Source organism: Asterias rubens, chromosome 1 (assembly GCF_902459465.1).
Source record: "Asterias rubens chromosome 1, eAstRub1.3, whole genome shotgun sequence".
In the NCBI taxonomy this organism is placed as follows: Eukaryota; Metazoa; Echinodermata; class Asteroidea; order Forcipulatida; family Asteriidae; genus Asterias; species Asterias rubens.
In genome coordinates, this window is record NC_047062.1 from 13,585,652 (window position 1) to 13,657,740 (window position 72,089).

A 72,089-nucleotide genomic window follows, 5' to 3' on the forward strand; every position below is an offset into this window, starting at 1 on the left:
AGGGTTTGGGTTAAGGTTAGGGTTAGGGTAATGGTTAGGGTAAGGGATAGCGTTAGGGTTATGGTTAGGGTTGGATTGGGGTTAGGGTTAGTTTTAGGATAAGGGTTAGGGTAAGGGTTGGTATTAAGGCTTGGGTTCGAGTTAGGGTAAGGGTTGGGTTTGGTTGGGGTCATGGATAGTTTAAGGGTAAGGGTTAGGGTTTAGGGTTTGGATTAGAGTTACGGTTAGAGCTACGGTAACGGTTAGGGTTAGGGTTGGGGTAGGTTATGGTTAGGATTAGATTTAGGGTTAGAGTTAGGGTTAGGGTTAGGGTCAAGGTTAGAGTTACAGGGAGTGGCTAGGGTTAAGGTTAGAGCTAGGGTTAGGGTTAGATCTAGGGTTAGGCTTAGAGTTTATGGTTTGGGTTAGTGTTTGGGTTAGGGATGGGAGTTAGGGAAAGGGTTAGGGTTAAGATTTGGGTTGGTGTTGAAGGTTAGAGTTTAGGTTAGGATGATGGTTGGAGGGTTGGGGCTGGGGTTAGGGCTAGGGTTTGGGTTATTGTTAGGGCTAGGGTTAGGGTTAAATGGTTAGGGTTAGAGCTAGGGATAGGCATAGAGTTTATATTTTGGGTTAGTGCTTGAGTTAGGGATGGGGGTTAGGGATTGGGTTAGGGTTAAGATTTGGGTTGGTGTTGAGGGTTAGAGTTTAGGTTAGGATAAGAGTTGGAGGGTTAGGGCTAGGGTTAGGGCTAGGGTTAGGATAGGGGGTTTGGGTTAGATTTGGGTTTGTGTTGAGGGTTGGGGTTTGGGTTAAGATAAGGGTTGGGATTAGGGTTAGGGTTAGTGTTGGAGTTAGGGTTTGGGTTAGGATTAGGGCTTGGGTTATGGTTACGATTTGGTTAGGGTTATGGTTTTAGGGTTAGGGATAGGGCACGATTTAGTGTTAGGGTAATGGTTGGGGTTATAGTCTCGGGTTACATCTGGGTTAGCCAAGAGTGTCGGGGTTAGGGTTTGGGTTAAGGGTTGTGGGTAGTTAGGGGTTTTGGTAACTAGTTACTAGCCCCAGCCCTTGCCCAAGTCCAGCTAACCCCAACCTATACCTAACCCTCACGCAGACCCTGGCCATATCTCTAAACCTAAACCTGAACCTAGCCCTATCCCTTCCCCTAATCCTAACCCTAATCCCCATCCTAACCCTAACCTTAACCCTAACCCTAACCCTAATCCTAATCCTAACCCTAAACCTGATTCCAACCCAAACCCTAACCTTAACCCTGACCCTATCCAAAACTTCAAACCCGATACAAACCCTTACCCTTACCCTAAACCAAAAACCCAAACATTAACCCAGACCCAATCTTAACTCTAACCCTGTCCCTAAGTCTGACCTGACCCTAACCCTGACCCTAACCCTAACCCTAGCCCAAAACCTAACCCTAACCCTTACCCTAACACTTACCCTAACCCTTACCCCCAACACTAACACTAACCCTAACCCTAACCCTAACCCTAGCCCTTACCCTAACCCCAAACCTAACCCTAACACTTAAACTAACCCTAACCCTAACTCTAACTCTAACTCTAACTCTAACTCTAACCCTAACCATAACACTAACCCTAACCCTAACCCTAACCCTAACCCTAACCCTAACCCGACCCTGACCCTGACCCTAACCCTAACCCTAACCCTAACCCTAACCCTAACCCTAATCCTAACCCTAACCCTAACTCTAACCCTAACTCTAAAAATAACCCTTACCCTAACCCTAACCCTAACCCTAACCCTATAACTATCTCTAACCCTGATCATAACCCTAGCCCCTAACGTTAACCCTAATCCTAACCCTAACCCTGACCCTGACCCTGACCCTAACCCTAACCCTAAGCCTAACCCTAATCCTAACCCTAAGACGAACCCTAACCCTAACCCTAACCCTAACCCTAACCCTAATCCTAACCCTAACCTTAACCCTAACCCTAACTCTAAAAATAACCCTTACCCTAACCCTAACCCTAACCCTAACCCTAAAACTATCTCTAACACTAATCTTTATCCTAAACCTAATCCTAACCCTAACCCTGAAGCTAACCCTAACCTTAACCATAAACCTAACCCTGAACCTGATTCCAACGAAACCCTAACCATAACCCAGACCCTATCCAAAACTTCAACCCCGATACGAACCCTAACCCTTACCCTTAACCTAAACACCAAACCTTAACCCAAACCCAATCTTCACTCTAACCCTGTCCCTAAGCCTGACCCTGACCCCAACCCTAACCCTAACCCTAACGCTAAACCTAACCCTAACCCTAACCCTAACGCTAACCCTAACCCTAACCCTAACCCTAACCCTAACCCTAACCCTAACCCTAATCCTAACCTTAACCCTAACCCTAACCCTAACCCTAACCCTAACCCTAACCCTAATCCTAACCCTAACCCCAAACCTAACCCTAACACCAACACTAACCGTAACCCAAACCCTAACCCTAACCCTACCACTAACCCTAACCCTTTCCCTAAGCCTAACCCTAACCATGACGCTAATCATAACCCTAGCCCAAACCCTTACCCTTATTTTAACTCTAACCCTATCCCTAAACCCAATGCTAAACTCTTACCCTATCCAAACTCTAAAACTAACCCTAAGACGAACCCTAACCCTAACCCTAACCCTTACCCTCACCCTTACCCTAACCCTAACCCTAACCCTAACCCTAACTCTAACCCGGTACCTAACCCTAACATTTACCCTTACCCTAACCCTAACTCTAACTCTAACCCTAAACCCAACCCAAAGCTTTTACCCTATCGAAACTCTAAAACAAACCCTAAAACTAACCCTAACCCTAATCCTTATCCTACCCCTCACCCTAACCCTAATCCTTACCCTACCCTTACCCTAACCCTAACCCTAAGCCTTACCCTAGCCCTAGCCCTAACCCTAACCCTAACCCTAACCCTAACCCTAACCCTAACCCTAACCCTAACCCTAACCCTAACCCTAACCCTAACCCTAACCCTCACCCCAACCCTAATCCTAAACCCAACCTTTAACTCTTACCCTAGCCAAACTCTGAAACTAACCCTTACCCTAACCTTCAAGCTAACAATAATCCTTACCCTAACCATAACCCTAGCCCAAACCCTTACCCTTATTTCAACTCTAACCCTAACCCAAACCCAATGCTAAACTCTTACCCTATCCAAACTCTAAAACTAACCCTAAGACGAACCCTAACCCTAACCCTAACCCTAACCCTAACCCTAACCCTAACCCTTACCCTTACCCTTACCCTAACCCTAACCCTAACCCTAACCCTAATTCTAACCCTAACCCTAACCCTAACCCTAACCCTAACCCTAACCCTAACCCGGTACCTAACCCTAACATTTACCCTTACCCTAACCCTAACTCTAACTCTAACCCTAAACCCAACCCAAAGCTTTTACCCTATCCAAACTCTAAAACTAACCCTAAAACTAACCCTAACCCTAATCCTTACCCTACCCCTCACCCTAACCCTAATCCTTACCCTACCCTTACCCTAACCCTAACCCTAAGCCTTACCCTAGCCCTAGCCCTAGCCCTAACCCCAACCCTAACCCTAACCCCAACCCTAACCCTAACCCTAACCCTAACCCTAACCCTAACCCTAACCCCAAGCCTAATCCTAAACCCAACCTTTAACTCTTACCCTAGCCAAACTCTGAAACTAACCCTTACCCTAACCTTAAAGCTAACCATAATCCTTCCCCTAACCATAACCCTAACCCAAACCCTAACCCTAACCCCAACCGTAACCCTAACCCAAACTCTAAACCTAACACTAACCTAATCCTAACCGAAACACTAATAAAAATTATTAGCTGTAACCCTAGCCCCAAAACCCAACCTTCAAATGCACCAACATAAAATCCTCCCAAAACTCATCCAAACCTCCATCTATTTTTAATATAGCCTCAAACCCTTAACTCCTACCCTAACCGTAACTTCAACCCAAATCCCAGCCCTACCCTATCCCGAACACTATCCCTATCCCTAACCCCAACTCTAACATTGCCTCAACCCTTACCCCAACTCTAAAAAAAAACCTGTAACTCTAGCCCTTAACCCAACCTACACCCCAACCCTCACTTCAACCCCAACGAAAAACCCAAACCCTTACCCTAACCTTTACCCCAACCCTAACCCTAACCCCAATTCTGAGTTAACCCTAACCCACCAGCCCTAACCCTAATCCTAACCCAAATTCTGAAAAACCCATTAACCCACATTCAGAAAAAAACCTCTAAGCAGTTGGCCCCAACCCCAACATAACCCTCACCCAACCCGAACCCTTACCTAACAAATGCCCCAACATAAAATCCCAACCATATACCTTACCCAACTCTAATATAAACACTAACCCCCGCCCTCAACTTATACTCTTACCCTGAAATAACCATTACCCATTAACCCTATCGCCAAATCCAAACCCAAACCCTAATTCCAGCCCTTACCCCTCCTCTAACCCTAACCCAAACTCTGCTATTAAATCCTAACCAAAACATTCACTGACAAAACAATTCAATTAAATTCAAATACACATTTATTTCCACGTTTCTTTGAAAAATATCAATAGTTTATGGTACACAATAATGTCAAAACATCTTGTTGCAGCTCCTACATAAGTGTAACAGTCAAAGACAATTTTAGACATTCCCAAACGAAAACAACAATTAAACTTGCGCTAAAAACACTTAAGAATTTACACCGAGTTTTTCATTCCATTGTTTTCAATAGCTAAAAATTTAATTAAAAAACCTAATTTTGATTGATGTGAATTCTGGCAAGCAAAATCACTTTAATAATGCGCTTTGATACACTTCTAACATTTTTGTAATCAGATTTGATTGTGTTTTTTTTTTATGTACAAAAAATATATTATTTTATATATATAGTTCTTAATTTCTCTGACACCATCAAAAACCAAGGTTAACATAAAAATTAAAAACATTATTTCACCATCAAAAACCAAGGTTAGCTACTTAAATTTATTTTTTAGATTTTCAAGAACCCAACCATACTTAATGCCTTGCATGACACTTTGAACAAATCCACTGACATGAAAAATGAGCAAATTTTGCAATAAGGAATTGGAGTTTGATGGATTCAGGAAAAGCCTATAATAGAGTAAATAATTAACTAAGGCATCTGTATTTAGTGGATGCGGCTTGATCTTCACATGAACTTAATATTAAAGCATCGTGTCTGGCTCTGTATAGCACCAGCCGCAGCTGCAGCCTAAGCCATATCCGCAAATTCAGACATGGCCTAAAATGTTTCTCTCCTCCAGGAGTGTCTTCATGTAAGTCGCCCTCATGGTCCAGCTTGTTTCAGTTGAGCACATAATGGGGACGTATGTGGCTAGACTTGCTCCTCATTTAGCGTTGTCACAGAATGGTGCATCATCATCACTACGTCACAGTTCTTTCAGCTGGTGGCACACAGTTCCAAAAGCGTTGATTGGCCTCGAGATTGGGTTAATGATTTCTCTATGGTCAAAATAAAACAATTTCAAAGATTAGTGTTTGTACTTACAATCTTTGCACTTGCATCCTCCAACCTCACCAAAATGTGTTCTGTTTTGTTTTTGTGTAAACAAGTTTGTTTTTTTCTAAAGACTAAAACCATGTCTGGCAGCTTTCAGAGTTCTAAAATTTTACGAAGTTTTCTAACAGTTTTCTGTATGGTGTGTTTACAGCAAACTCAAATGATGGGATTGAATTCAATCTTTCAAATTGATGATTAAAGTTGCTATAATAATCTGAAACATCAACTCCTTTGCCAAGATTGTGGGATGAATTACCCCTTCAAAGAAAAGTTTTGAATTTTGTTTTTAATCCTACCAAGCAGTCTCATTAATTATCACTCTTTGCACTTGCATCCTCCAACCTCACCAAAATATGTTTTTTTTTCCTGAAAAACTTGATCTTCTATTTTGGGGAAGTTAGTTGTAATGGTGTAATAAAGAATATATTTATAAGGCGCCAAAATCCACCAAAAATTAGGTACACTGCAAACTATAAAGGTTGGGATTTAATGGTGCATTTTCAGCTCGACGATTTGAAACATTTAAAAGTGCTTATTCTAACAAATTACTTATTTGTAAATTTGTTGGGATCAACATTCTCTTTAAGAAAAAAAATGAAATTATTTTTGTCAAACTTACTAAGTGGTCTAAGTGGTCCAGTTGTAGTCACAACTCCGTATTCCTGTCCTCCAATGATGCTTATCCATACAGGTCCAGTTGTAGTCACCATCCCAGCAAGAGAAAGCTGAACCGAGGGAAAATTATAAAAGCACAAACAACTTTATCTATTATGTATTTACATATCCTTTTGATACATTGCAAGAAGAGCTGTCTTCCAAAGTTGAAGGAAGTATTTCAATTTGTTTGGAGTTTACAAGCTCTCGTGTGCAAGAAAATTCTCCTCAAGCTCGAATTCACTGAAGCGTTTCTATCATTGTTTTATAAAAAAAAAAATTAAAAACAGATTTCCACCAGTTGGCTGTATGTGTGATTATTACTGGTGTGGTAGGAGTGAATGTATTCTTACAGTTCCTCAATTTTAAACCTTTAAAGTTGCTAGTTTTGAAGTATTAGTTCCTCTGCCAAATTTTTTGAACGAATTCTTTTCTTCAAAGAAAAGATTTAGAAGAAATGTGTTCAAGCTTACCAGTCTGTTGATTCTTAGCAGGTCCAGTTGTAGTCACCACTCAACAAGAGACAGCTGGACTGAGTGAAAATTTAATAGGCACAGACAAATTAAACTTTATGCAGTTACATATCTTTTTGTTAGGTGGATTAAGAATTGTTTTAATTTTACAACAATTTCTTGTTGCAGTAAGTTAACTGATGTTAAAGTTGTTTTTATCTGTTTGGTGGCTAGTCATTCATGATTGCTTTTGTAAAAAATTCCAATTGGTATTATTGACTGCTGGTTCCAATTTTATTATGAGATTTGTTTGGTAGATTCAGAATAAGATTTGTTGATGCTAGTGTTGTTCTTCTTTCCAAAAATATCGGTTGAGTTGGTATAGATTTGTTCATTATCCTCCAGAGCTGTTCCATGTAGGTATAGTTTCTCACAAGTAACATGTTACGTATATGACCAGGAGTGGATTTCACAAAGAGTTTAGACTACCAAGAACGAGTTACTTAGCTTAGGACTATAGCCTTAAGCTATAGGATAAGTCCCAACTCTGTGTGAAATCGACCCAAGATACACTACCAATTGTCCAAGACCCATCATGTCTCTGCTGGTATAGGCATCTCCTCAGCTCAGTGATTATTTCAGCTCACAAACAACTTCATCATCTTCAAGATGAAAACACGACCTGCTGTTTGGAAGAACAAATATATGTAGAATGGTTATAATAATGGGGTCACACCAATTAGCAAAAAATTGTCTCACAATTACCTGATGTTACCACAATACTTTACCAAAACCAGATTGTATATACACGGTGTCCAAGAATTGCCACAGTGTGTGAATATGGAGCTAGCCAAATGATGTAAATTGCCTATTAAGGATAATTAAAGTTTGTTCAATCGAATTGAATTGAATTGAACAGTTAAAATGTGAATGCTATCATGTGAAAGAAAATTATTTGATAGCTCTGATCAGTTTTAGGTTTTCTTTTTGTCCTTCAAAAATACTGCTGATAAACTTTACCCTGTTGGTCGTTTGTTTATCAAAAACTTCAGGATGTGAAAGAATGTATTTAAAAAAAAAGAAAATCATTGAAGATGTGTTTTTTTTAAACATCAACTCAATTTGCCAAGTAGGCCCCTATGTGGGATTAACCTTTTCTTTCGTAAAATAAGTTTTAGAATTATAATTTTGTTTATACTCTACCAAGCAGACTAATGTATGATCTTTGACCTCCAACATGTTCATCCAAACAGGTCCAGTTGTAGTCGCCATTCCACAAGCTACACCTGACCTGGGGGAAATTTAAGTAATAGGCAAAGATAAGTTTATCTCAATGAATTTACACATCTTGTTGATACATCAAAGAGGAACATATGCTTTTATTGTTTCAAGTCAGATTTCAACATGTTTTGATTTTGAAAAATATATTGTTGAATCAAGTTATTTTGTTCTCTTAAAAGTTGTTTTACATCGGTGGTTGGCTTTATGCTTGTTGTATAATTTCAAATGATACTAAGATTTTGACTGCTGGTTACAAATGTCCTTGCTACAAGAGATTTGTTTCAGATATTCAAATCCGGAGTTTTGGATGTTGTGTCGTTTTCCCTCTAAAATTAACGATTTATTGAATTAGGTTTGTTCTTCTTATAGTCCTCAAATTGAGTTGAACAACATTGTTTATTTAGTAGGGAATTTCTCATCAGTAATTTCATTTAAATATGTATACGTTACCAAGTGCCTGCTCGCATAGGCATCACCTTCATCTTCAAGAATAAAACAAGATCTACTTTTTGAAAAGACAAAAATATTGGAAGGGTTAGCATTTTTGGGTCACATCAAATAAGAAAAAATCTGGTCACCTTAACACATTTTCCTGAAATAATCCCAACACTTTAACAAAACAATGTTCACCTTCTGTCCCAGAGATGCCGTGTATCACAATGCTGGGCTTGCATCAAAGTCCACTTTTACAACAAAGTAACAGTGAGATAAGATTTGTCTTTCACACTTCCCCTCATGACTATACTTTAAACAATTATTACTTAACCAGTGTTACTTTACCTCTGCTGCAAACTCCTGACCTCAGCTCACGAATTAGAGACATCAAAGAGCATTTCAACATTGTGTTGAAAGACTGTGTTAGAGACGGGGAAAAAACAAAAAAAGGTGGCATGAGAGTGAGCTTTTGAGAAAAGATTAGAGCTGTGAAGGAAAGGTTAGAGCTGTGGGGGAAAGGTTAGAGCTGTGGAGAAAACGTGGGTTATTTTGTTTACCTCTGACCCTGATACTTGTACCTGATACTTCACCTGTTGTACTTGACCTTTGCTGCAAACATCTGTCTTCAGTTGCATCCAGTGGCATCCAGTCACTCATCAGGGACGTCGAGGGAAGCGTCTTCATCATCAAGACTAAAGTTACACCAGCTACACATTATACATTACCCGTCAGGAAACCTTCTGAAAGAAGGGGGGGTTAGTCTTAACTCTAGGCCAACACTATGACTACTCTAGGCATACACTGTTCATGATACATTACCTAGTGCATCAACGGCGTCTTTCTCCTGTGAATGATCTGATCTTGATTCCCTCCTGTTACTCTGTTATCTTCCTTCTTCAGCTTTTCTTTGGATCTTCTTTTTTTTTGCAGCGCTCAAGTGGTTAACGGAAGTTTTTTGCAATGCGCTCTATAAGATTCGATGCAGGTCTACATTAATGGACTACAGCTTTAAAAGGATCCCCCTATATTTTCATCTATTTGAACCTTGATCCAAATGAGCAAGGGTTCAGCTTTTGAGTTATTGTAGCTAATGTTTTATTATTTTTTTAGTTTTAAAATACTCAGTTGAAGATGTTTACATTCAGAATTGATGTAATGCTGATATTGGGAATATGTAAATATCATTTAGTCACTTAGTCTAAATTATCTATTTACTATACTCCCAAATCAAACATTAATCATCAAAATGATTAATCATTAAACATTAATCTATGTTTCTTATCCTTGCTTAGCTTTTTTGTATTTCCCAAAACAGTAACTAATTTGAAATTAGTTTTGAAAAGCCTAATGTTTTTCTTGCTCAGTTAAAGATGTTTATTTAGAGTTGATGTAATGATGATTTGGGAATTTGTAAATATAATTTAGCTCAAGTCTAAATTATCTATTTACTAATCCCAAATCAAACATTAATCGGTGTCATCTGATCAAAGGATTAATCATTAAACATCAATCACAAGTGAATAACCTATGAATGTATTTTTGCTATGTTTTTATATATATTTGTTTTCTTAAAACCATATAACTAATCTTTAAAAGAATAATATAAAAAATTGTTATGTCTAAAGGTTTAGTTGGTTTTGGTACTCTTCTTTTTAAAACATTACACTATTTGGAAAATTAAATCATGACAATTATAAATAAACATGACAACTGACGACTTGTTTCAACCCCGACAGAAATAACCAGTAAGACCAGTCTCCTAATTAAAAAGCATCATTGGCTTCGACCAATATGCAAATCAAGAAATGCCAAGAAACTCTGAAGTCGCCTTGAAAGCTCTACAAGCAAGGACAACATCAACAAGATCGCAGAACATCTTTGGGAAAGGGGGCGGTACGAGGGGAGGGACTCTGCAAGAGAACGGGTTAGATCTTCTCTTACTCTTTGCAGTCTTCATCTTGTCTTGATCTTGATCTTGAGGGTCAACTTGCGTTATCCGACCTCCACTAATTTACTCTAGTAATAGTTTAACTTTTCTTCATTTTCTCTTATTTTTTTTTATTTATTTTTTTTTTTTTTGCATGGTGAGGTTCAATATATGTTTGGTTTGCGGTAAACACTTTGTGTGTATCTACTTGCCGGGTAGATTTTTTTCTGTAGAGAACTGTCTTTCTTTATATTCTACTACCGCGGAGTAGATTTTCGGAATTCGGGAGACTTCTCAGTTCTGAAAAAAAAAAACTATCCTACTTTTTATCTATACCTGCCATGGGCGGAAGGTAAAATCGGCTTTCGGTGGATCGTTATTAACTTCACTACCGCAGAGTGAGTTCTTAATAAGTATGGGGTCTTCACAAACCTCCCTAGACTTCATTCAATGCTAGTTGCTCGAGTGATTTTATAAATACCCCCCCCCCCCAAAAAAAAAAAAAAAAAAAGGGAAATCAAGTTCAGCATTTAACAAACAGGTGAGTCGCACAAAAAAAGCTTAAAAAGTGGAGGTCGGATGTTGCCAAGTTTTCTTTACCTTGGTCCTTTGGTGACTCCATTGTACGTCCAGATCCATAGACAAAAACACACAAACACCCGGCCACATATCCATAGATCTTCAACTCCCATCTGAACACAGACACCCTGAATGGGAAACAAATTATTAAAGTTATTTTAAAAAAAAATGGTATTCATTAACTATTTTTTTGTTCCCTTCCTTAAATGATTTCGTTCCCACAAAAAAATGTTCCAACAAAATATTCACATTAATGAAATACAACCTGGTGTACTTGGGAACGTAGAATTCAAAGAAAAGATGTGTAAATGTTATAGACAAAGAGATAAAGAGCAAGATGTATTCTTCAACTAAGCCATTCTTTTGGGTGTTGTTTTGCTTTGGGAAAAGTTTCCGTATGGCGCCACCACTTCTTCATTCGAAATAAAATAATATAGTATCTAATTTACCTGATTGATATATCCCTTTTTGTAAAAATGAGTGAAAAAGTGGTGGCGCCATACGGAAAGTTATCCAAATATATCAAGGACTTCAAACCAGTTCAACTACTTCAGTGAAAATATTATTTAATTTCAACGAACTAATTATATTTCGTTCCCGAATCCCTTGCAATAAAATGTTGTTTGTTCAAATGAAATAATATTTCGAGGAAAATAATAACCCTCCTTGTCTTCGTTGTTGTTTACCTGTCACTTCAAGGGCTTGAGAACCGTCAGCGAGAAGGTGTAGTTTTTGCAACTCAACAGTTGAATCTTGGCTGATCGAGCTCGCTGCTTGGTCTGCTTCAAGTGTCGTTCCCCGTCTTCCTCCACCGACGTTCCCCACGTGACGTATAAGTAAATCCCATAAACCCATCTATGTTAGTTCAAGTTCGAAGTGGAGTTATTACTACGATTTTGGTCTATAGATGTATCGAAGCCTTGCCTCAACAAGATGGCGTTCGGTAATGAAGTTTCATATAACTGCAATCTTATAGGCTACGGTAATTCAGGGGAGCTCTTTCCAGCCACTCGCAGCCCATCCGAAAGTAACATATTTTGTTGTCGGACTTGAGATTTAATGTGACAAACTCCCAGTTAACATGCCGGCCTAGTGACTTTTGTTTCGAGTATATTTTTTTTTGAGTAGGCCTGTCCAGCTTTTTGTAAAAAATCTTTCTTGCCACCGATGACAAAAAGTCAATTGAGTTCAGACTTCCTTGCCCTTAAAATATTGACCAAGCCTCCGTCTCAGATAAAGAGTGTTATAATAATCCAACAGTTATAACTGAATGCAGAAGATTGGTCATGGTAAGAAGTTTGATAAATTCGTCAGTAAAGTTCGTCCAAAAACGCGAAGTCCTAGTCCTACAGTTGGAGCCGAGAGATACAGCATGCTGTCTTCCAGTCTCGTCCGCGACACGGAGTGCAATGCCGAACCATGAGGTATTGCTACAATGGAGCACATCGAAAACGACCAGCGCAAAAACTTCATTGTCTGCATAACAATGAAGATCTTCACCGGGTGACATTCCACAGTAAACCCCAATCCAGTCAAAATGAACTCGATTAGTAAAAGGTCCAATCACAGACGTGCAATCCTATAACTATCATTCTATACAGGGCTTTTTTCTTGCCTTTTCTTTTTTCCTTGTTTGACGTTTTTTGTTTGTGGGGACTCGCGTGTTGGGGGGGGGGGGGGTTAGTGCCATTCCAGGGCTGTTGACCAATTATTTGTAAGAAATTGCATGAAATGCTAGGCAAACTTCACCAAGTTAATTGTACATGATATGAACAACAAAGGGAAAATCCTTACATCATATTCACAAAAGGGAAAATTCCGTAAGAGGGCTTTTGGGGGTGCATACAAAAGGGAAAATTCAGAGGGATTTTTTCAGGTACTTATTTTTTGCACCCTAACATATAGAATACTGGGAAATGTGATTAAATGCATCACACAGCCAAAAATATGGTTACGGGTAGCTGAATTGTCCCCCGTGCAAAGGGACTTATTGCCCTTAAAATATTGCCCAATGCCAAACCATGAGGTATTGCTACAATGACTACGTCGAAAACGACCAGCGTAAAAACATAATTGTCTGCATTACAATGAAGATCTTTACCGGGTGACATTCCACAGTAAACCCCAATCAAGTAAAAAAAAACTCGATTAGTAAAAAAGGTCCAATCACAGATGTGTAATCCTATGATTATCGGATAGGTATTTTTTCCTTCACCTTTCTTTTACTTTGTGTGTGTGTGTGGACTCGCGTGTGGGGGAGGGGCATATAATGGCATGGTTGTTGACCCATTTCTATAACTATTAATACAGGGCTTTTTTTCTCTTCTTCTTTCTTGTATTTGGCTGCCTTTTCTTTTTTCTTCGTTAGACATTTTTTGTTTGTGGGGACTAGCGTGTTGGGGAGGGGGGGGGGGGGTGATTAGTGCCATTCCAGGGTTATTGACCCATCTGTAAGAAACTTGCATTATGTTAGGCAAATTCACCAAGTTAATTATAAAAAGGAAGAAATTCCCTTGATATTCACAAACGGGAAAGTTCCGTCAGAGGGGTATTTTTGGGTAGGGCCTACTGTATTTTGTGCACCATAATAGAAAACTATGGTACGGGTAGGCCTACTGATTTGTCCCCCGTGCAAAACAAAATGGTGGAAATTCCTGACCTAAATTGACAAATCCCTGGAGGTTAGTTTACATAAATACCTCTGGGACGTGGTAATGAAAAAGAAAACTGTCATGCCTAATAGTTTTAATACAAGTTTTGTTTTCAAATTCCTACATCCATCCCCATGTCAAAAACAGGTCTCAGAGGTTGGTACATAAATATACTAACCTCTGAGACCAGAGCCCAATTTCATAGAGTTGCTTAAGCACAAAATTTTGCTTAAGCAAAAAATTCATTGCTTAGTAAAATCAGATTACCGGCCAAGACTCCACTCAATTGTTATGCTAAGTAAACAACAGCTAAATACTAGTCATAAGCAATGTATATGGCATGAAATTTTGGGCAGTAACATGTGTAAAATAAGCGAGCTATTTTCGTGCTTAAACACATTTTTTGCTTAAGCAGCTCTATGAAATTGGCCCCTAGTAATAGAAAATAATTTAAAAAAACTTTCTGCATAGTACAAGTTCTGTTTTCAGACTCCCAAATCGCAAGAGTGTACATACATATTTAACACACAGGGTGCCCGCCCCGCACGCACCTAACTGTACAGTGTCTGTGCGAACTCTGCATGCTGTGCATACGTGTGCGCACCCGGACCCGAAGTCGTCATACGCTTTGCTTCCGAAAGGCACCGAACCGGTGTAAGGGTTAGGTTTTAGCTCCACCAATTTTGACACATGTCGCCGCTGCTCAACAACCATGGCGGCCTCACAAGCACTAAGTGTTTTGCAAGCGACAGATGAATTTGAAGAAATACTAGGAAAATTGCATGCCAGGAATTTGCCAGAGTTTTTCGAGTTAATTGAGGAGCGGATTGAGCGTGAACGAGGAGCCAATGGATGCGGGGCCAAGCCGAGAGGTGCAGAAGCCAACCTTGGTGAGGGTATGCATACTTCACTTGGCTTGCTTTTAACATTCAATTAATAATGTTAAATAAATCAAGACATAGGTTATTATTATAGAAGAACCTTGCTCTAAAATTAAACTTTAATTGGAATTGCTCAGTTTCTACTGAAAGGAGGATGGAGGGCTATTTTAAGATCATCGCAACTGCCTAAATTTGTTTTTAGTGCAATCAAACTTGAACCACAACCATCTTAATTGGACTTTAATTAATGATTAAAACCATTGCATTGTAACATTGTGATGGAATGATTGGAATTGGATAACTTTCAATATCTCGCCACCACTTTTTCAAACACTTTTACAAAAAGGGATTTCTCATCGAGGTAAATTAGATAATATATTGTTTCATATCGAATGAAAAAGTGGTGGCGCCATACAGAAACTTTTCCTACTAACCCTACTGACCCTCTGACTGAGTCCACCCATCCTCCTGGGGATAATCGTAACCTACTTCTACCTAGAAATAGAACTATGAAGTTCGTTCCGCGATTGTCTCTACTAATCATGGAGACGATAGCAGAACGAACTTCATAGTTCTACTGAGTAATCGTAACCCTCCATCCTCCTGACGATCTGCGACTGTATGGAGGGGTCGATCATCGCTTCTACTTTTAAGGGGCCCTCTTTCTTGGTAAATTTGTTTCAATTCAAGGTCAAGGAAGTAGGCCTAAACCCTCAAAAAGTATACAGCCAAAAATGAAATACTATAGGCCTACTCTAGTCTTAGACTGATAAGGTTTGTTCCATTCGTTGAGACGATAGCGGAATGAACTTCATAGTTTTAGGTAATGGTAACCCTCCATCCTCCCGACGGTTTATGACTGTATATATGGAGGGTTACGATCATCGCAGCTACTTTTGAGGGGCCTACTTGGTTAATAAGGTCAAGGAAGTAGGTCTAAACCCGCAAAAAGTGTAGCCGTATACTCCTTGAACTTTGAGGTTCGCTCATTCATGGAGACAGTAGCGGAACATATTAGCTCTAGGAGTAATAGCCATACAGCCCAACAACTTAGCAAGGTCAATGGACACTGTTCAAGGTGGACTAATCAGTCAATTTAAAAACACAACATTATAACTTTTTTCAATAGGCCCTAGCCCTTCAAGTACGTATGACTATTTCGAGTTCATCGAAAAAGTACTGAAAGGTTCTAGTTGCGTAATTGCAACTTGAATCATCAGTCGTGTAAAGGGCAAATTTGCAATAATCGTAACCCTCCATTCCCTGACAGTCAGGGGATAGTCTCCAACTGTCGAAGGGATTGAATGGTTATGATTAGTGCAACTGTAGAGCATACATTGTTTGAGGTTTTAACTTTTAGGCGTTGTTTATGATATTTTGATTTTGATTATCACCAAAAGATGAGAGCACTGCTGATATAACTCTGCATAGCATTGCATCTGAAGTCCGAAACCATCCATGCCTTCCTCCTGATGCTGTATTGAAGTCTGAGAGGATTCGCCATCCAACAGTAGGTGAGGTGGGTACAACTCCAGTGTTTATGTCGTCTCTCCAGTTGCGACTCGACAAAGCAATCAATAGTCGCGACGCCGACACTAGTCACACTAGGTCGCCCTTGCTTATACTCTCCACTAGAGGTCAGAAGAAGGTTGCTAGTTTACAAAGCTGTGCGTCTTCATTGTTCCATCATCACTTTACCTCAAAAGGGGAAGAAATGAAAATAGTCTATGGCAGTGAAAGAGTTATGACTTAAATGTGGAAATCCAGCAGCAGGTTTTTGCTTTTATCTCTGTTGCACTGAAGGCAACACTTGCACATCATAATGTTTCTGGTCGATATGCGCAATGCGTATGGTTATGACGCCCAACACTCTTAATCCCTTTATGTACCGGTAAGGTTTAGCTTCGTGTTTTGCGGACATGCCTGTCTGTGCACGGGCATAATTATATGTCAACCGACATGACCAACCCAACCAACAGCTCCAAAACCGTTCCAAAATCTAACAACAATAAGTACAAAGTTTACAAAAGATGTCATCAAATGTCAAGTGCTTTAAATTAATATATTTGGTTTGCGGTAACACCAATTGTGTTATCTACTTGCCAGGTAGAGTTTGTTCTTAGAGAACTGTTTGTTCTTAGAGACCAACCCAAGATCTGACTCCGCGGTAGTTAATTACGATCCTATAAGCTAAAGTAGTAGTCCCAGCCTATTTCTATACCATCCGCCCAAGTAATAGTTAATAAGCAGGACAGTTCTTTTCAGAACTGAGAAGTCTCCCGAACACCTGAACACTCTACTCCGCAGTAATTATAAAGCAAGACAGTTCTCTAAGAACTATACCTGGCAAGTACGGTAGATATACACACATGGTGTTACCGCAAACCAAATATACATTGATACCTCACCATGCATTGCATCAAGAAACAGTTCTCGAAGAACTCTACCTGGCAAGTAGATACACACATGGTGTTACTGCAAACCAAATATATATTGATACCTCACCATGCAATGCCTCAAATCCTATGCTTCAAAGTAATTACCCATTAGGCCTACATGTTGATCTTATAATGTTATAACGTCATCAAACAAGAGTCATAAACCATTCAAATCAAATAATAATTTTGCTCATAACCTGGTTTTGCTCTGCAATAACTCTCTACTGTCTCCCCCTTGTAGTTTGCAGCCCTAGATCCAGTGACTGTGGTCTCAGTGGATAAGTTCTTATATGAAGATGATGAGGCAATTGATGAGATGTGTGATGAGGGAATGCTGAGTAGGAACTACTGTCTGGAGTGTGGCTCGCACCGCAGCGCTCCACTCAGTGAGTTGATATTCTGGTTTTTACTTTAAAGGCCCTGGGGTTGATTTCACAAAGAATTAGGACTAGTTCTAGGAGATATTAAAAAGATAGCTCGTCCTAAGTTAGGACAAGTAACTTTTCCTAACTCGAGATAAGACTAGTCCTAACTCTTTGTGAAATGGGCCCAACAAGACCTATGAGCAAGTTCGGGTGGCGGCTAGACTTGACTAGACCAACTAGACTAACCAGAAACCATAGAGCACAGGGGATTGACTTAGGCCGTGTCCGAATTGGCGACTTCGGCTACAGCTAGGGCACGCGCGTCTGCCATTCTTCAACACTGACAGACGCGCTGATCTACCCGTAGCTGTAGCCAAAGTCGCCAATTCAGACATGGCCTAAGTATCGAACCAAGCACTGGAGCATGGTAAATGGTCAATCACGGCTCTGGTCAAGTCTTGTTGCTCACCCAATCTTGCTCTTTAGTAATTGTCAAACACCAGCATTCTCACTTGGTGTATCCCAACATGCATATAATAACAAATCTGCGCAAATTGTGACTCAATTGGTCTTTAAAGTTGCATGAAAAAAAATTAATTTAGTGTGGTAACAGGAAACTGATTTTTATTCCCAAAGCAAACTTATTATTATACACAACTCTAGGCTCTTTTGTTTTATTCTGTTTAATCACGAATATTTTGTGGTCTTTATTTCCTTGTAATTCTTCCAACAACTGTTCCCAAATTTTAGTTGATTTGTCAGACTTGATTCTAGAATTGTTTTTTTACGAACAATTCTGTACAACTGGAGGATTTTGTTGGGACGTTCTTTATGTAGAAACTTTTGTACCTTTTCTTTGCTTCGCATCAGTTGATCATTTCTTTCTATTTTTATTCAACAGACTTTATATCCCACTCTGCCTCATCGCAGCAACTGAAGTTCATTTTCCAAAAAGCGCTCCCTGACTTGAATGGCAAGACGGTAGTTGATATAGGCTCAAGACTGGGCCCTGTCCTCTATGGGGTAGGTGTTTTATTCATTGACCAATTCTTAGGCCTTGTGGGAATTGGCGACTTTGGCTACAGTTACGGCTAGATGAGTACGTCTGCCAGTGTTAAAGAATAGGCAGACTTGCACAATCTAGCCAATCTAGCAATCTGTATTCAAAGTCGCCGTTTCGGGCACAGCTTTATACTTCCTTAAAACCTGTCGATAAATATTGATAGGTCTATTTATTTTTGCTGAATTGACCCCAAAATTGGATTTATATTTTCAAGAGATTACATTTTTAGACAGATTCGAGGAGGGTATAAAATTTAATTTTAGGTTTTGCCCCCCAAAATCCCCAAAATGATAAGTGGTATTAAGTTAAAAACAAACTGAAATGAATTTCTTTTGAGAGAAAATTTTTATTTTAAAAACATTTCTTTCGGCATAAATTGGCCCATTATTTTTGAGGACAGCAATTCTCAGTCCGAGACTATGATGCCATTTCCAAACAGTTTGCTTCAGCTTTGGCTGCATCTGATGAGCAAAATGCATTTTTGGTTTTCTTTTTTCAACCTCCATAATCTATCAATTGCAATCATTTAGTTTATTTAAAGCTTGGTCTAAACAGCGAAATCCATAGCCTGAGTCAATAACAGTTTTGTTTCTTTGCCCCTCTGATTTGGTGGCTAGGGCTACAGCTACAATAGTTGATAAGGGTGTTACAAAGAACGTTCTATACTTCAATGCATGATGACGCAGTAATCAAGCTGTAGCCACCAACTCAGTCATTGCCTTAAAGCCATTGGACCCTTTCGGTAAACAGTGTTGTCCAAGGCCTACACTTTGTGTACCACAACTTCTATATCAAATAACAAACCTGTGAAAATTTAGGCTCAATCGGTCATCGGAGTCGGGAGAAAACAACGGAAAAACACACCCTTGTTTCCGCGCGTTTCGCCGTGTCATGACATGTGTTTAAAATAAATCCGTAATTCTCGTTAACGAGAATTTATATTGTTTTGCTGGTTTCTCAAAAAGTAAAGCATTTCATGGAATAATATTTCAAGAGAATTCTTTCACCATTACCTTCTGTAAACCCTGTAAGTTATTTGTAAATCTGTGAACTTTTTTTTTTTTTTCCTGAACCGAAAGGGTCCAATGGCTTTAAAGCTTTTTAGATAACAACTCTTATTTTAATGGCTTTTATTTTTCGGGTTGACAGTATAACTGTTAGTGCCCCCTCTATTGGCAGACAATAATTATACACAAATCTTCCTGTCAAAAAGTCCCTGATGAAAGTTTGCCTCCTGTAATTTGTGCATTTCCTCTGCCTGTCATCGGGGAGATCCTCGCCGAGTGCATAATCCTGATGTGAATACGATTGAAACATCTACCCAATGGGCTTTCATCCAGGGGCCTCGTCCCTCTGTAACACCCCTCAACAGCTGATAGTGTCAGCTATGTGGTGTAGCGCTGTTAAAGGAACGTTACCGCAGAATTGGTTTTTGCTAACAATACAGTTACTAGCAGTGTAAGCACTTTATGTAATCCACATATACATAAACTGACAAACCTGTAGAAAATTGAGATCGATCGGCCATCTGGGTCATAACAAAATAGTGAGAAACCGATAACACATTTTGCATGACATCGAAGCAGGAAATTAGTTTTATTTATTTCTCATTAAATATAACATTTCAGACAGAAATATTTCAAGGGATGTTTTCTACTATCATCATCATACCGTGTAAGTTTTATGTAAATCTGTGATCTTAGAAGATTTTTTTTCTTACCAGTTCTATAATGTTCCTTTAAGCCGCAGTAAAGTGGGAGCTAGTGGGTGGGGATTAGCCGATTGTGATGATAGGTACCTGGTAATATGACCCCTGTGTGATGATGACAATCGCTGTAGGGTGTTGGCATTCACCAAAGGTTTTAGGGATACAGGAAGGGATGGGGAAGTCGGAGTGGTCAGACGTGAGTTCAGTTTACAGTACCCCACTGAAATGACAATTTCTTCTCTTGAACTAATATGCCCCCTGCGAGTGATACATTCATCCCCACCCCTTAAATTGTACACGTATGCAGTAAAGGCTATCCCTTATCAGTGGACTTTGTGGAGATGTATTGTGTATAGCTAGACTGTGTCAAGTGTTTCTTGGCATTAGTCCAAGATACTTTGCCGCACTTATTACTGAAACACTGCTGCAAATTTAATGGTGTAGAGCTGGCCTGGCAACTCATCTTATAGAGGGCAAGGCCATTTTAATTTTGAAATGAGCACTTTTTTTTTGGAAAAGTATTAAAGTCTGTGAAAAGCTTTTAGTCCAGGGCTAAAACCAGGGTTATACATGAGAGACCATGGCCTCAGTGTAATTCCTTTGTGCATAGGTGGGTGTCCCAGAAAGGGGAGGGGGAACTGCCATCCCGAATTCAAGAAGACAAACAAGACTGATTGAAGAAAGCAAAACAATTTTTTGTACCAAGTATTGTAAAATGGTGTTTTTATCTGTGTAGGCTATCGGGTCCCATGAACCCCTTTTCCTATTGTCCCTCACCCACCCTTAGCCTCTCTAGGCACTCCCATATCAAACCGAGTTGGCAGTGGTCAATTGTTCCCGACCCCTAACTTCAGCTGATCAAATGATTGGTTTTGTCCGTTATTCATTTGTTTTATATTGGGCAATCGGCAGATCGCCATGGCAGCTTCGCTGATCTAGTTTTAAAGGCGAGCTGCAGTCAAACCTTCTTGTCACAGTACAAAGAGGACTGACCAGTGCCAAAACTAATATCTTGATGGGCATGTGTGCTGGTCAAAGTAAGGAGAGGAGGGGAAGTTTTAGAAAGGGGGTGGATGGGCTGGGCACAATTTAAAAAATCTTGGGTGAGTTTGACCCTGAGCTTATTCAATCTCTATTAGGGAACTTGCCACTCAAGAGCAGCTGTGTTCCGCAAGCAGCAGACTGCATTAATTAAAAGGGTTTCTGAGAGTAGTCAGGATGGCAGAACGTAACGAGAGTGATGGAGCCGCACATGCCCCTCAGAATTAGTTTCAGAGTGAGGGAATTGGTACACAACCTGGCAAAGGGGGGAGAGGGGCTGAGTGAACCGGTCAAGTCCCTTTTTGAGATGAGGGCAATTATTTTTTTTGTTTTAACTCAACAAGTTCATTTGAAAGTGACCTACTTCAACACTTTCTGAAACGTTCAATGTGCGACAGATGGTAGGGGTGGCCAGGGGAATTTGAACTAATTGTATCAACAGTAAACTTGCATTATAAAGCCCGGTTCACACTTCCTTCGAATGCGAATGCGATGCAAATTTGACGTCACAACTCTGTTTTCGCTGCGGTATTCGCAAAAGAGTTGAGCACAACTCAACTGCTGCGAAATATTTTGTTGCAAATTTGTGGCGTCAACATTTGTATAGCATTCGTAAGAACTATGAACCGGGCTTTACTCTGATAAGTGAAATGTTCTTTTGTGAGAACTTGCATTACTAAGCCTGACATATCATAAAATGACTCAGTTGTCAAGTGGATATACGTGTTGAATGTACAAAAGTTAAGTTTTTGAAGGTTGATAGAAATTGCATTACATTTTCAATTCGGTTTTGAAAAGATTAATTTCTTTTCAGGAATAAACTACAAGGGAAACTGACTGGGTAAATACAAATTGAGTGAAGTGTAGACAGATTGACCAGAGATCTCCCTATTGTCATTGTCTTTGGTAGTTTTGGGCTGTTTGGGTTTATTTTTTTCAGGGGGTGGGGACGGGGTGGGCGCCCATCAGATGTCAAACAACCGATTGAAGATATTAATAAATAGAGAGACCACCACCATATTACTAGAAAGCTCAGTTGCTAAAGCACCGCAACCCGGATGTTTCAAGTTCAATTTCCGCTCCAATCAATTTCATTTACATGTACAAGTAGGTCACCCCAAAAATAGAGTCATTTTCTTTTCGTCTACACGTATTGATATTGAAAGGATTATGTTGTACACTGTACTTGTACAAGTTTGTGGTGTCTTTTTTTCCCAATTGGGATATAAAAATACAATAAAGAACCTAAACTTCGAGAGACAATTATCATTAATAAATTACACAGTGCACTTATCGAAAAGAGAAGGGGTTCGCCCCGTTGTTCCTGGTTTGATTGGCTGCATATTGCGCTACAGCAACTTGTAAACCATTGCACGGTGCTTTAAAGGAATAGGTCCCATACTCTAAATTGTAGCTCGACATACCTTGCAGGAAAAAATATTGTGCACTTTGATAGGCCCATTAAAGAGGTGTGATAAAGCGTTGTACAAAAACCGAGTATTACACAACAGTCACATGAATTTCTTCACAGGCTTCTGTGACAGTGTCGTGTCATTGACCTTTGCTCCAGCTATTGTCGCCACCTTTGTTTCACCTTTCAGCAAACATTACTTGAAGGCGTTAATGAAGTCGCATACTGCTCAATCAATTATTCATTGGGATCGGGCTTGCTGCATTGAAGAAGAAACACTGAAGGACTCGATGGCAAATATAGAGTAATTGGCTTGATGGTGTTAGGAACAGATGGTGCTTAGTATCCTGGGTCACAAATAGACAGAAGCTCACCCTCCTGTTATCGGGAAACGAGTCATGGATTTTCCATTTCCTGGGAAAAGCCACATTCACAAACATACTTGCTCACATTTCCTGCTAAACATGACCTAATAGGAATGTTCATTTAAAATAGTAAAAAGAAGTGTGACGACCCTGCTGTGTTTACAGGTTATAACTACTGGATTGGGGGCACGGTCACTGATAACCGTATGAGGTCCATAACCACCACACACATGTGGTCATTATTTGCACTAATGACCGAATCCTTTAAAAACAAATCCCCTATAAAGAAATATTTCTAACAAGTTCAAACTTCTCTGTTCAAATAAAAAAAAACCTTTGTATTGTTAAATTGTAGATAGTTTTTCTCATTTTGATTCTAGTCTTGGTAAACAAAAATTCAGGTCCAGTAAAAGTCTCGACTACAAGCCCTGCTCCGTAGATTTTCCTCCGAATTCCAACCCTGAACTGTAGGCCCCAATACCTTTGAAAAGAGCAAATATCTCTATAGTTTGACATTTGCCACGCAACAAACATAAAGATAGGCTCATAGTAACTTCTGCTCTTTTTTCTTTTCTTTATCTTTCCTAGGCATACTTCTACAGTGGTGCATCAAGAATCGTTGGGATTGAAATCAACCCAGAGTTATGTGCAATACAAGAAGATATGGTCAAGAAATTCAGCCTAAGAGATCGTATTCAGGCAAGTCGAGAGAGAAAAGGAGGTTGACCCTGGCAGTGTATTTTTGTGTATACGATTCCAAAATAGACTGTTCAGTTTTATGGCCATCCTCAGTCAAGGGAGTTCCCAGCAAGTGGCTTTTTTCTTAAGTTAAATTCATTACTTTATTGATTTGATTTCCTCCCAACTTTCTCAAGGAGCTCTAGTGGATAGGTATCTTTACGAAGATCAACATTTGCTAGACGTAAAAAAAAAAGTCCTTAATATGACCTTCATCCATGTACATAAAGGCCCTTTTGGAGGCCGTGGTTTTGGCTTAGTCTACGGCTTGGGCTTTGTCTGAAATTGTGAGAATGTACAGTCTTAGTATGAGACTTCAAACAAACCCAAGCCTGAGCAGAATTCTAAGCAGTGACTTGGAATTAGCTCATCAATTTCACAGACTTGCTCAGCAAAGTAATTGCCTAGCAAAACAAGTTGCCAGGAACTAATGATTATAGATATAGCGATTCAGCTGGTAACCTCATCCTGCTAAACCAAATTTTGTCTGTGCTAAGCACATTTAAACAGCTTAAAGAAATGTGATGGTCTCCTTCATTCACTCCAGGACAGTTTACTCCTTAACACTAACTGAGTGTATTAATGAACATGATTATATAGTATCCATGGTACAATTCTGATGTGGTAAAATCTCTGATTTGTTTGATTACTTGAGGGTACAACTGCAAAGACCAAGGTCTGTCATGGCCGAATAGTCTAGTGCACCCGACTCAAGCTTTGGTGTTTCTGATCGGGTCATTGTGTGTTTGTGTCCTGGTCTTGACACTTGCGTCCTTGAGCAAGCCTTTTATTGCTTCGTCCTTGGTAGTCATGTGTGCCCGGGTAATTAATATTTGTTAAAGAACCCAGTTACACTTATTGCAAAGAGAAGGGGTTTGCCTTGGTGTACTGTAAGTGGCTGCCAATTGCGCCGCAGCACCTTGTATTCCCTTATAAGGTACAACCTGATTTTAAGATAAGGCTAGAGCGCCATAAAAGACTTCAATGTCATATTGTTATATTGTTGAAAAAAAAACTGTATTAAAGTTATGTCGATAGAAGCACAACGTTAGATTTACCGTTTCCTCCTGTCACTTTTCATCAAACTCTGTCTTGACTGAAACCCAAATGGCGTACTTTTCACATAATCATAGAACCTACATAGTGCAAACACACTGCAAACCTGCAACTGTTGAGACAAGACACTGATGGCCCTTGCAGTAGACCCTGCAGCATGTCAGTCATAAAGTAGGTCAACCTCTGCTTGCCAACTGAATCATAGAGGCATGTCATTAAGACACTATGTTATACATTTCTTAAAGGGGAAAATAGAGGCAGCTGATTGCAAACTGCTTACCAACCCAAAGGACCTACGGTGTAATGCAAACAAAAATTGTTCATGGCATAACGTTTCTACTCCTAGCACAGTGTTTCTTGAAGGCTTCAAAAACCCGCACTGCCGATCAGATACGCCAGAGCTGTGAGTCTGTTGCTCTAAACCCCCAACCTTGCCATATGACATGCCAATGTATGCACAACATTTGTAGAAGAAGTATTTATCAAAAACCTAATAAGATATCAGTAAACTGCAATCAAATACTTCTGTAGTTATAACAGTAATAGTTGTAACAATATACTGCGAAAAATAGTTTGTGTATTTAAACTTCCAGTTCCAGTGTTAAACCCATAGAATTTTATATAAGAGCTAATGGGCACACTGGCCTATATACGCGACCCGGCATGCGGGCAGGCGGCCTTTTTCTAAGTTGACGTGTGTTTGTGCGGCCATTTTGTAAGTTGACAAAACAGAATCGCGTAGATTCAATAAAAACAACTCCAATGTGTGATTCATGTTCACCGCGCGCACAGAATGGCGCGCGCGTGTCTCCTTGCGGTGCCGTCGTGTTTGTGCAAGAAGCATCATCAGTGCGCCCCACCACTTTTAGAAACCCATGCTTGGGATGTCAGCAGTATAACACACACCCATATTCACATCAAAGCATGCACGCTTGAGCTGAAAGAACGAAAAGCTCTCAATGGAATTTGTGACAGTTTGGACTGATCCTTGTGAGGTGTAACCCCCCCTCATACCTGTTTCTGATAAAGCCTGGGTTTGCTTAATAAAGACTCCAGTCCATTTGAAGACATTTCCCCAAACAGGCACAGCATTTAAAAGGTGCTTATCTTGGAATCTTGGTGTTTGGGAAGTCTAGCAGACATGTTCATTTTTTTGGGGTTATTCTTGTTCATCAGTGTGTAATTTGTTCACCCGATGATAACTCTGTATGATAGAATATATGTTAAATTTGCAGCAGGGATCAAACTGCTCTAGAATTGCAAAGAAACGGTCGTGGGTAATATTGATTTTTTTCCACAGAACTCAGGAAATAACCGAGTATACAGTGCTAATACACATCGATAGAAGGATAATATTTAAATTAATATTCTGTATGATAGGTTGAAATTTTGAAACTTACCCTATTTATATAGTTTTGTCTTGATTCTATCATACAGGTCATCAATGCAGATGTTTGTACACAAGCCACCCTATTGCAAGAAGGTAATCCAAACACACAGATTTATTATTGTCTCGAACACCCCCCAACAACCTATCCCCCCCCCAAAAAAAAAAACAACAACAACAAACGAATTCATATAAAAATAAATAAATAATTAACAAATAATTAACAAATAGTAAGTTTAATAGGTAGATAAATGTAAAAAAAACAAATACATAAATAGATAAATGAAAAGTGTTCCAAAACTAAATAGAGCAAAACAATATTTCGTCAAAAAGACTCATTAAAACTATATTTTAGTTTCATAAGTTCCATTTCTGAGCAGCTCATTTGTAAAATCTTATTCCATGAACATTCCTTAACTCATTTGTTAGAGATTGATAGATTAACCCCCACTTAAGCCAAATTAATCCTTGTTACTAGGAAAGCTCATGATCGCTTTCTGCGATCAGTTTAAGAATTACCACTACCATTTATTGTTTTATCTGTTTGATACCACTACCTTTATATACTTGTCGTTTTAAACTCATTCCTAATTTTTTTTATCACATTTTTCTCCCTCATTTATTCTTCAGCTGATGTTGTCGTCATGCACAATGTATTTGAATTCTTTGCTCCATCAGAGACACAGATAAGGTGAGGATATTATAACATTAACTGACCCCCCCCCCCCTTTTTTTTATGAGAATTTGCCTTACATCACAAGACCGGAGACAGCCACTTTAAGGTGAGGGCTACACTTAACTGATTTGGGCTGCCAAACCAAATCAACTGTCACCAGGGACACGATGCCACCTACTCCGGTGGCTGAGACAGGGTTATTCTTATTCACAATCCGTATGGGCGTACAATAGGCATGGGTATCATCCACTAGGAGCCTGGCTGGTAGAACAGAATGCACTACCTTCCCTAATTTGTGTACGCAGCATTTGCTCAAAGGGCTAGTGTCATGACTAGGAATCGAACCAACACTCTGCTGCTGATTACACCAGCTTGGGTCGAATGACCTAGACTGCTCGCCAACGACATGTTACTGTCTGCCTGGGGTCTGCCATTCTGCACTAAAGATATGGTCTGCGTCCTAGTAGCTCGCCTAAATTGAAAAGAGTGAATTAACGCATGGGACAATTTTTGGGGTCGCAGTCCCTGCCACATATTAGGCTTTGTAATAAATGTATACAGTTTCACTGTTTGTTACCTCGTGTAGAGAAGTAACATCCCCCAGCCCTAAAATCCTCTGAAGAATTCCTAAGATTCCCAGACCACAATAACTACTTAATAGGAAGGGTGGGGGGTACACCCTGCCACACCCTGCCACATATCCATTGCAAATGTAAAACTGACCCCCATCATGGTACAACCAAGATTTGTTTTGTAATGACGTCAGGTGGATTATGTCCATAAGTTTTTGTCTTTCCTTCATGTAGACACTGCATAAAAGATAGTCCAATCTGTTTTTATGTGTTTTTATTTGAAATATACATAGCTGTTTGTGGTGGTTTTGCAGACGAAAGTCATAACAAATATACTTATATAACATGTCATGTCAGGATATTCCGAGTATTTACTTCAGGTTTGCATCTGATGTTCCAACCATAAGTAGGTTGGAGCAGATTCCTGTGATTTAGAACATCCTTTCAGCAGATCTTGGAAAGTTTGGCATTTTACCAGACATCAGTTTCTCTCATTTTGGCAAGCGTGAATAAAAACATCCCGCCTTAATACCCGTTGGGGGCATGAACTGAAGGATACATGCTCCAGCTCGTGCCACCCCCACCCCCTTAAAACAAATCTCAAATTACCAGGCTGTACCATTCACTGTGAAGTCTTCTCACAAAATGTCACCCTCATGTTAGTGTTACTTTTTTTAAAGAATGTCATTAAATCCATCATAATCCATCAGCAGGGCTCAAATGTAAGCACAAAACTTGATAAGCACAGACATTGTGCTAAGTACACAAGCAGGAACTGATTACCAGCCAAAATTCCAAGAGGTTTAGACTGTTGGTACTGGTTCCCCAGGATAACATGAACAGCAGTTGGGCAATATTCTTAAACATTACTAAGCGGAAAAGGAGGTCAAGTCTTATTCTCGGGTCTCGTTTGTTGATTTAGTGTATTATTTACTTTTGTATCATTCATGGCTGAATTTTAGTTTCCCGGCAATATGATAGCTGAAACTCGTTAAACTAATGTATTTTAAAAAACACTATCACAGAGTTTGAATATGCACAAAAATTGCAGAGTCTGTTCTCAGTGTTTTCAAGTCCTACGGAAAAAAACACCAGCTACTTGAGTGGGATTCGAACCCATGATGCCTGCATTTTGTAAGAGATGTCTAGACCACAAGAGGCAAGTTCGAATCCTCTAAATGTACATGTAAAGTGTCGTGGCCGAGCAGTTAAGAGCACCGAATTCAAACTCTGGTGTTTCTGATTAACAGAGTGTGGGTTCGAATCCCCAGCAGTGACACTTGTGTCCTTAAGCAAGACACTTAACCATTGCTTGGTCCTTTGGATGGGACGTAAAGCCGTTGATCCCATGTGTTGTGTAACGCATGTAAAAGAACCCAGTGCACTTATCGGAAAAGAGAAGGGGTTCGCCTCGGTGTTCCTGGCTGTGGCTGCTGTATGCGCCGTAGCACCTTGTAAACCCTTATAAGGTGCTACATAATTGGGTCTCAGAATTCATCATTGCAATAACCTATCTTTCTGAAACTTTGTAAACACTCAGTACCTTGAGTACCTTGTTTGGTAGATACGTGTCTATTATGTAAGACTTCAATATTATTATTATCATATTGTAGCAGTGTGTACAGTAAACAATCTGTGAAAGTGACAAGTGTTTTATATACGATCATAGTAGTCTCATGGTATGAGGAAACAGTATTTGAATATGAAGACACTGGTTTTTTAGGGACAATCGGATGTGACATGTTACCATCACACATTCAGCTACTGCTTCATTACAAATGATTCATCATCGAAACTGTCTTAAATCACTAGCCGAAACGTCCCACCCCCTCGCCTCCGACCCCCCATTGCGCGTTAAAGGGAAAGTATACGTTAGTTGAGAATCATCTCACTTCGAAATAATGTGGCTATGGAAAAAATATATCAGTGTCTGTCTATAAACATTTGAATCTGAGAACGTTCTTAGATTGTGTATTCCAATGACTGATTATTCTTCTTGAGTGGACAATACCACTCTGGACTTTGCAAAACTCAAAATTGCTACCACGTTTTGAAATGAAATTATATCTGCTTATCTTCCCCAAGAGGAAAATGGTTACCTGTGAGGGCAGAGATGGTTCTTGTGATTGATTTGTAGCTTGGTGCTACGCTACATATTTGGCAGCATAGGCTGCATACTCTTAATGGAAGTGAGGTGGCTAAAGAAATTATATATTTTTTATTTATTTAAATGACCAAGTGAACCAGTGATAATCAAATTGGACCGCCATGAGCGTCAATGATTGACAAATTTGAGAGTTAAATAAGTAGTCGCTATTATTATTATGAATGCATAGTCTTTCTCAAGTGCGAAATGACCTTTTAGCCTTTGAGCATTACTGCTATTTTTATTTGATATCCAATAATCCATCAATCGTCAACCAGAACTTTGCAATTTTGTTCTCAGCCACTTGACTCTTTGAATGTCATTGAAATTCAGGAGTGATCCTGAGAAATCAACTCAAAATCAACTCAAAATGACCCGCATTTCTGCTGTGAGCAGCATTGTGACTACTCAAGCAGAAGAGTTCTAGAAACATCACATACTTTCCACAAATGAACCATTTCCCTTATTTTCCTCCAACATTTCTAGACTATTTCCTGCAATTAAGGAGGTGTTTTTTTGTTGCTTTGAAATGACATATACATCTGACGCTTAGCGTTTTCCTGGGGGTGACCTGTCAATTCAGATATAAACTACATATGTCATATTTTGAGTGAAAAATTATACGAGGTAGTATGAGAGATGAGAGACCTAAATTTTTTGGGGATTTAACCCTACTCTGTATGGTATACATGTAAGAGCTTTATCCTGAAACCTATTATAGACAGACAAATCCATAGGCATTCTTCTCTCGGTACATGTATTCAAATCCTCGACCCCCGCCATTCTAGAGTAAAGACCTGGGCCCAATTGCATAGAGCTTCTTAAGCAGGAAAATAACTGCTTAAACAATTTTTGCATTCAAAATGTGTCGATAATTGAATGGCAATTCCAAACAACATGTCAATATTGGAAATACAAACCATTTCACATCAATTTTTTATTTTTTTATTTTTATATGTATATTTTTTTTTTTGACTCGTTGAAATGTAATAAGTCACTTTTATAAGTGAACTTTTGTTTACAAATTTCAAGGCATTTTATAAAATGGTTTCCTGAAGTAAAAAAGTCATGTGTGACATGCTGACCTTGTACAAAGATTAGATATGAACATGTAAGCTCCAGTCGACAAGTGCTTCAGGGTTTTTCATGTAAACTTGTCGAAAGGAAGTTTTTAACTTGAGTAGGCTTAATTGAACCCTTCCCAGTGAGGCTGAGCCCTGGGGATGATCTGCCCCACGGAGTGAATTTCCGCCAATGCAACCTAGCCACATGATCATGAAATAATCACCTGGATTGTCTCTAAAATAGATGGATACCATGTATTAAAGGCAGTGGACACTATTGGTAATTACTCAAAATAATTATTAGCATAAAACCTTACTTGGTTATGAGTAATAGGGAGCTGTTGATAGTGACAAAACATTGTGAGAGACAGCTCCCTCTGAAGTGACATAGTTTTTCGAGAAGGAAGTAACTTTCCTCACATTTGATTACGAGACCTAAGATTTAGAATTTGATTCAAGCATCTGAAAGCACACAACTTCATGTGACAAGGATGTTTTTTTCTTTCATTATTATCTCGCAACTTCGACGGCCAATTGAACTCAAATTTTCACAGGTATGGTATTGGTGTCCACTGCTTTAACAGTACTGCAGAGTGAAATGTACACTCTAGAGGTTAGCTGTAGTGCAATGAGTAGGATTTGAAACTTTGCACGGTGGGAGTATCATCTGAGGTGCATTTTGACGGTCGTAACCAATAACTGTTTCAGTTGAATGGGCCATATTTTTGACCGCGTGAGGGCGCTCTCAATCACTTCCGGGGTTATATTCATTCATACCCAAAACAGCTATTAAAGATTGGAACACATTACCACCACAGACATCTGATCCATCACGGACAATACGACTTTTAAAGGAGCCGTTATAATCCACCTCTAAAGCAAATTGAAAGTACGGCGCAACAAAAGTGACAGAACGCCTATTAATCTGTGCAGGGCGAATCGCGTATACCCCCGGAAGTGATAAAAATACTATTTATAGCGCCCTCGCGCGGTCAAAAATAAGGCGCATTGGCCAGTGGTTAATCACTGGCCAATGACCGCTGAAACAGTTATTGGTTATAACCGCCAAAACGTAACCCAGGTGAGGTGTGGTAGCACCCTGGGTAAATCTCTTTTGAGTAGTGTTGGCTCTGAAAAGAACTGGTGGTTGACAACTCAACGGGATCGTCTTCAGGAGGATGCTGGACTCTGTTTTTGGATGCTGAGATTTACACTTGGTGCTACTGCAAAACTCACCTGATTGAAGTGAGATTGTGTATTTTTCTTGGAATTAGTTGTTAGGTGTTCGTGCTGATGCACGAACACCTATTGTTATTGCTCTGTTTTTGTTTCTTCTCCATCTTCCTTCTTCTTCACCGTCAACTCTTATCTACAGCATAACTCAAGATTCAAGCCAAACTGAACCTTGAAACTCACCAGACAATTGAACCTCAATACGAAGACGGCACAGTTTTCATTACGTCATGATGACGTCATTAGGTGTCAAATTACAGGGTTTTTAAAGTTGAAAAGGGACCATTTTCGTTTTGCTGTATCTCAACGAATATGAAAGCTATGATGTTCAAAGTTTTCGCATCTGATAGACCAAGACTGGGGCAACATTTGAGAAGTTAACGCCAAAATCGTACGACCTTAGCATCCGGGTCGTTACCCTGGGTCGAAGTTCACCTTCGGGTTTTTTTCGTCAAAAAACAACTTTCGAGCTTTTCTACGGAATAACTCAAGATTGAGATTGAATGGAATGTTGAAACTCAACAGTTAGTTGAACCTCAGTATCAAGACAACACATACTTAATTACGTCATTATGACGTCATCGGGAATTGAATTACGTTAGATCAAAGTTTAATATTTGTAAAAATCAGAACTCAAAAACTATGATTCGGATTTTGACAATCTACACATCATCGGATAGATCATTAAAAGTTGGACAAATGTTTCCCAGAACACGTAAAATATTTGTAATACTTCTAGTGCAAAACAAAATTTGAAAATTTCATAAAATCTTATCATATTCATGTTTTTAAAACTACTGATCATTTCAACGTAATTTTTGTTTCAGAGTGTAAAACAGCAATCCCGCTCAATCTTTTGCACAGAAATAACAAAATTTGGACCTTTACATCAGTCGAAAAGGGACGTCAAAGCACCTGTTGACCCACGCGTTTACCCCATTTTGATCAACAACGCACGCTATGTACGCTATGCAGTGCAAGCGCGGGAATTCCCAAAAGTGCTCTCTTTAGTCCAGCGAAAGAGGGCGCTGTAACGTTTTTAGTAACATCGAGCGCTGAGTGAATCGCGGTGAATCGCAATAGTTGAGTAATAATAAACAAAGTCTCGCACCAAAACTACAAGTAGGAATACATATGCATTGATGTTATAAGATACATTATACACCTTCAGATAGTCCATCACATAATTATAAAATGTTTACAAGTCATACATCAGCTGAACTAGTCAGGATCTACACAAATGAAATCAGTTTAAACTTGGCTTCTTGTTCAAACGAGAGGTTGAAAATAATTGGTCAAAGAAAAATAATTTCACAACCACACATTTGATTTTTTATATATTTATACGTCATTGGGTAGGTATGTAACAACTTAAGAAACGATACACAACATTGACTATTAAACCTTGACCTCCAGTTAAACAGGAAGATGCAGTTAATTATTTGAAAAAATATTACCCCAGAACCAGAAATTAGTTGTTTATTATCTGAACGTCGTCAGATAAGGCTTTGAAAAACATTACTAACGCTATAATTTGTGACCTGACAAAATTGTCTTCCGGTTCAAACCGGATGTTTAATATTTGAAAAAAATCATAACATCTGAACCATACATTGGATTTTTTCAATCTATGCATTATCTGAAAGGTCTTAATAGACTTATCACGTGCTATACAATATGCGACCCTGTTTGACCTTGACTTCCAGTTAAAGTTGGAAACTGATATATAATGTTTGAAAAATTAAAAAATCCTAAACCACATGATTTGATTTTTATCATCTATACGTCAAAAGAACTCAAAAGACATCACCAACGCTACCAAGTGTGACCTCATTTGACAGTACCTTCCGGTTCAAAACGGAAGTTGAAACTTTATATTTGAAAAAATCATAACTTCTAAACCAAATATTGGATTTTTACAACCCATCCATCATTTAAAAGGTCTTAATAAACTTATCACGCGCTACATAAAAAGTAACCCCTATTTGACCTTTTATCCGATGCAAACCGGAAGTTGGTGTTTAATTTGTAAACAAATCATAACTCCTTAACCAGTCATTGGATTGATGAGGTAAATGTTGTCACCAATTCATTCACTCACTCACCACGAACACCTTGTTTTTGTAGTAAACAAAAACTGTACATGTACCTCTAGTTTATTACTGGTTTTGAAAAAAACCCGGTTGTATCTGTTCATTCATGGAAACAAGTCTTTGCATTGCAACCAATGTTGTATAATCTACCTGGAAGTTTAAGACAGACCCAAGACTGAGGCTCTGAAATCCTAGACAGAAATACGTAAGACTGAGACACGGAAGTCTAAGACATTGATCAGACCAATACATGTAGATTTAAGACAGACACCAGACTAATACATGGAAGTCAGAGACAGAGCTTTAATGGCCTCATCAAGAAATGGAAGTCGGAGACAAAGATCAAACCAGTCTAACGTAGATTCAACACAGATACAAGACTACCCATCACACATAGATGCCGCTTCTACTCGATGGAAATATGGCCGAGAGCGTGGCCAATCACGAACCAATCGTGGGCCAAATGTGGGAGGATGTCTATGAGCTTGGTTTGGTCGGGGTGGGATCTCCTAGGTCGGGAAGCTGCATTCTCTTCTGATGCTTATTTTGAGCATGTTCAAAATAAGCGAAGCCGGGTCGTAGCCGGAAATGAGCGGGGAAAAGTCGTAGTGGGAACGCCATCACACAAGCAGATGGTAGCATAGTGGTGAGATTGCAACACCCTCGGCAACCATTTCGAAGTAGAAAACTGTTGGGTCGACATTGGTCTAGGTGTAATAGTAGTGACAGCGAGTCAGCAACAATGTCGACGTAGAAGCAGTACAGTTGTACAAAATAAATGTATTAAAATGAAAATGTTGTGTGCAGTCTTTAATTTGCATTATTGCTTGATTTTGACGGCGATTGTGTCTCGACTTGATACATTTTTTAGATTGCGATGATTGGCATGGTCTCCGTAAGGTCTTAGAGATGTGTGAACGGGTATTACACATGGATGTCCAAGACCGTGATCTAATGGTCAAACCAAGACATGAAGTCAGAGACAAAGATTGAGCAAATACATAAAGGTCCAAGACAGAGACCAGACTAAGACATATAATTGGAATGCAAAGATCAGACTAGAACATTGACGTCCCTGATTGAGACAGATTTAGATATGAAAGTCTGAGACAAAGATCTGACAGGAATGCCCGAGACAGAGGGAGGTCTTAAACAAAGACCACAAAAAACATGGATGTCCAAGACAAAGAACTAACCAAGACATCCAAGCCCAAGACAAAGATCTGACCAAAACATGGAAGTCTGAGACAAAGATCTGACAAGAATGTCTGAAACAGAGACCACACCAATACATGGAGGTCCAACAACTAACACAAGGAAGTTCAAGACAAAGATCTGATTAGTGCATGGATGTCCCATGCTGAGAAAGACTACATGACAAAAATCGTATAAAGACATAGAAGTCCAATACACAAATACATGTATCTAACCAAAACATGAAAGCCCAAGGAAATTATGTTAGTTAAAGTTGATCTCATATCAGGCATGGGCATTTGGTGCTACATATAGCTTTGAAGGAAATTGCATTTATTTTTTCAGTGTAGATTAGGAAAATAAAGTTGTTGACTTTCAGCCCACATAGCATTTGCAGCCCTAAGGATGTTAACATTCTATCAAAGTACTTTAGCTTAAGTGAGAAAAATTATCTTATTTATTTTTTACTACATGCTCATTTTCAACTCAAAAAGTAAACATTACTTCTTCATTTTTTTAATCATTGAAAATGTATCAACAAATATGATGTTTTATGATGTATTTCTTTTAAACAACAAAAGAGAGAAATTGATGTAGTAACCCCCGAACCACTATAATCATTGGTTTTAGTGTAGAGTGATTTGTGATCTTAGTAATTTAAACAAAGTTCTATCAAAATAGCATAAATACCCAGTGCGTTTCCCCTGTGGTTTATGATATAAAAAAGCATACTATGTAATCAATATCTGATAAAGTACTCTTAAGTTGTTAGAAAATATTTTGTAATCCAACCGAGTTTCTCAGAACTGTTACTTTGAATTCTGATTGATATCCATTTACAGTATATGGAAGTTCCTGAGGGAAACACTGAAGAAGAAAGGCTGTCATCTGATCACGCTACCTTCACTGGCAAAATCTATGGAAACCCTCAAGGTAATAATAACATGCTTTAAAATTATGGGTGTGAGTATTACAAGATAATGAAGATGGTGTGATACGTCTGATGGAAGTCACACAGTGTCCTACCAAGTTTCATTGTTAAAGGAACACATTGCCTTGGATCGGATGGCCGTTTTATGAAGTCAAAATTTTTACTCCACAAAATGGCCGACAGTGTTTCCTCGCGATGTAAAAGGAAAACTGCATTTTCGAGGCATGTTTGTGTGCATTATTATATTCTACTTTTAAAATATCCTTCCAACCATATGCATTTCACAACAACCAATTTCAAACGACCAACTTGACCAATCCAAGGCAACGTGTTCCTTTAACTTTTCTGAAAAATTCCTCTGTGTGGTACTACTAGAACAAAGAAAATGAATGGGTAGCATTGTTTTTAAAGGTCTTGTTAGTAGGCGTGTGTAACTCATGTTTGTCCACCCGATGAATCGAGGACTACTCTTTGTTTCCCATTGTTTGGACTTCTTTTTGCCAACACAATTGCCCTGACCAGGACTCGAACCCACACTCTGCTGATTAGAAACACCAGAGCTTGAGTCAGGGGCTCTTAAACGTTCAGCCACGACATGTCGCATTGGTATGAACACAAATTGTGGGTTTGTGGTTATCAAAGTCAACATCCTAGTTTCACAGGATGGTAAATCTCTTTAATAAATAATTCCATGAAACTGTTGTAACTTGTTGAGTTCCATTGGGTTTTCTGCCGTAGTCCTGTCCAATGGAATGATATACTGTATGTATATGAGCCTCTTGCAACCAGCCCACACACTGTCTGCCACGTTTGAGATCATATTACACAAAGTGGTCATCTTCCGACTGACAATAACACAGCATTCCTGACCCCAAATTGACACAGCTGTAGATGATGAAGTGTGTCTTCACTGCACGTTTTTTAACGAAACGGCCAAGTTTTGTTCAGCCTCTTATACTGGCCCAGGGGTCGATTTCACAAAGATTTAAGACTAGTCTTCTTGAGTACGAACGAGTTACTCATCCTAACTTTAGGACTAGCCTTAAGTTTTTAATATCTCCTAGGACTAGTCTTAACTTGGGACTAGTTCCAACTCTTTGTGAAATCGGCCCTAAGTCTTCAGTGTTGACCTTTCCCATTGGTTTTCTATGGTTAATTTTAAATAGTCTGTCTTGGTTAACCCCACAATGTAAAAAGGAAAAGAAAACCAAGAGCATAGTGTGCACAACAATAGACCCTACACGGTAGCTCTCAGAAGTCAACACAAACCTGTTGTAAAATAGACAAATCTTACATTTTTTTCTGTCTTGTTTCCTGGTAAAATATTTCTACTAACAAATAAATATTTTAAATAATATTTATTTTATAGGATTTGAGGCATTGCATGGTGAGGTATCAATGTATATTTGGTTTGCGGTAACACCATGTGTGTATCTACTTGCCAGGTAGAGTTGTTCTTAGGGAACTGTCTTGCTTTATTCTACTGCCGTGGAGTAGATAATCGGAGGTTTGGGAGACTTCTCAGTTCTAAAAAGAACTGTCCTGCTTATTAACTATTACCAGGGCGGATGGTATAGAAATTAGACTGGACTACTACTTTAGCTTATAGGATCGTAATTAACTGTACTGCCGCGGAATCAGTTCTGAAATTGGTCTCAACGTTTCGACTAGCTTGCTCTAGTCATCGTCAGGAGACTGAAGAGGTAAGAGAAGAGTGGGCTTATTTATAGGGGTTCAGTGGATCCACTGCAGGTCAAGCAATGCTCTGATTGGTTGTGTGGTTGGCGGGCTCAGGGCTATTGTTAGGGTTGGCCATTGTGTGAGAAACCTCTCGGGTGTAGTGAGGCGTGTCAGTAGGTTGGGGGTTGTTAGAGGAGGAGGGTGGTAGGATAGTATGCCAAATGATAGTATTATCAAACTGTGTCATGAATTTGGGCTTTGAGCTGATTATTTGAACACTATAAAGGTTCAGGCAGAAGACCTTTATCATGGTGCGGCTATCTTGACTATCTCCTATTCAAATCGATGTAATCAGAGCGAGACACATAGGAGAAATAGTCTGGTTCCTTTTTGGAGAATAAATATTAACATACAATACTGTATCCGATAAAGGAACATGACCAAGATAGCGGCAGCATGATATGTGTTCAGGGGGTTTTGAGACATGACTTGGCAGCACACAAAAACCACTGAGTAATTTTGCATTGTTTATGTCACTCATGGCAGATGCACTTTTACCAAGAACAATGGATAAAGTTGACTGATGCCATGCTTCTCTGAAAGTCTCCCCATTGTTTATCTGAAACAAAGTCGGTGTTTAAGCCAGGCCCAGGCTCCCAGAGGAAATGGTGTACAACTTTGGCAGAGGACCAACATCCCGAGGATGTTATTAAAAAGTACCCTGCACAAATACACAATCTTGACATCCGCATTATAAAAGAGTCTTATCATATCATACATTGTAGTAAATCTTGCCGGGATATGAAGTAATTTCTATTTGTGTAACCTCAATTATTAATCAGCTTTTATATAAATGGGAATCCTTCATTTGCATCCTTTAAAGGCAGTGGACACTATTGGTAATTACTCAAAATAATTGTTATCATAAAACCTTACTTGGTGACGAGTAATGGGGACAGGTTGATGGTATAAAACATTGTGAGAAACGGCTCCCTCTGAAGTGCCATAGTTTTCGAGAAAGAAGTAATTTTCCGCGAATTTGATTTTGAGACCTCAGATTTAGAACTTGAGGTCTCGAAATCAACCATCTAAACGTTCACAACTTCGTGTGACAAGGTTTTTTTTTCTTCTTTCATTATTATCTCGCAACTTCGACGACCGATTGAGCTCAAATTTTCACAGGTTTGTTATTTTATGCATATGTTGAGATTTACCAAGTGAGAAGACTAGTCTTTGACAACTACCAATAGTGTCCACTGTCTTTAAAATACATGCAAATCCCAGACACCCATCTTGGAGAAAGTCCTTGCAGTGAAGCTGATAGGCCTGTAATGTAATGCTTTGTTTTTGAAAAGGCAAGGGCACCAAGGAATGTTCTCCTTGGTAAAGGGCACCCTCAGAGGAAATTGTGAATTTCTATTGGAGCATTTCAAGGGCACCAAGGCAACAATCAGGGGGCATGGAGGCAATCACCTTGGTTTCCTGGATCCGTGAAGTATCAGGCTTAGCAAACTGAGAGCCAGATTTGCCCATATTCTTCTTCTTCCTTTTTTAGTGTGACAGCCTTCATGATTGAAGATAAACGCACTGCCAGACACACATCGAGGCAAACCCCCTCTCTTTGCGATAAGTGTGTACTGGGTTCTTTTACGTGCGTTGATAGTTTTGAGCAGCACACAGGACCTGCGGCTTTATGTCCCATCTGGAAGGACAAAGCAAAAGTGTCTTTCTTAAGGACACAGTGTCACTACCGGGGTCCCGAACCACATTCTGCTGATCAGATACAATGGAGCTTGTGTTCAGTGTTCTTAACTGTTCGGCCACTTTGACTGTTTTAAAAGTAGAACTTGATGAGTCACACAATTAATATGCCTCAAAATTGTAAGGTTTTTCCCTTTTACAGTGTACTTGGTGAACTACGGTACGCTATTTTGTAGGATCAAATTTTGGACTCCCACAAAATGGCGGAATGTGTTAGTCCACAAAGTAAAACGAAAACCACACAATTTCAAGGCATATGTGTATGGATAAATATATTCCACTTTTAAAACATCTTTCTAACCAAATTGATTTCATAACGAATTCTTTCAAACGCTTTACAGCCCAAAGCGCCCAATCCAAGGTATCGTGTCCCTTTAAGTGGAGAGTTTTTCAGTGATTGAAATTGCATGAGACGCTAGGCGGCTCTTACTATTATGAATACTTACAAACAATAGTTCCAGGGACCCCATGGCTCACTCAGCTGAATATTATTATGCACCCAGAAATCTTAAGAAAAGTCCTTGTACTTTCCCAGGTAGAATGAAGACAGAAGATGTGTCACAAATTGTGGCTCACCACGAAACGTTTTGCATATGTCATGCTCTCCCCAATGTCAGATTTACTGATTATAACATGTGATTTTCATGTGTTAAAGGAACATTACAGATTTGGTAAGCAAAAAAACTTCAGATTTACATAAAACTTACATTGTCTAATGATGATGATAGTAGAAAACATCTAACTAATTTCCTGTTTGGAGTTTATCGCTCAGTGAGCAATTTATTCATCTTTTTTTTATTATCGATGCCATGCAAAATATGTAATCGGTTTTTCACTATTTTCTTGTGACCCAGATGGCCGATCGATCTCAAACTGCTACAGGTTTTTAAGTTTATGTATATGGTGGATTACATGAAGTGCTTACACTGCCAGCAGCTGTTTTGTGAGCAAAAACCAATTCTGTAATGTCCCTTTAAGTGCCATGAAAGGTCCCTTGGTTTTTCGGTTATTTTGTTTTGGCTGATATCGTCTGTCCTCCCGTGGTAACCTTTTGCGGCTGACCCATCGTATCCTGAGAGAGGATGTACATCCAGATGGCTAAACTTCCCTCCTACTTCCCAACGGTATCCTCCAGATTGTCTATCAATCCTTTCTTTTCTTTGATATAAATCCTTCTGGGCCAACCAACAATCGGCCGCAACCCTCCAGCTTAAGAAGTTTCTCTGATCGAACTAAAGTCTAGGTTTTTTGGGTTTTTTTTCGATCAAATCGTTCCGCTTTTTCACGGGTGGCCGTGGGTTTGTTGTTATTTTAGTTTTGGGTGTAATTTGGTTTGTTTTTTATTTTAATCTGAATCAGTAAAGCTGTCTGTACATTTGTAGGGTGAAGCTGAGCAGTGCATTCGTGTGCTTTTGCTGATGTTGCCTGAAGGGGAATCCCCCCCACCCCCTCCCTGCACACACCCCTCCCTGCACCATACACTTTTGTTTAGAGTATAGGAAAAAACATGCTCATGTAGAAATGGAAAACATGCTGCATGTACAAACGAATGTATCCCCCAATCACATCGGAAACGTGAATGCTGTCATGTCTGTCATGTCAATTACTGTATCTGATTCCTTGAATTTTAACAAACCCCTTGTGTTTACCTCCCTCTGCCTAAATGATGGCCGCCAGACCTAAGTCAGTAGTGGCTGTTTTTACCTCATAAGACTATCAATCTTTTTCTCTACAGATTTGGCAAAAAAACATGCTATAAGAGTTCAGTGTGTATTTTGTGAGATTGTGAGAATTTGGGATGCCAAACTTCAATAGGTGGCAAGATTTCTTTTTTAAAGGGGGGTCATACTGGAAATAGTTCAGGTATGACTCTTATCTGGAAGCTTACTTGTTATATAGATGGTAAGCCTCCTGCAAAGTTATTTCGTCTGAAAGTTAGAACTCGTATGTTGAAAATATCAAATTTCTGAGGTGAGTTTTGGAGTATATACAAATGTCTGTGGTGTCCGTTTGTGAATGCTGCGGCCGGAGATGCAGTTGGTTCTCATGCCTCCTCGCTAAGCATGGATGGACTCGACATTTTGATGAAAATACAGAGACAGTCTGTTTCTATTTCTGAGCAAGTAGACACTGTTTTCAAATGTCACTTTCACTCGTGGTGACTTTCATTGTACCTTTATTTACAATTTGGTCTATAAATCAGCTGAGTGTTGACAAACACCAATCTATGACCCTACCCTTAAAGTATTTTGCAACTCATTGAGAAACTTATTAGCAAACCGAATTATTTGCTGCTATAGATAATTGTGCATTCTGATAATGGTGCGCTGATCATTTGTTAAAGTGCAGCTGTAAATTCAGGCCTTGTGATAGTTTATCTCTTTGTGGTATTGAGGTTTAAACAAAAGCAATGACCTTAGACAAAACAGTGTAGGCCGTTATCAAACAATGTTGATGAACTTGACTGTATATAACCTTCCACTATAGCCATGAGTAATTAGTGGTTGAATTGTCCTGGCTATGAAAACACTACTATTTATTTGTTGGAAAGGAAGTGTGTCGATGAGAGTCTAGTAGTCGTTCCAGGTCAAAATCATTCTTAGAAACACAATGGTTTCCATTGTCTCAGTTGTATAGACTGATCTTGGCAAGGCGTCTTCCAATGAAATGTCAACATTACACATTGTTTTGTCTTAGTCAAAACTAGGTCAACGGTTCAACCCAGCAGGCATCACTCGGGAGATTGGCCAGTTTCTCAAATTTAGGATTTGTCATGTAGTGTGGATGAACATTTTCTGATAACACTTGGTGAACAGCGGCTATTTTCCGAGATTATTGATTGCATGTCGTTATCAACAATCGTGTTGGGCAAACTTTTTATACATAGAAAGGTCAAGCTAATTATTTGATCTGATTGTTTCTATTACTTCCCGCCATTTACTATTACCTGTGGACAAAGAAATCAAGTCTGTAGAGAAAACAACACACTTGGGTACCGGGATAACAGTTTAACTTCATCTAAATGTTGGATGAAGTGGTCTTCATTCAACTATGTTTTCAAGCACCTCAGTCTGATAACACAGAGAGAGTTAAAGCTGTGTAAAAAAGTAATTTTGAGTTCATCTTGATGTAAAGTTATGTCATTTTGAGTTAAAGGAACACGTTGCCTTGGATCGGTCGAGTTGGTCTTTGAAAAGCGTTTGTAACCGTTTGTTATGAAATGCATATGGTTAAAAAGATGGTTAAAAATTAAGAATAGAATGATCCACACACATTTGCCTCAAAATTGCGTGGTTTTCCTTTTCCTCTGCGAATTAACACGGTCGGCCATTTATGGGAGTCAAAAATTGAACGACAATAAATGATCGACCGTGTTTGTCGACGAGGTAAAAGGAAAACCACGCAATTTCGAGTGATACTTGTGTGGATTATTATATCCTACTTTAAAAATATCTTTCTAATCATATGCATTTTTTTTTTAAACGGTTACAAACGCTTTTCAAAGACCAATTCGACCGATCCAAGGCAACGTGTTCCTTTAATAAGCCTAATAAAAAGTTAGGTCATTTGGGGTTGACCCTCATGTTTATCAAGTTTGTTCCGACTGGATTTCAAAGGGAAAAAGTAGAAAACTGGTATATTACAGGAACATCTCAAACACTATATTTAACCTGCCAATGTCAAAGCCACATGTTTGTTTACCCTGGCATCCTGGCGATAAGCATATCTAGTTTTATTGTTTCCCCTTTTTTTTTGTCAGGGTTTAATATGACATTCTCACCTTTCCCTGTTTGTGCATAAGCCATGACATTTTACAAACTTGTAGTGTTATTTCATACATGCTGATATGAGCAGCGAGTGTATTCAAGGACCATGATGTTACAAACTGTGGGGGCAGAAATCTGTCCATTCATCGTTTTTCATAGCTGGACTACATTTTACTTAAAAGTGAAAACATTTACAGACATGGGTGTAGTTTAATATACTCTCCTTGAACATAAATCACCATTATTATTTCAAATTAAACTTGCATGTATGTAGGTTGAAAGCTAGTGTTTTTACTACAAAAACAACAGTATATATCTGACATGCTACAACCGTATGTCCCACCGCATTCCATACGCTCTTCCTCAGAGAACCTCTTAGCCGAACAACGCATCGTCTCCAGAGCTGGTTCACGTGCTATTTCTGCTGCTGCTCCTAATCTATGGAACTCAATACCACAATTCAAGAAAATTACTTAAGACTGACTTATACAGAAGTACTTGACTGTTTTATACTTTTATTACACTTTACATTGGACTCATCTTGGGTTTGGACTTATTTGTTGCATCTTCTGTAGGCGCGCTTTGTAATCTTGGAGAAAAGGCGCCTCATACAAATGCTGATATGTATGTATGTATGTATGTATGTATGTATGTATGTATGTATGTATGTATGTATGTATGTATGTATGTATGTATGTATGTATGTATGTATGTATGTATGTATGTTTGTCCTGTATGTATGTGTGCCACTTAAAATTTACCTCAAAGCGTTCGTCTGCCCTGCAAAAAGGGACCTATACTTGTCTGAGCTATTTTGGTTAAATTATCAGCATTCCTTTTCAGACAGGGGTAAACAGGAAGTGAAACTATACAGCTCCCTGCTTCCTGGGTCCTCTTGTAGATTGATGCCATGTACAATTAACAATTACAGGGTGCATGTGCGGGTTGAACATTGAAAACACATCTTATGATGCAAATGATTCTCATTTGAAAAAGAAATGTCTTTACTTATCGCATTCCCTGACTTGGAATGTCATGGCCAAGTGTTTAAAGAGCACCAAATTCAAACTCTGGTGTTTCTGATCAGCAGAACTTGTGGGCTTTAATCCCCAGCCGTGTCACTTGTGTCCTTATAAGCAAGACACTTAACCACTGCTTTGTCCTTCGGATGGGCCATAAAGCCGTTGGTCCCAGGTGTTGTGTAAGGCATGTAAAAGAACCCAGTGCACTTATCGTAAAAGAGAAGGGGTTCGCCCCGGTGTTCCTGGCTGTGGCCGCTAAATGCGCCGTAGCAACACGATCAGTAAACCCTTATAAGGTGCTACATAATTGGGTCTCAGAATTCATACCTTTCAATAACTGTCAACCCGCTGTAACGCATCTTCCGACACTGACTTCAAGAACAAGAAAGTCTGTGTGTATGTTATATTGTTCTCAACATGTTGTTGCTGTCTCAAAATTGGAGTAAAACTATTCATTTGATTTCCTACAACCAAATCATCACAAAGTCATCTGTGGAAGACCCCCTTGTCTAGGCATCCATTAGTTACCTCTGCCTATGATAATATCATAGTAAAGAGATATTTTCTCTTTTTTTTACCTCAGTGAGGGTGCTGTTTAATTTTCTGATGTCAAACCTCAGAGGTGTCAGAGATGGTTATAGTTTAAAGAGCGTCTAAGTGATATAACTGCCTGTATAGACAAATCTAAAAGGTCCGCACTGTGTATTAAAACATGCACATGTATTAGGTACATGTATTAGGGAGGGCGGACCTCTAGACGAAAAAAAGAAGATTTGAAACACTTGAGATGGGGTGTTTTCACAAAGAAAAAACTTGACTCGGTTTGAATTTATCTACTGACGAGGAGATCCCCTACTTCCACATGCGCTGATTCTTTGCTAACGGTAAGAAGAGCCATGAAATTGGGCCCAAGTATCTTGTCATACAGGAAGCATACATGTATAAGGATTCCTCAATGGATTAAGAGAGATTGATTAGGTCTGACTTAGTAGTGTTTCATGTTTATTGCCTTACAAGCCAGTGACCTATACTGGCCTTTTCAAACGTTGCCCCCCAGCGCCGAAGGTTTTTTCCCCCGGCTCAGGGAAGGGCTGCTCCCATGGGGATGAAAAGGGCATTGGGGACTGTAGGTGTTAACTCCCATAAACAGCAAAACTTGGGCTGGGAAGAGGAGAAACAGCTGCTTGCTGTTGCCCTTAGACCAAGACGGATACCCAGGGGCGTCTACAGGAGGGAGGGAAATAAATTTATTAAGGGGGGAGAGGAGTGGTGATAGGGTGGGTATATGAAGACAAAATGGCTAGCCATAAGCAATCATCAGAATATAATGCATTCCCTATAAGACATCACCGATTCTACAAGTTTTGATCATCCATCAATATTATCAATGTCTATTTTTTCAGAAGGGCCTCAAAACTATTTGACCCTTCCCCTTCCCACCACCCCCCCCCCCTTCCTTCTGGAAGTTGGTTGTTTGGTAAGCAGGCATGTAGCTGCAACACCGGATGTTATCCCCATGTTTTGGTTTTTGTTAACACAGGGCAGCTGGGTTGTTTACTAAAAAGCTTGTTGTCCACTTGCTACCCCCTCCCCTTTTTGTATATCAGGTGTTATCTCTGAAATCAGGTCGATCAAAATAATGTTTAAGCAGTTTGAATGTTTTGAGCATTGGAAGGGTGGTTGGACAAATTTTAAACTAAGAAATGTTGAAATATTTCAGCAAAAACATTAATGAGGCCAGATGTACATATATCAGGCTGTTAGGTTTCCCTAGTTTTGTTAAACTCTTTCTTCTCCTTACCTCCCTCCTCCCCTCACAGCTGTCGATGGACTTAACGTCTTGGGTAAAGCAGTGTCCTCTAGAGCACATCACCAGGTGGATCCGAGAAGACGAGGCAAGGGAAGAAGTACAACAGATTTGTCGTTATGAGATCCTGTGAAAGACTGAACTCAACTCTAAACCTGGGCGACTACTGCGTCTAGTGTCCTAGTTAGGACTATTGATTGCTTAGTCGAGTCGTGACTCCTGTTTTTCAGCTACTCTGTTAATTGTGCCGCCTCAACTACTACAAAAAAATTTTGCAACTACTACAAAAATAGTCATGACTTAAAAACCTGGTAAACAAATTGTGTTGCTCACAACTATTCACGACAACATAATTTACTTAAGAAACACAATCAGACATCAGCGACACAATCCTACAATCCTTTCAGCGTGAATTTTACTGTATTTCGCCTGAGCCAAAAATTATGCCACAATGCATCTTGGAAATAAAAAATTAATCCAATAATTATTAGTCGTGGCTAGTGTTGTAGCCACAACTTTTTGAGGTGTGACTAGTCGAGTAGTAAATTTCACTAGTCGCCCAGGCCTACTCAACTCCACCAGTTGCCATGTATAAGAAAAGTGATAGATTCCCTCGGAAATGAATAAATTAATCCTCTCCAGAAAGTCGTCCTAAAAGGCCTTGATGATAATTAACAGATGCAAACTTGCTCCGTGATGCTACTTTCAAGGTATCTTATTTTGCTGAACTAAATTTTAAAATGCAAAAAAAAAAATAATAACAATAATAATTTAAATATTTATTTTGAGGCATGATATTTTTTTTTTGTACTTAAAAATTGGAAATATAAAATAAATTTGAGTATGCCATAATAATAATAATAATAATAATAATAACGACCGCATTTCTATAGCGCCTAACACCTCCAACAGAAAGTCTCTGAGAGAGTATGAATCAAAGTGCAGTAATTTTATGACCATCTCATGTTGTATTCTTGAGAGGATGAGGCCGACACATCAGTTACTGTGAGTGCTATGCTTAGGGTACACTTTGCTGCTGTTAAATTAAAACCCAGCTAACCAATCACATGTGATGATTTGGTCACATTGGGGATGGGCAATAGAAATTTTGAAGAATTTGTTTATTGCACTATTTTGGGGACACAGTTGATGGTCTAGTTGGGTAGACCTCAAACGGACGCTTGCAGTACTATCTGCCCCTCCCCCCCCCCCCCCCCACCGCTAACTGTTTGCAGCTAAATAGTTTATTAAGATGCATTGTGAGAACAGCTCTCCCCCCCCCCCCTTATACAATTCCTTTATCCATCCGTAAGTTGGATAATAAAATGCGATATTTTAATTTTTACCTTAAAGGCAGTGGACACTATTGGTAATTACTCAAAATATTTATCATCATACAACCTTTCTTGATCACGAGTAATGGGGAGAGATGGATGGTATAAAACATTGTGAGAAACAGCTCCCTCTGAAGTGACATAGTTTTTGAGAAAGAAGTAATTTTCCACGAATTTGATTTTGAGACCTCAAGTTTAGAATTTGAGGTCTCGAAATCAAGCATCAGAAAGCACACAACTTCGTGTGACAAGGTTTTTTTTCTTCTTTCATGATTATCTCGCAAATTCGACGACCGATTGAGCTCAAATTTTCACAGGTTGGTTATTTTATGCATATGACGAGGTACACCAACTGTGAAGTCTAGTCTTTGAAAATTACCAATAGTGTCCACTGTCTTTAAGGCATGGGTTGTAGACTTGCACTGAAGCATAAAATATGGCATAACACTTCTTTGCTTAGCAGAAAAGAGCGGGATACCAGTCACAAATTGTACATGTGACATTGTAGTTTTGCTGGTAACCTTAATGTTGTGCTTAGATACTTGTTGTGGTTAAGCAGATCTATGAAATTGAGCCCTGTTCTTAATCTCGAATGTTTGTTTGTTTTGAATAGTTCAGCTACTCATTTATGAAAGGTCTTTAGAAAAAGTTGTTTATAACCTTCAAGTTTATCTTGTGAAATGCAAAACTATTTTAAATGAATAAAGTAAGATATTTTGCTGCTTCAATTTTGAGTAACTCGATTCATTACCTTGATGTGCTTAAAGTGAGCTGATTTTTGTCTCGTCATGTAAACAGCTTTAAGGAGGTTAAAGGAACATTACAGAATTGGTCAGAAAAAAACTCGTCTAAGGTCTCAGATTTACATTAAACTTGGTCTATTGATGATGATGATGATGATAGTAGAAAAAATCCCTTGAAATATTTCTGTCTGAAATTTCATGTTTGATGAGAAATAAATAAAACTAATTTCCTGTAATCGCTCAGAGAGCATTTTATTATTCTTTTTTTAATGGCTGTCATCGTGTTATCCGTTTCTCACTATTTTCTCGTGACCCAGAGGGCCGATCGATCTCAAACTTCTACAGGTTTGTCAGTTAAAGTGTATGGCGGATTATAGTGCTTACGACGCCAGCACACTATTTATTATTTTTTTTTGCAAAAACCTATTTTGTAATGTTCCTTTAACGGGGCTTGCAATGTTTCTCTCTCTCCCTTTGGGTCTTGACACATATTTTTAGAAACTAATTCTCTACATTACATAAGCTTGCTCTATATGCATGAACTTTGCACGCATGTTTTCCCTCAAGCTTCGTCATAATGTCAGATCACACCATACTGAGGGAATAGTTTGGCGTTCGCTCTTGGGGCACAGGCAAGGACACGGATCGAAAGAAATTATCAAACATCCCCTTGTGAGATATCTAGCGTTAAAAAAAGCCGGCCCTGGCAAAGATTGGAAGAAGATAAACATTTATCATCCGAGGTGAATGCCTTGATAAGTAGAAAAACAAAGAAAAAAAGTATCCTGGATGGACATTCTCTTTCCTATATAGTAAAAGGATAGTTTAACAATTAAACGAAAGTAATAACATGACATTAACGGTAGTGGACACTTGGTAATTACTCAAAATAATTATTAGCATAAATCCTTACTTGGTAACGAGTAATGGGGAGAGGTTGATGGTATAAAACATTGTGAGAAACGGCTCCCTCTGAAGTGCCATCGTTTTCAAGCAAGAAGTAATTTTCCACGAATGAATTTGATTTCGAGACCTCAGATTTAGAACTTGAGGTCTCGAAATCAACTTCGTGTGACAAGGGTGTTTTTTTCTTTTATTGTTATCTCGCAAGTTCGATGACCGATTGAGCTCTAATTTTCCCAGGTTTGTTATTGTATGCATATGTTGAGATACACCAACTGTGAAGGCTAGTCTTTGACAACTACCAACAGTGTCTACTGCCTTTAAAGGTTAAAATAATAATGATTATACCGAGTAAAACTACTAGCACTGGCAGGTGCAATCTCCTAATGAGGCATGTAAGTACTATGTGTTACGAGGTAGAATTTGCTATGCACAACGATGGGGGACACCAAATGAAGATCACCAAGTCACACATTTAGATGATGAAGTTTGCAAACAGGAACCAAATTCATAAAGGATGTAAGCACAAAAAACTGCTAAGCTCATGAAAATCTCGCTCTCGCAAAAACAGGTTAGTAAAATTCCGTAAAGTTTACGATTGTTGCGACTGGTTTTCGCTTAGCAAACGAAATTTATTCTGCAGTATCTTCTGCTTAACAGCTTTATGACACTTGGCCCTGGGGTCGGTTTCACAAAGAGTCGGGACTAGTCCTAGGATATATAAACAGTTTAAGGCTAGTCCTAAGTTAGGACGAGTAACTCGTCCTTATTAGATACAAGACTAGTCTTAACTCTGTGAAATCAGTGACTGGTGGTTTGTGGGTTTTCGAATGCCCTGTTATTGACTTTGATTCGGAAGGTTTTTTTTCTTGTCTACTGGTACTGATTTTAGCTTTTAAATCAGTGCGACAGAAACTAAGAACTTGTTTTTCGAAGATAACCGAAGTTGTACTTTTGTCTAAAATCAGCATAGGCTTAAATGTACTGAAGGCTGAAGTTGTTATAGCGTGCAGTTAGCTTCCTGGGGGAACACTGATGAGCTCATGTCTACCTCAGTATCCTCCAAATACAACGGGTTTACACATGCGATATACGTGGCCGTCATCTCTTGACGCAAATCCTGTACAATCATAAAGCTATACAATGAAAACAATGGAGTTTTGTTTCTGTTATTATATACCAAAGTACAGTCGACCTTTTGGCGAACCCTGTGCTATATACATCAGTTCCCGGCCTTTGTCACCCGAGGTTTTTCCAAAATGTTTGGGACCCATGACAATAGTCACCTTCTAGACATGTTAAGTGTTTACCTCAGTGATAATTATATTGGTAACTACAGTGTAATACATTTCATCTTGGTGCTTAGGCCTAGCCTAAGCCTGTATACAACGTTCGGCCTATATCAAGAGTTAGTTTGACTAATGCAATGCTCATGATTGTGTATAGTATAGGTTGTGAATCGATGTGTTAACAAGCACGTACATCGTGCCACCCGATAGGTGGATGGGTCTAGCCAATAATTTGTAGTAATGAGTAGCTATACCCCGGGCTGCAAACTGATCGTAGCATGGGGAACACAGGAAGACATGGAGACTTAAGACATTTGTTTTGGTTCTAGTTCAGTTTGTAACATGTGAACTTCTTACATTATGTGAACTTCTTACAAACGACACCGTTACAATCAAGCAGATTGTGCCGTGTCACGGGCCGATCAGTCTAGTACACCGAAAGCTGTGGTTGTCCGAAGCATGCAGCGTGTGGGTTCGAATCCCTGTCCTGACGCTTGACTATGATCGGGAGCCTCCTGCTGTCTCACTTTTAACTTTATTGCAAGCAACAGCTCCCATTGGTTTTGTAAAAACCTTCCAACTGGGGACCATTACCAAACCGTGACCCTATTGTCCTCTTTTGTTGTACGGCCCCGAATCAATTTTTTTTTTTTTTTTTTTTTTTTTTTTTTTTTTTGGGGGGGGGGGGGTCCTGCTATAGTTGTACTGTTGTTCCATTTTCTTAAGAATTCCTCAGTTGAGTCCAAGTTGAACAAAGATCAACGTTGTGGGGTCCATTGTTACTTTGAGTAAAGGACTTCACAAGGGCCCTTACGTAAGCACACGTGTAAACAAAAAATACCCTCGAATGCTCTAGTTGTCCATCTTTTATTCGTATTTTGGTACGGGGCCAACTCCCTGGTTTGAATGAGTATTTGCCTACTCCCACCAACAACCATTTTATTTTAGTACATCCCGATGTGGAGACATTCTTGTTGTTCTTTTCTTTGTCCCTGTACATAACACACCCCCCCCCCCCTCCACTATACAAAATTCCTTGTGAAGAAAACCAAATTTATTAGAATTCTCGTATATTGAGACCCGGCTTTGCTAAACTTTGCGTTTTCAAAGCGTAAACTCCCCACACACAAACGCCCATCAGATACGCTATTTTAGGATACTATTTTGGTCTGTATAGCGCCAAAAATGAACATCTCTCCTGTAATGGGTGTTGGCATCCATAACACGCTAGCTCATGTTCCAACGCATTTCCCTGTGTGCCCTAACTAACCTGAAAACGCACATTGTTAATTACAGAATAAAGGCACTGGGCACTATTGGTAATTACTCAAAATAACTGTTAGCATAACAACTTACTTATGTAACGAGCAATGGAGAGCTGTTAGTAGTATTGTGAGAAACGGCTCCCTCTGAAATAACGTAGCGTTTTAGAAAGAGGTAATTTCTCACTCAAATAATAAAAGACATCAGCTGAAGCCTTTTATTAGGCCTAGGCCTATTATGCATCTGAAAGCACACAAAGTATAATGCAACAGTGGTGATTTTTCTTTTATTGTTCTCTTAGAATCTCGATGACCAATGAGCCCCAATTTCCACAGGTTTGTTGTTTAATGCATAATGTTGTGATACACGAAGGGAGAATAATGGTAAATTACCAAACGTGTCCAGTGCCTTTAAGAAGTCGGACCCTAATTTGGTTTACCTTTTCTTGGCAAGGCAATGAAAAATACCCAAGCTTGATCTGTTTTTCTAGACCGATAAATTTACAGGGATATTTTAGTCCCACTCGGCTTCCTTGGCGTTTCCTGGTCGAGGAAAAGTTTAATTACTGTCCTCAATGTAACATGAAAACGAAACATGGATGAAGCCCAAATTGGATTCAACCGTCTGTCTGGAAATAGAATGTGACCGATTTAATAATGTAGTCTTCTAATTAACATGGCACTAGGCAAAACATAACGGCGAACAAAGAGCCATTTCAACAGCTTTGATCCATGTAGCACCTCTACTGCACCTCTTTTGAACTCCTTGCCTGTTGCGTGTTTCCCTCCATTCTACAATGTTTTAAGAGGAATATCATCACCCTATTATATCTTCAGATCTCCTAAGGGTTTTTTTTCACCTTAAATATCCTTCTTGTATCTCCTGACCAGACTTGCATTACAATCGAAAACAAGAAATGTGTTCAAAAAGCTTGTTTTTACAATCTCATCAAAGCTCGTTTATGATTGGACTAATTCTTGTACTATTTCATTTCTATCATTTAGCAAACATGAAATCATTCCTTTTGTCACAAGGCTGGTTGGGGATACACCGGTTGATGTCAAGAAGTAGTTCACCTGGTTTAAGCTTCCATATCCAATTGTATTCTATGGTTTACTTGTAATTACTGTCAGCATGTCAAACTTCACCGAATTCTATCCCAGTTTCCTGAATTTCAAAGTATAGTCCGGTTATAAATAGAATATATACGAGCTGTTCAGTTTGTTTTTCGGAATAGCCGACACTTAATTAAGCCAATTATTATGCAAATGAGACAAGAGGACATTGAACGGTGTGACATCTCTAAATATTTGATGGTCATATTTCCTCTTCGTTTGGAGGGTTGAATGTACAGTGCCAAGTCATGCATTAAACCGTTTCAAAACAGTTCCTTATAGAACGTGCCACTTCTAGACCAACGACATATCATTTTCTGTCGTGTGAAATTGTAATTCTATTATAATTGCCATTAGATAGCCTGAAATTAAGTGTACGCCTGTGTCATCTTATACACGGATACATGGCCATAATGGGTATCGTCAACCATGATGGAGTTTCAACGAAATGGCGGGGTGCAATACAATACAATAATCTTTATTAGATCCCAAAAAGGGTAATTCAAATGCTCGCATACAGTAACTGGATTAATTCGTAAAACGACTCCAGTTTATCTCAGATTTACTTGATTACAGTTTTACAGTCATTGCGGCACTGAATTTATATTCAAAACGGGGTAGCACCAAGTCCTACGTCTAACTATTTCATGGCAACTTTATTTGTTACACTTGAACAGGAACTACACAGTACTTTTAAGTTCTCCTTTTTTGTAATAGGACTATAATGTGCGTTTAGCAAATAACTGGAATGTATTAATGTGTAAGTTGTAAGCCTTGAAAAATTAGATGATTCGAAGAATATCCTTGAAAAATTAGATGATTCGAAGAATATGGAACATGTTTTACACGAAGGATGTGTTGCTTTAAAATCCCGTTTCATTAGAAGTAGGCTTAGCAACTGAAATGATAATTTTAATTTGTTAAATTTGAAAAAAATAGCAACAAATAACAAATTAATCTGTTTAATCTTCAACAAATTAATCTTCGTTTTACCTGTAATGAGGTATTGAAGCATAACGTGGCTTATTACTATAATGACTTATTGAACTCAAGGTTCTGTGCCTATCTGGAATCCTAGCGTTAAAAACTTACCCACAAAAAACTGTCCCAATTATCCGGTGGCAGGATATGTCATCATTCAATTACTCTTTGCCTTCAGAATGGCTTCCAGTGCGATAAATTGCCGGAACTTCGGGTTTGGGGCCATTGTTTTTATCTGTTCATAATGATAACAATTTATATCAAAGACGGATGTGGAAATGTTTTTGTCATTGTCTCGGTTGATAACGCCATTTTGTCTTTAATTCTTGCGAGATCTCGTAGCGATGCTTTTTCACTAATCACGTATCGCTGTATAAACAAGGGCTGTTTGGAATTCTCTATAAACGAGTATTTGCGTCTCAAGAAAGACATGAAATCATGTTAAAAGTTTTCAAAAGATATAGTTTATATATACAAATTAATGGTCCGTTTATTATTGTTGATAACTTGCAGCTTCTCTGTTGTAACCGATGTCGGGGAGGGGCGTAATGGCGGAGAGGTATTGCCCTCCACAGAAGAGCCAAACGTCTTCAAAATAAAGCAGCATTCACATTAAGGTACACATTTTGAGAAAGTTGGGGGCTCAGGTAATCTGGTGATATTAAATACCCTGAAAAATACTGAGCGTGTTATGCACTGGGATCGAGGTTGAACGCAAGGGGCTGAACGTGCAGTGTGACTTCCTTGCCTTGATATGAACGTGGTTAACCTTCCACCGTTGACCTTGGGGGAAGTAGCGGAACATAATGCAGTTGAACATTATCGTTGCAATTCCCCTGGTTGCGAATGGCTCAGGATGCCTTGAGCGGATGGCCGTTTAGGAACGATAAGTTTTATATATAGCACAGCACCTGTGTTATTTTGTTAAATATAATTATGTGTATGGATTTAGGAACTCACACAACACGACATTTCTTCCAAATCGAAGGAGAGGTGATGACAGGATACCACCCAATGCAGTCTGTGACCACGTGACTCTATCCACAGCTGTTCACTAATTATACATACATCCACAATATATATTACACTGACAGATTTCAATGTTTGCTCCTTCCACTTTAAAGGATCCAGAATTTCCGATTTACTTATGGGCTTATTATTACCGTTCCAACCATCGGGCCGCGCCTTCCCCATACCAGGGTATTTTGAAGTGTTGTGGCAGAGCGGTTAAAAGCACTGGACTTGGGCACTGGACTTGAGCGTATAGTGTTTCTGATCAGCAGGGGCGGGTTCGAGTCCCCTATACTTGCTTGTAATACAAGAAAGACAAACAAAGCTGTGCAGTCTAATTTCCTCAAACGGGTATAACAAAATTTAATTTATAGTTGTCTAGGTTCTGTGTATCACAGGAAATAGTTTTGATTTTTTAGAAGCATTGGTAAAACAAAATATTTATTTCAGGAAATACATTTTTGAAAACTGTTCCTTTTGTTTTAAGTTTGTAAAAGTTATACGAGACAAATTAATATAATAAAATGGAAAAATTATAGCGCATAATTGTACGTAATTTGTTTTTGTTTTTACAAAGTTTGGGTTGAAAAAAAAATTGTGACGACCCAATGATCACTAAGAATTGAAACATTCACTGTTTAACCTTGGTCTATTTAAGCTGACAATCCCCCATACAGACTAAATAATCGAGTAATGGGTGTATTTATAAAATATAATTATTCATGTTGGCTTTAATAATCCCCTCACCTTATTATCTGACACTACAGTACACCTGAGATACGCTAAGACCCCTAGACCATGAACCCGTGTCGAAAGTACGTAGAGGTGTCAATGCATACACTGGTATTACCGGCGCCCAACGGGCGCAAAGACACACGGGGTTCTGCGCGTCGATCCACCGTCGGGGTATCGTGGAGTTGCTGAACTCTTATCCACCTGATGTCCCCGTCAGTCTGTTTTTTGTCTTTCTTTTTTTTCAAAGGGACCGATTACCTACTGCATATTTTATATGTTTGAACTTTGCTATAGATTGTTTTGCTTTAGAAAAATAAGACGATTCTGCTTTGCGTCAGAAGTGTAGGCCTAGCTGTCTAGTTTTGAAATGTCAAGGCAATGAACACTGGTGGTTGCTTTAAAATAATTGTTAGCATAAATACTTACTTGGTAATGAGTTATGGAGAGCTGTTGATTTTATAAAACCTTGTGATAAACGGGTCCTTATTTCTCACTCAAATACCTCAACCTCATCTGATAAAAGACTTCAGGCCTAAAGCCTTTTTTAGGCATCTGAAAGCTCACAAATTTGTGCAACAGTGGTGTTTTTCTTTCATTTGAAAAGCACTATGACAGTGGCAATTTTGATGTAGAGAAAACAAATTGCAACCCCCCCCCCCCCCCCCTAGAGTCAGATTGGAAGATGACTGCAGTGTGCATCCTCGTGTCTGCTCTTCTACTCTCCCAGCATACAAAGTAATTCCACCTAACAGCACCGGCACCACGTCTGATTAATATGATTTGTGTAAATGAGATATTTCCAAAACGTATTATTCATAGTTGAATATACTTTTAAAAAAAACCTCCCCCTTTTTGTAAAGTTATATGTCTCACTTCAAAGTTTTAATAAAGAGAAAATGTAGGCCCTAGCTTCCTAAATGTATCGTTTGGTGTTGAATGGTTGCCCTTTGACCTGTTTCTAAACTGCAGTTCCGGTTCCGGCTGTATAGGCTTATATGGGCCACTTTAAGCTGTATGATTTACGGCAGGATGGTTTAAAGTGGCTATCAGTATGCGCAACCAAAATGGAAGCCGGGAAAGGGGTTATCAAAACCAGACTATTGATGGAAAAACATAATATAAAGCCTATAGTAAGTATCCTTATGTTTTGAGCTGTCTCAATGGAGTTAAGAGCTGCTAAAGCAGAGAATAATTGCTTCACACAATTTCCGGCGAATAAAAAATAAGCAGGAAATCAGTCACAACTGGTAGGCCCTACACGTGAAATAGTATTATTTTTTTTTAAGCCGGTAACCTTATTTTGCTGCTTAGCATAATTGCTGTGCTTTTAAAGGGAAGATTGGTAATTGTCAAAGACCAGTGTTCTCACTTGGTGTATCTCAACCTATTCTAAAAATAACAACCCTGTTGAAAATTAGAGCTCAATTGGTCATCGGTGTTGGGAGAAAATGATGAAAGAAAAAAACACCCTTGTTGGACGAATTTGTGTGCTTTCAGATAGGAATAAAAGACTTATAGCTATAGACGTTTTTATTATTTTAGCGAGAAATAACCTCTATTTCAAAATCTATGCTACTTCCGAGGGAGCCGTTTCTCACAATGTGTTATACTATCAACAGCTCTCCAATGCTCGCTACCAAGTCAGTTTTTAAGTTAATTTTGAGTAATTACCAAACGTGTTTAAAATTTGGCCGTGTCCACTCCAAGCAGTGGCTTAGCGACAAGACTGGACCTGGGAGGGGCGGGGGGGGGGGGGGGGGGGGTAAGTCAGACCCTTCCCCTCTAATAGGCCAAGCCCTTTTTGAGTCGTAACTATTCTCTTCTTTGGGTTGGGTTGGAAAGGGAAGGATGCCTACGCCCTTATTTTCTCAACAAAGAAACTATTTCGAATGGTGAACAATTTTGAAACATTTTTATGAAAACGAAGTGCTGAAGGGGACCTGGAACACACATCTATAATCAAATGTTGTCATTATATTGTAGGCCTATGGTTATATCATAAAGCAAGCATGCATGAGAGCAAGGAACATATATTATTAAATAAGATATACTTTTAGAAACGGAACACTAAACTTCTTGATTGGGGTTTTGGGCAGTTTTTAACTACCCAGTTGTAAATTTTTCCCATTCTTTTGACACTCAAAACAAAACTGCTGCAATAACTCAAGTCTACGGTTTCTCTCTCTCTTCATGTTGAGCTCATACAATGCAACTGATTCTCAGAAGAGCTTTTTATCGGTCAGACGCAAAAGTCTCTTTGGGAATTCCGTCAGGGAAAACGAATCTCTATGATTCTTCACTGTGAATGGGTACTATCTAGTTCAGCACGGTAACAGGTGGGTAACAAAGCACCTGCCAATCCAGACTGCGTAGTTAAGCGGGTCGCGTGCCATCTCCACAGGGGGCATAATTGAGCACGTGCCGGTATAATAACCATCCAATTTCCACCAAGGCTTATAACTTCTAACTTCACAGGGGTTTTCACTTTTCAGACGTCTTGAGCTTTAAAGGGTGGTGTATAATTGACTATTATGTGAATTCTGGTTGGGTTTGTGGGATTGTTTATTGCATTTCACCTCGAGGGGAACCTGGTTCGAATTCCAGACAGGACTAATACTAGATTTTAGCCGACCCGTATAGCAGCATAGCCAAAGAATATACGTGTGTCTAAAAAGACATCGTGGAACTATTGGTAATTACTCAGAATAATTGCTAGCATAAAAACTAACTTGGTACCGAGCAATTGAGAGATGTTGATAGTATAAAACATTGTGAGAAACGGCTCCCTCTGATGAAACGTAGTTTTTGAGAAAGATGTAATTTTTCACTGAAACATTTGAACTGAATTAGAGACCTCAGCTGGGGTAGAGACCTTAGCTGAGGTCTCGAATTAAAGCTTCTGAAATCACAACTTGTGCGACAGGTGTGTTTTTCTTCCGTTGCTCTCTCGCAACTTCGACGACCAAGTGAGCTCAAATTTTCACAGGTTTGTTATTAAGTGAGAAGACTGGTCTTTGACAATATTACCAAAGGTGTCCAGTGCCTTTAAAATAAAACATTCCATTTGCCATCTAAAAACTCCTGGTCACAAATGACACGGATTTAGGTCTCATGAGGCCCGACACGATTCTGGGCCAAGCTGACCGGGAAACTGTTAGATAAAACGGAACTTATATAACTCGGATCCTGGGTCAACTAGACACCTTTCTGGGTCACTTGACTAAGATTCCGGGTCATATTGACCTATAAATGTGCCAGGCCCCACGGGACCGGGATCCGGACCAGTCCTGACTAGGAAGTTTTTAAGAGTGTATAAGGGGCCTACAATTACTCAAAAGCTTCTACCGTTTTATGTAGGCAGGCCTATAACACGTCTTGCATTTTCTTGACTATTCCGGATTACATTTAATAGCGCATTTTAAGCCGTGAAAAAAAAGCCATCGGAACGGTGGAACAAAATACAAGTTTTGCCTTATTGTATTCCAAATAAAACTAGACATTAAGTGTTTGTAAACAAACACGAAGCTGTTCCGTGTTATTTTGCTTGTATTATGTGCGTCATTGCCCAAGGAATCTATAACTGAAAAAAAGGTTTCAAAAAAGTGGTGTAGCTCTTGATATAAGGTCACACCTCCCGGTTGACCCGTAAGTAAAGGTCAACATGGGCTGACAGCTACCAAAGATTAATCTGCAATGCCAAGGAGTCTGAAACTGAAAAAAAAGTAATTTAAAAAAAATGGTTGTGTAGATTCCAAATAAAATTACCTCACGCTGCTTTATTTCCCAAATAATGCTTAAAATTAGAGAAGACTCTGCCAAAGTCAAGCGTAAAGCTTTTAGGCATCCATTTTTTCCACCAAACATTTTAAGGTACTACCAAGCCCTGCAGTCTTGACAGTGTCGTCCATTATTCGATCTTGCAACAAGTAACCAAACGTGAACTGCTTTTCTTATTTGGTTTTTTTTTTCTGTAGTCGGAGCTGTATTTTGTTCAACAAGTGTTTTGTAAGCTGGTCCGGACGAACAATGGAGTGTTATCCGTCGACGAGGTCAAATCCTTAAAATGATACGAGATTGCATAATTTGCTCACTTCACTTCCCTCTTTCATTGATAAATTTGCATCTTCCTTCTTGTGGTAAAGGTGTACTTCCTTCGTTTTGCTGTCACCCTGGTTGCGCCCCTCCCCTTTTTTTAAACCAGTGTTGTGTCGTGGATGAGCTTCACTGGACACTTTTGGTAATTGTCATAGACCAGTCTTCTCACTTGGTGTATCTCAATGTGCATACAATAACAAACCTGTGAAAATTTCAACTCAATTGGTCGTCGAAGTTGCGAGATAATAAATGAAGAAGAATGAAAAACATTGTCACACGAAGTTGTGTGCTTTCAGATGCCTGAATTCGAGACCTTACAAATAAAAATTCTGAGGTCTCGAAATCAAATTTAATTTTTTTAGTGAGAGGTAACTTCTTGCCCGAAAACGACGTTACTTCAGAGGGAGCCGTTTCTCACAATGTTTTATACTATCAACATCTCTCCGTTAATCGCACAAGTGGACTCGAGTTCTGGTTGCTGGATCATAAGGGTGTGGGGGTCGAATCCTGGTCTTGACACTTGTGTCCTTGAGTAGGGCACTTAACAACTGTTTCACATCTTCGCATCACGCAAACTGGGTAACTGTGAGGACACTGATGTGTTTCTTTTGATCGATTTAGGCTGTATGGTGCTCTTCTGGAAGCTTAATATAATATTCTGATTTATTTATTCACAGCACTGACGGCCAAGCAGGCCGAAAAGTACATTTTACGAGTAAAAATATTAATATATGTAATAAAAATACATAAGGTGACATGGGGTAACAATGTTTGTTCTTTAAATTGCACTATATCAGATTCTATTCAATAAATATAACTATGAGAACTTCCTATCGTTCTATTTCTGTTCTTGGAATTTCTATTTGGAATCAAAACGAACTGGTCAAATTAAAATCATGTTTAAATTTAGAGAAACAAATGTTTGAGTCTGTTTCAGTGAGTAGATAAATAGAGAAACCCAGACACTGAACAACCCAACCCCATGCCTCGCCCTCAAGTCAAATTGTAGTCCAACGTTCACTTTCAAAAAATGTCTTTGTGATTACTTTTGATAATAAAAGCTTCATTGAAATACATTCCTAAGCCGAATGCCTCGCAAACCAACTGCCACCAGAAAAGAATTCCTACCACACTTAAGAGAAAAAAAACGTGTAAGATTTTCCCCAGATTCCAGTCCCGTATGCCTGATCCATTTCTGGATCAGTTTGACCCGGAATCGTTATCACAATAACCCATGAAATAAGTCAAGCTGACGCAAAATCCGCGTTATAATTCCTTGTTCTAAAAACAGTTTCCGGGTACTACGTCTCACCCATTGGTGCCCGCTCCAGAATCCGGGTCCATTCTGATCTATGGGTTTTCTTGAGTGATAGTAAAGCCTCCGGATGTTCCAGACTGAACCGATGAGGACGCGCAAACTCATAACAATATAGTCCACGTATAACTGAGAGTGTTTCGTTGTTTATAACAGGAAACATTCCCAGTGTTTTTCCCATAGTCACTGTCTGCCTGTAATAATAATAGTACAAGTTCAGGCAAATCACAAACAATACTGATAAAACACATTTAGTAAAGTACATTAAGTATGAAAAATGTACTTAGGGATATGAAGAGAAAGAAAAACACTAACCAAGGAGCAAAACAAACAATTAAAAGAAAAAAAAGGAATACATAGGTGAAAACAAAGTGAAATACAGCATCACCACAGGGGTGTATTCCAAACAGTTCATAGTTTTCACATAGAACCACTTTAATGTCACTGCAAACCGGGGACCGTCAAATCACATGGTTGCGGGTTCGAATCCTACCAAGCTAACTGCTGATTTCACACTTACTTTAATAGGTAGTGTCGTTCAGTTACTGATTCATAGTTTCTTGATTCCTATTCCTAAAACCAATAATTATGGGAGTTCCCTTAACGGGGAGATCATCTAAACAAACAAACAAAAAGTTCTTTTGTCTTAATATTGTATGGATGGCAAATCTTCAATTTCAAATCTAATCACTCAAAGGCTTAATAAGGGTTGTCAACGGGTGAAACTCGTTTATAAACCACTGCGATATAACAAATTAAAAAAATTTAAAACACGTTTTTGTAAATACTAACGTTGAACGTTATACGGAACATATTTCGAGCAGGATTGTTCGAAGTCATCAGCATCCCCCACCCTATGCCCTCACCCCGGATTGGGGGAAATGTATTTGTTTGTATAAGGTCATTTCCTTTTCCGTCTTAATAGCCAACCATACAGCGTTAACTGTGCACAGTATCCGGAGCCTATCCATTGTTATAAATAAAATAAAATAAAAATATTTAGTTAATTTCACTTGGAGTCCCAGGAAATAAAAGGCTTGTATATCCATTTGGAAGTAGTATTCATTGAAACTAGTCGTTGTTTTAGTTTCCAAGAAACACAACCATAAACCTGCATTATCAATGAATCAAAATAGAAAATGTGCATGTTATACCACTTCTATCTCCATGATTAAACAATAGGCCAACTTACTATAAGCAAAACACACGGTGGCTCAAGGTTAATTATTGTGCACTTTTGGTTCAACGTACCGGCCTAACAAAAGAATAATCACACCAAAAAAACGAATAATGCGCGCCTTAAAAATAGTTATTCATTAGTTGAAGTCAAAGTAATTGACGAGCAATTTAACTCCCAAACCTTTTATTTGTTGATTTCCTTTTGTCATTTCATACCAATTGTTGCCATATTATGCATCCCCTAATTACTGTCATTTGTTTCTTAAAAGAAGAAGGTCACGCCTACACCATCTATTATTAAGTTGAGTTTACTCGAAACTATGGCAACCATGGTTGACTTGATACGTAGTGACGTTGTGTCAGATGCTCTTTTGGCAAACAGGAATTTCGAAAACGGTTTCGGCAAACGAAAAAAGTATTGTGTGTGTGGTATTTATTTATCTATTTATTTAATTTATTTGTTTATTGAGTAGGCCTACACTGGCTGGTTTTCAGAGGGGTACACTGTAAAAACTGGGGCGTTCAATTGATTATCTTGGTATTAATGTGACAACACCGACACTGTGTCAATTTCACCAACGATATTGTAATGGGATACATAACGTCATGTTGGTGTTGTCACGAATAGATACCACGACGAATCAATCTAACACCCCAGTTTTACGGAGTTGGTAAAACAATGCTATAAGTAGAAATCTTCAGATTAGAACTGCAGTGAATATTAAGTATCGTTTTTGCACTGTTGAGAAAGGAAAGAAACACAAATGTCCACTTATATTTATAATACTACGTCTACACACTATTCTTAGAATGTCTACCATATGATAAATAGCTTACTAGCCAAACCTATTGTACTTATTTAAGGTTAACAAATAAAATGATGTTCAAAGTGTTTGGTTGGTAGGCTGGATTTGTTGATTGATTGTTTCGAATGGAGTAATTCAGACTGGCATGCAATGTTTCAATTCCAAAAACATACCCCTCATAATTTGATATGATTGTGTTATCCGTGACAATAAATCACGACTAAAGAAACCAAATAAACCACTATCCTGGCTGCCACATGATGCATCGATAGTCCCCATACAGTGCTTAGACATGGGTACCCCGGGATCGGATGTTTCCTAAAACCATAAAACACACGCTAGACCCTGGATACATGTTGCACATTTTATACCAATCGAGACAATAGATTTCAGCAATCAAACAAGTATATTCCTCTATAATAATGCCTGTTTAAAACACATGCCACATAAACACACTGTTTGAGAAGGAAACTGGCTAATAACAACGTACCAGAATCTATTCTACATCACGTGGGTTAGCTTCCGTTAGTTGTATTCATATGAACCTACGGTACATCCATGCTAAAGGCAGCTTCACGTATTCTGCCCGTGGTGTAGGTCGAGGGTTGGTAGATGTACATGTACACTCAAGCTTAACTACAGTGTGGTGAAAGCTAGCAGCGGACAGTTGGGGTGCCTTTTTGGCCGGTCCGTGCGCTACACTTCGCCCCCACTGCCTACCCGAAACAAATACCGGGATTAGACCCATCCGGGTCAGTGGTACACACCCTTGAAGAAGTACAACTACCGGCAAGTTTTTTGGATTATTTTGAGAAGCCTGAAAGTTTAGCATCATGTCTCGACGTGCCTTTTTGTTGTTATGGATTGTTCTTGGAGCGAACACTGTGCTGGTTCATAGCGTTCAGAATGGTGAGTGTCTTATCCTTGAGTTTTTAGTCATAACTTTTTTAGCTTCAAGGAACGTTGTAAACAATTGTGAAGATCACAGATTTACATAAAACTTACAAGGTCTAATAAGATTGATAGCAGAAAACATGCCTTGAAATATGTCTGAAATGTCATATTTTATGAGAAACAAATAAACTAATTTCACGTTTTGGAGTTTATCGCTCATTGGGTGTTGTATTCATGTTTTATTTTGCATAATTGTCATGCGGAGATAGCCGATCTATCTCAAACTTACACAGGTTTGTCAGTTTATGTATAGTATGGTGAATTACATAAGGTGCTTACACTGCCAGTAATTGTTTTGTTAGTAAGTTCTGTAATGTTCCTTAATTCGAATAGCGACATTGGTTTGTTTTGTTTTGTAAACATAGTAACAGCGTAAATTGAGCTAGATTTTAGGGTTATGTCCAAAATGTAAACTGTGGAAGTTTCAAAATCGTTGTTAAGCCTTAACATAATTGCCTACACTCTTGATATCCTGACGAAAATCAGCAGAAGCCAAAATCACTCTAAAATCTATTCCCGCTGAATTTCAAATGTGAAAACAAAGTAAACATGCGTTTACATCCCGATAATTTTGCCTATGAATCTTAAAGGCACTGGACACCAATGGAAGTTGTCAAAGACAGTATTCTCACTTGGTGTATCCCAATATTTGCATGAAACAACAAATCTGTGAAAATGTTTGGCTCGATTGGTCATCGAAGTTGCAAGAGTACAAAAGCCTACGTTAATTCAGGGGGAACCGTTTCTCGCAATGTTTTATACTACCGTATAATCAGCTTTCACTTGCTCGTTAATACCAAGTTTTTACGCTAGCAATTATTTTGAGTTAGTGTCTATAGCTTTAACTGGACACGTCCTAACTGATTGAGTGACATATTGACAAGACGCATTGTTTACTAACTAGTAAAACATGCACATTATTTATTTTTATATAAGCAAACTTTCAGCATGAAGGGAGACATGGTTTCTAGTTTCATAGTTTGTTTCTGACATAATTATATTGGTTCTTCGGAATAAACCAGACGTTTACAGAGTTAATTCGAAGTGTCGGTAAAAAAAAAGGTTGAAAGTGCTTAATAACGGGACTGAATACATTTCGTTATCACTCTTAAAATTAATGGCAAAAACAACCTTGTGAAACACTTCACTTCGAATTAAAGTGGTTATGTAAAAAGATATTCTATAGGGATTAATTTTCCAGCATGGACATATTTATTATATAGGCCTATCTACATTTACATAGGATTTTTAAAAAAATCGAAAGGTTAAACAAAAAAAGGTAAATTTGCCTTTAGGCAGTGGACACTATTGGTAATTACTCAATATAATTTTTATCATAAAAACTTTCTTGATTACGAGTAATGGGGAGAGGATGATAGTATAAAACGATGTGAGAAACGTCTCCCTCTGAAGTGATGTATTTTTCGAGAAAGAAGTAATTTTCCGCGAATTTGATTTCGAGACATCAAGTTTAGAACTTGAGGTCTCCAAATCAAGCATCTGAAAGCACACAACTTTGTGTGACAAGGGTGTTTTTTTCTTTTTGATAAATATCTCACAACTTCGACGCCAATTGAGCTGAAATTTTCACAGGTTTGTTATTTTATGCATATGTTGAGATACACCACGTGAGAAGACAGGTCTTTGACAATTACCAATAGTGTCCATCCAGTGTCTTTAAATTTGCCCGTTGTATACCTATGTTTTCCTTAATCATTAAATATAATATAAATTATATCCCTTTTCTTTTGTGTGAAAACAAGTAAAAGAAATGATTGAATGAATGTTTGATCACAATTTTGTTTTAATCACGAGAATGTTTACCTGCGAAATATTATAAGTGCATTCTCATTTCGCGGGTTTTCTGTAATTTTACGGGGGCCGTTGTGCTCAACTAGAAACATGCCCAGCCTCCAGTGGAATACAACTTTATCATTTGCTTTATAAATCACTAAGGGGCATATCAAGTACCATACATGGAACCAAAAGAAATGACTCAGAGAAATTACAAGAATTCACTGACGTATATTTATAACTTCCTTTAAAAAATCTTGATATCATGTTCTGGAAAAGGACCTGTCGTTGAAAATATATTTAAAATGTGTAAGTTTCACGGTATTTTAAAGTGGCTTTTGATAAAAGAAGTCGTGATCGTTCTCGAATAATTACAAGAAAGATGCCCAGGTTGCTTCACTCGATGTTTTGAAAACGTATAGAGGATGCAACGTCTTTCTTCATCATTGAGTCATGTTTGGTTTATTCTGTGGTCATTGCCCTTGTACCTCTAAACACAGGAACTGAAAGTATAGAGAATGGGCAGTGTGGTTCGTCTACGAAATATCATTGAGGTGTTAATTACAAAACGATGACATAGAAACACACGGAAACAGCAATGAGTTTGAAAAATCACCATGGGGATCGGATTGCCTTGTGTGCCCCAAGTGCATAATGCGTAGGCCTAATGACACAATTGTAATGTTAAACCCAAGGCCGCCGGTAAATTTCATATTCATCTGTTTTATTTATTATTCATGGCTTCATAAGTGACATCCCCCCGTAATTATGACACGATGGATAGAGGATGTGGAAAATATCCAAGTCAGGCTTCGAACCAGGATGGGTACTAACAACAATACAGATATTACTCGCGTCTATATTTTTTCATCAAACGGGGTTGGTTTTATTTGGCATTTACACTTCATCGAGTAGGTTTGTCGGAAAAGAAAGGAGACTATAATATACAGCCTTATTAGAGGATTTATTTTCACAATGTCATTGTTCAAGAAGCTTTAGAGAAGGAAAGGGGCGGGTAAGGCATTAACAACAGTTTGTAAAGATGTTATGTATAAAAACTAACTTTTAAAGGCAGTGGACACTATTGGTAATTACTCAAAATAATTATTAGCATAAAACCTTTCTTGATGACGAGTAATGGGGAGAGGTTAATGGTATAAAACATTGTGAGAAACGGCTCCCTCTGAAGTGCCATATTTTTCGAGAAAGACGTAATTTTCCACGAATTTGATTTCGAGACCTCAAGTTTAGAACTTGAGGTCTCGAGATCAACAATCTAAACGCACACAACTTCGTGAGACAAGGGTTATTTTTCTTTCATTATTATTTCGCAAGTTCGATGACCGATTGAGCTCAAATTTTCACAGGTTTGTTATTTTATGTATATGTTGAGATACACCAACTGTAAAGGCTAGTCTTTGACAATTACCAATAGTGTCCACTGCCTTTAACGGAACGGTCTCCATGTTGAATGGGTAGGGCCTACTCAGATAACAATTTTGCTACGTTTTCTAATCAAGTGCCATTACAACAAATCAACCTAATTATCTTCACAAATTACGAACATGATCCTGATGACATTGGGTCAACGTAAGACCATGAATGATTACTGGAATTAGATTCGAGCGAAAGAGGAAATTTGAGTAAAAGAGCACATAAGTGGCAGTAGACACTATTGGTAATTACTCAAAATAACAATTAGCATAAAACCTTACTTGGTAACGAGTAATGGGGAGCTGTTTATATAGTATACAACATTATGAGAAACTGCTCCCTCTGAAGTAACGTACCTTTCGAGGAAGAAGTAATTTTCCATGAATTTGATTTCGAGATCTCTGAATTAGATTTTGAGGTCTCGAAATAAAGCATCTGAAAGCACACAACTTCGTGTGACAAGGGTGTTTTTTTTTTCATTATTATCTCGCAACTTCGACGACCAATTGAGCTCAAATTTCCACAGGTTTGTTAATTTATGCATATGTTGAGATATGCCAGGTGAGAAGACGGAGTTAGAAATATTTTGTAAACATCAATTTATGTTTTGATGTTTCTTTAATCTTTTAAAAGAAAATTCGAGTTGGGTTTATAAAAAAAAGAGGGAAAGACAATGCTTTCAAATTGAAAGATCAGCAGAGGTGTTTTATGGATTCGACGAAAACTCGCAAAATTAAAAACTACAAGCAAAATATAGCCTTAATAATGTTCTTTTTAAAAGAAGGATCTCGAATTAAGTTGGTGGTGAAGTTAAATATATATATTCCGATTTTCCTATCAAATGTACGCTAAACCTTAACGTGTAGGCCTACTGGTAAAATGGCGCAAACATATAGTTTGTTGATAAAATATTGTCTGCCGGTAATGATTCCATAGTCCCCGACCTACATACACAAAATGGCTGCGAAAATAAACCGTGCCCAGTCTGAATCCACAAGTGGATTTCAAGGAAACTAGCAATTTAGTTCCAGGGAAACTTCATATTTTCACGTCAGGGTTTCATCAACTTCAAGTTGATTCAACACGTGTATTTCAAAAAAATACTATCACACTGTTGGACGTTTTCAGAGACATATCATCATCGTGTGTGGTTAATTTCAAGTTTAGACGATGAAATAAAATAGGGCCAGGAACTGTAGCGCGGTGCGGATTTCCCACTGTTTAACTAAATAGTATGGAGGACCAAAAGTGGACAACGCAATTTTCCATTTTTTTGATTGTGGAAAAAGTAAAACCATTTGTTCAAAATCTTAATTTTCTGCTAGCAGAAATTTTGAATTTACTTTTTGCCAGTGACTGGCGGTCGAAAAGTAGACAACCCAATTTTCAAAATTTGTACCATAGCAGAAATTTGGATTTTACCTTTTGGACCAAACCAAATTTCAAAATTTGTCAGAGACATCTGCGTATAAGACACGTCAATGCGTAGGCTCATTAGAACAAGATATTGCAGTCAGTACACACCCACTAATGGGGTTTTCCTCTATTAATATACAGCGTTTTGAAATTCAAGAGCATGTATTACGTCGCTGTAAACGTTCACAAACTTATCCTGATGAAGTGACTGAAATGGCGGTGTGTTATTGGCTAGACAACGATTAACAGTACACGGGGATCAGAATAACCCTGTGTGCTGTGTGAAGGTTTAGAGTTTGGATTTTAAGGCGTGGGAAAGTAATGGGGGCAGTGGAGTTTTGCTCCCCTTTTCCCCCTGAAAATTTGATTCTGATACAACAGCTGGGGAGAGCACAAAGAGTAGTTAAATTCATGTTTTGCGTGTAATTGCTGTCAATGTAGACAGTCCTTCTGATAGTAAGGGATCTGTATTGACAATGCTCCTATTTGGAATCCTATATACAAATTTCTCTACATTGTTTTTCATTGTTAAAGAAACCCTTGTCAAACCGAACATGGCTAGTTTGATCGTAATATAGACAAAAATAGCCTTAAATAAAATGTGTCCAGCAGAAACGGAAACCGGGGGTTACAACCCGTGATTTATAGGGCGCCCTCGTGAGCTTTCTGCACGGTTGTCGTTCGGAGTGGTTTCTAGTGGTGTCTTCTTGTGTCTCGTCACTTGGTGACACAGAAAGTGATAGATTTTTGTTTGCTTTGCTACATGTTGGTCACGGCGTCACACGTAGGCGCATTTTACTGCACAAGGGGTAGATAAAGGTAGTCATAACTTAGGACTAGTCCTAGGCAATGCTAGGAGATAGGACCAGTCCTAAGTTAGGACCAGTAACTCATCCTAACTTAGGACTGGTCCTATCTCTTAGCATTGCCTAGGACTAGTCCTAAGTTAGGACTACCTTTGTGAAATCCACCCCAAGGACCCATAGCAGGATACCTTTGGGTGTAATTTTACCCCATAAGACATGTGATGTTCAAAAGCATTTCTTGTGCTTGAAACTTATATTTCTTAGGAGACGTCGGGAGCATCAAACCAAGTAATTAATTATTTCACTTTTCTCAGATAAATCTTTATACACTATTACCGTAACTCAATGCAGCTCGTAATGGCTTCTGGTAATCGGTGGATCCAGTCTGTGTGTAGTGGCTTACAGTGGAATTACGTCATCACTTACGCACATGATAGCAAATGTCAAAACAAAAATTCATTTCAAAACATACATGGAGCTTGTTTACTGAGTTGTTCTGTTTTCACCATCGTGTTCATTTCCAGAACCGAATGAGTCTGTTTACAAAATCTGTAGGCTAAATTCATCACATCATCCACCGTCAAAAAAAAACAAAAAGAATTTGCAGTCTTCACGCTGTACCGTTTGGCTTGATGTATCATTTTCAGCGTCGCCCGGTGTGGCGGTTTCAACTTTCCGCCGTGTTCAGTTTTCTGAATGACCAAATACGGTAACATTACGTCATGCGATGCCTGCGCACAGCAAGCGAAAGTAGTCCATTTTTAGTGCCGTATTGAGTCATCCGTGTTACTCTCCGGTAGCTGTCATGGCGGCGTCCACGAGTACAACGAGCGGCGAACGCGTGGATCGTATGAGAGAATTTGGTGTGAAGACCAAGCAAATTATCCTGTATTTGTACCGAACGAGCGTCAGAGAATCAGAAGAATTTTTTATTATTCTGGTTTAGTTTATTAAATTTATTTATTACCGTTTTTTATTTTATTTTATTTGTTTAGTTATTTTTTTTATTTCACTGAACTACAGTACTTGCCAGGGTACTCGCGGCGGTAGTTTTGTCTGGCTACGTCACCCGGAAAACTGAACACGCCGGAAAGCTAAAACCGTTCGAACAACGTGTTGAAATGTCCGGCTACGTCACCCGGAAAACTGAACACGGCGGAAGACTGAAACCGCCACAGGGACGCAGACTTTGTTCTGTACATCAACATTGCCACTGTCGTGGTGCTTTTCAATAAGGAATTTTCTTTTTCTAAATCGAGTAAAAAAAAAGGAATCCTTAAAACAAAAATGTGGATGCCAATTCTATACAACAGAAAAAAACTGCCGCCGGGCCACTTTTTGGGCGTAGCCTTCTTCTCAAGCTGGCCGGTAATTCATATAGCCAGCTCGGGAGGACGCCTCTTCCCCATTCATGCCACATCCAGCTCCAAAAAGCTCCAAATCAACCAGAAACACTCTGAAAGCACAATCTCGTCTCGGTTTTTTCCTACATCAATGTGTGTGAAACACTGTATGCTCACGGTCCGTACCCGAGTCTAGTTGAGAGAGAAAGAAAAATCTACTGGCATAAAGATTACTCGAATAGGATTCGAACCCAGACTCATTGCCATTCGGTGTATGGTGGTATAGATTGATTTCAAACTGATGGTTTTTGTCAGCATGCTATAGATTACTAAAAGGTCCATGATATCGCGTAAGAGACATCTATGTATAGCCTAATGCACAACGCATACGCCCATATAATTGGTAAGAGCAACGGCTTAGAAGTATATTCTAATTACGTTGATTGTAGATACGTTTAAATGTTGTTGAAATATAGCCAAAGAGAATATTGGTCTGGAACAAAATCGGAGAAAGAATAACAGTTTTTATCTCCCAAATTTGAATCAATGGAAAACGTTTCTGTTAGAAACGTTTCTATGACTGTGTATTCCAATAATGATTTATTCTCTATGTAAGGACATAACCGCTCCGGCGACATCTCGAAAACGCTACCTCCTAGGTGAATTTATGTTCACAAATTGGTTTTATTGTGTGTTTTACATTTATATGGGATTAAAAGTATTGTGAAGCGTCATGGCCGAGTGGTTATATAATAGCACCGAATTAAAACTCTGGTGTTTCTGATCAGCAGAGTCTTGGTTCGAATCCCCAGCCGTGACACGTGTGTCCTTAAGCAACCAACTTAACCATTGTTTCGTCCTTCGAATGGGACGTAAAGCCGTTGGTTCCTGTTGTGTAGCCTAACGCATGTGAAATAGCCCAGTGCACTTATCGAAAAGAGAAGGGGTTCGCCCCGGTGTTCCTTGCTGCGGCTGCGGTATGCACATTGTAAATTCTTATAAGTGGCTACATAATGAGTATATTCAAACTTTCTGAGTATATTCAAACTTTCTGAGTATGTACAAACCTTCTGAAAGTTTGTATATATACTCAGCGCCTTGAGTACCTTGTTTGGTAGATACATGCGCTTTATAAGACTTCGATATTATTAAAACATTCGAACGGTTCCAAAAACCAAAGGTACGCGCTCCCTTTAAGCATCAAACATGTTTTGTGTAATGTGTATTGTCTACTCATGCTGTGACAAACAGGGCCCTGGTTTGCGGTGTCAAACCAAGGGCCTACCGCCATGGGAACAGTATCAGCTTTGACGTTTGACTGCACGACTCAGAGCTATTTTGAATCGATCATTTTGATCTCTTCTTGAGAAAAATCGTCTGTCAACATGTCTGGCTCGTTTTCTATCAGTTTCATCAAATTCAAATTAAATTCAGACGAACATTGTTCATATTTGAAACCTTTGCGGAGACTTAAAGTTAAATGCTCACAAAAAAAACTTGTGTATGGATGATGAGGCATGCCATGCCCGGCATTTTGTATGTAGAGCTGACCTGTCTGCAAACTTTACTTGCGATGTGAGAGTTTGTGAGACCTGTATTGAAGCACACGCCTCAATT

The 72,089-nt window shown here is 38.9% G+C and overlaps 3 protein-coding genes across 8 annotated transcripts in view; 2 read left to right on the forward strand and 1 right to left on the reverse strand.

The window, feature by feature from the left end:
* Positions 1-6,218: 6,218 nt before the first annotated feature.
* Positions 6,219-12,296, reverse strand: LOC117300701. Of its 5 annotated transcripts, XR_004520207.1 has the most exons (8): positions 11,593-12,296; positions 10,928-11,034; positions 8,746-8,818; positions 8,416-8,467; positions 7,888-7,970; positions 7,261-7,366; positions 6,706-6,759; positions 6,219-6,303 (listed from the first exon to the last, which is right to left on the reverse strand). XR_004520207.1 is itself a non-coding variant. In XM_033784451.1 (6 exons), exons 2-6 carry the CDS (start codon positions 11,000-11,002, stop codon positions 7,323-7,325), a joined length of 330 nt encoding a protein of 109 aa, XP_033640342.1. In that variant the 5' UTR covers positions 11,003-11,034; positions 11,593-12,296; the 3' UTR covers positions 6,986-7,322. The 5 variants fall into 5 exon arrangements, 1 of the variants encoding a protein (XP_033640342.1); XR_004520205.1 differs by having other exon boundaries at positions 7,261-7,970; XR_004520206.1 differs by having other exon boundaries at positions 6,706-6,764; positions 7,261-7,970.
* Positions 12,297-14,197: 1,901 nt separating this feature from the next.
* Positions 14,198-46,747, forward strand: LOC117294916. Of its 2 annotated transcripts, none has more exons than XM_033777466.1 (9): positions 14,198-14,453; positions 15,839-15,957; positions 17,118-17,262; positions 18,143-18,264; positions 23,418-23,528; positions 26,061-26,106; positions 26,641-26,701; positions 35,831-35,921; positions 45,970-46,747. In XM_033777466.1, exons 1-9 carry the CDS (start codon positions 14,270-14,272, stop codon positions 46,087-46,089), a joined length of 999 nt encoding a protein of 332 aa, XP_033633357.1. In that variant the 5' UTR covers positions 14,198-14,269; the 3' UTR covers positions 46,090-46,747. The 2 variants fall into 2 exon arrangements, with proteins under 2 accessions (XP_033633357.1, XP_033633365.1); XM_033777474.1 differs by having other exon boundaries at positions 14,198-14,447.
* A 16,581-nt stretch (positions 46,748-63,328) lies between these two features.
* LOC117301427 overlaps positions 63,329-72,089 on the forward strand; it is a 13,217-nt gene continuing 4,456 nt past the window's right edge. Inside the window, exon 1 of the mRNA XM_033785414.1 lies at positions 63,329-63,634. Coding sequence (XP_033641305.1) covers positions 63,559-63,634 — 76 coding nt within the window. The 5' untranslated portion in view covers positions 63,329-63,558. The remainder of the gene's footprint in view (positions 63,635-72,089) is intronic.

Coding starts and splice junctions, on each gene's coding strand:
- LOC117300701 (XM_033784451.1), bottom strand. CDS start 11,002: ATGGATATGTGGCCGGGTGTTTGTGTGTTTTTGTCTATGGATCTGGAC. Junction 8,819..10,927: donor GGAGTCACCAAAGGACCAAG/GTAAAGAAAACT, acceptor TCTCTAACACAG/TCTTTCAACACAATGTTGAA. Junction 7,971..8,415: donor CCTATGCGAGCAGGCACTTG/GTAACGTATACA, acceptor CCCCCAGGTCAG/GTGTAGCTTGTGGAATGGCG.
- LOC117294916 (XM_033777466.1), top strand. CDS start 14,270: ATGGCGGCCTCACAAGCACTAAGTGTTTTGCAAGCGACAGATGAATTT. Junction 18,265..23,417: donor TGGGCCCTGTCCTCTATGGG/GTAGGTGTTTTA, acceptor TATCTTTCCTAG/GCATACTTCTACAGTGGTGC. Junction 26,702..35,830: donor CCATCAGAGACACAGATAAG/GTGAGGATATTA, acceptor ATCCATTTACAG/TATATGGAAGTTCCTGAGGG.